We start from the raw sequence: 72089 nt of genomic DNA, 5'->3' as shown, positions 1-72089 counted from the left end.
AGGAAGGATCTGGAAATTAGATTTCTCTTTCGGAGAAAGTTATTATAGACGAATGAAGCAGTTTGGAACAGAAATAATAAACAAGGATATATATTCACCTTAGCAATCCAAACCTTGCAGGAAATTAATTTATATTTCTATTTCTGAGTAATTCCAGAGAAAACTTTACTAAATAATACTAAATAATACACAACTTGTTACTGAAATACATTTCATAAGTATAAATATTTAGTTAACTAAACAGTTTGATTTGGGACCCAATCCAGCCTTGTGGTGTTAAGGCTCCTTAGTTTTCATCTGGCAGCATGCTTTTAGGATGGGATTCTAAAATCGTATCTGAAGTCTAGAAACACATTGACACAGGCTTTCGGAAATCACAGTCTTCCAGGAAAATGAACAGCTGGCAACTCCTTTCATCAGGGCAGTCTGCAAGTACCAGGATACAGAAATTTCTGAAATATGCTTTTCTTTTGTCCACTAGCAATTGGAGTTGTGGCTTATAGGACTGTTTCTTCTTAGAATTTTCCTTTTAGCCATTTTTGGCCAGTTTTTTAAACTTAGCCTTTGCCAGATTTTTCTTGATTAAAAAAAAAAACAAACACCAAAAAAACAACCAACCCCCACAACTTACTTAACTGTGAGAGAGATCTGGATAATCTTTAGAAATAATACAATCAAAGCCAGCCATACTGTCGCCGCATCCATACATGCCTAATGAGTTTCAGGGAAGTAAACAGCCCTTTCTGTGTGCACAGTTTTTTCCAAGACACCCCATATCAACTTTGGTGCAGTAGCCATGCCAGCTCAAACTTCTGACCAGTTTTAAACTCTGTGAAGAAGTATCCTGTGTTCCTATACAAATAGGGATGCAATTGGTTCTTTCTATCAAGTTACTTATCCATGGCTGTAGAAAACTACATGTTCCCAAATAACTAATTGGTGTTGTTTAAATCAGTTACTTCCCATTTACTGGTAATGGAAAGCAGCTGAGGATGTGTTTTTGCCTGTAGCGTTACACCTCAGAGTATCAATCTTTTCTTCCCCATGTTCTTTTACAGAACAGTGTAAGGGTTTTCTTTTAGAGAGGTATATACATTTTTTCTTTACATTCTGCCAACTTTTTTGTTCCATGACTTTGTAATGTGTCAGGGCTTGTTTTAAGTGGACATTCCTTGCATTTGTTTGTCTTAGGAGAACAAGATATGCCACAGGAATATCACATTTATGCTGCCAGAAGCTAATAAAGACCATCTTTTAAGACCTTTCGGTTCTACCTCTGAGACAGGCAAGCCGTGCTGCAGACAGTAACTGATTGTTAAGGCAAATTTATTTCTGGGAGTAGTGAAATTCTGTGGGTCATTCCTGATACGCTGCAAGTCTTTGGAACTCGTGAATATTATTTGAAGCTTCAAGGATGAGGGGACTCCTAGACTGTATGAGGTATGCTGTACCTGATTAATTTATGGAATAAGTGGTGTAAGAAGCAATTTATTTGCCAAATAAATCTAAATGGATCTTTCTGTGCTTGCTAGTTTGGGAACACAGTGTACCATGGACTTGGCTAATACATATTGCTAGTTGCTCTTTCTGCCCTTTAATAAATTTTTTTGAGGTTGATATGATTTCAGTTTTCATTTCCTTACAGTTAAGCGGACACCAAAAAGTGCTTAAGCAAACTAAAAAATCATACATATTTTCATTTAAAAACTATTAATAATCTTGCCTGACAGCAAGAAATAAATGTGCACTTTAAACTAGTAAACAAGGTATTTACTAATGTGTATACACTTATGCATGCAAAATGTGTGAAAATCCTAAGACCAAATTAAAACTAAAACTAATGTAAAAAAAAAAAAAAAGAACTAACAGGTGGAGTTTTGACGCCGCATGCCCTTTTCCTGTGCTTTGTTTCTTTATCTTTCAGTTTCTTCTTACACATTTCGGGTAGAGCTGTAAAGGAATTAAATAAACAGGGATTGTTTGCTTCATTTGTTCATCTCCCAGGGAATTGCTTCTACTCCAGATCCTGCACAGCTGCAAGTTACTGAGGATGACTCTGGAGAAGGAATTTGCCCTTTTCCTGTTAACTACCTGCAGAAGAACCAGCAAAGACACATTCATTTGTTGAAACTTCTGGCACGTAAAACATAACACCATCAAGACTTTCATACTAATCCAATACCCTATCTCTGACAGCAGCAAACAACATGTAGGGAAGAGTGTAAAAACAGGACAAAGACAGTTGGTCTTCAGTAAGTATTCTCCCAGAATCCAGCAACTTGCATTTAAAGCGTTTCCCAAGACAGCAGACATCTTTGTACTTAACCCTCTGTGGGGTTTTCTGCCATTTATTTGTTAATTGCTTAACCTTTATAAACTTTCAGCAGCCCCAGCATCTTATGGATAAGTCTATGCATTGTCTGCACATTCCATGAAAAAAAGTAGCTTGGTAGTTTAATTTCATGTCCTAGCTAGTCTATTTATTGAGAGTACCAGCAACCCTTAATTATTCATCCTTATGCCACCCACACATGCATGTCCCCTGGAATACCACTTACAAAATTGTACAATATTAACTCACTACCAATCTTCTGCACCACAGATTTAAGTGAGAAATTGAACACCATCGTAGCAGCTAAGTTCTTTCACTTGGGAATTCCTTTAGGATCCTTTGGGGAGACTCTCAGATCTGGAAGTTACTATTCTTTTCGTCATTTTTTTTTCCATAACTTCTACCAAAATCTTCACTACAGAGAGTTTTTTTCTGTGAGATCACTTATAAGCAAGGCTCTGCCATGGTGAGCTCTCTGGACTCCTTCACTGTGATCACAGGTGCAAAGAATCCACCTTGGTTTTCTTCTATGGCTTAGCTTTTTTAAAAATGTTGATATACCTTGATCCTCTATTGGTTGTACTGACACTCCAGTGGACTTGCTGCTTCTGAAGTATTTGAGAAAGACTTTACTATTGGTACTGGTGTTATTGGGAAGTGAATCTCCTGTTCTATTCTGCTTTTCCAAATGTAGATGTGAAGTTTTATGAATTTTCTGGTTTCCCTCATTTGGCACATTTTCATAGAATCATAGAATAGTTAGGGTTGGAAAGGACCTTAAGATCATCAAGTTCCAACCCCCCTGCCATGGTCACAGACACCTCACACTAAACCATATCACCCAAGGCCTCGTCCAACCTGGTCTTGAACACTGCCAGGGATGGAGCATTCACAACCTCCCTGGGCAGCCTATTCCAGTGCCTCACCACCCTAACAGGAAAGAATTTCCTCCTTATATCCAATCTAAACTTCCCCTGTTTAAGTTTTAACCCGTTACCCCTTGTCCTATCACTACAGTCCCTAATGAAGAGTCCATCCCCAGCATCCCTATAGGCCCCCTTCAGACACTGGAAGGCTGCTATGAGGTCTCCACGCAGCCTTCTCTTCTCCAGGCTGAACAGCCCCAACTTATTCAGCCTCTCTTCGTACGGGGGGTGCTCCAGTTCCACGATCATCCTCGTGGCCCTCTTCTGGACTTGTTCCAACACTTCCATGTCCATTTTATGTTGAGGACACCAGAACTGCAGGCAGTACTCCAAGTGAGGTCTCACAAGAGCAGAGTAGCGGGGCAGGATCACCTCCTTCGACCTGCTGGTCACGCTCCTTTTGATGCAGCCCAGGATACAGTTGGCTTTCTGGGCTGTGAGCGCACACTGAAGCCAGCTCACGTTCATTTTCTCATTGACCAGCACCCCCAAGTCCTTCTTCACAGGGCTGCTTTGAATCTCTTCTCTGCCCAACCTGTAGCTGTGCCTGGGATTGCTCCGACCCAGGTGTAGGACCTTGCACTGGGCATGGTTAAACTTCATGAGGTTGGCATCAGCCCACCTCACAAGTGTGTCAAGGTCCCTCTGGATGGCATTCCTTCCCTCCAGCGTATCAACCAAACCACACAGCTTGGTGTCATCGGCAAACTTGCTGAGGGCGCACTCAATCCCACTGTCCATGTCAGCAACAAAGATGTTGAACAAGACCGGTCCCAACACCCATCCCTGAGGGACAACCACTCGTTACTGGTCATTGAGCCATTGACCACAGCTCTTTGTGTGCGGCCCTCCAGCCAGTTCTTTCTCCACCAAGTGGTCCATCCATCAAATTGATATCTCTCCAATTTAGAGACTAGGATGTTGTGTGGAACAGTGTCAAACAACTTTGGAAAGGTTCCTTCCTTCTTACAATCTCCCTTACCCTTCTGTTCAGCCATGCTGGATTTCTTTTCTCTCTCTAAAATGGGATGCACTTGTTCTGAACTCCTATATGTTTTCTTTAGATAGCCTCTTTGCTCCTTCCCAGAGCTTTACCCTTTGACTATGCCTTTTATTAAGCTTCCTCTTCTGTAATTCTTCCTTCTGAAAACAAGAAGAGTGACATTCTTGTTTATGTATCTCCTATCACAATTGAAAAGCACACCAGTATCTAGACCTTACCCAAAGGCATCACTTATCCTTTAACCCAAGAGGCTCAAGGGGTGTCATACTCCATAGAAAGTGACAGACTATCAAGTATCATCTTACAGACCTTTCCATACCTCATTATTCCACGAACATTTATTGCATTTTATTATTCCATGAGCAACCATCTATTTCTTTAACTTTGTGCTGCCTCCTTGAATTTGATTATTCCCTTATGCATTCTTTCAGCAGTGCCACGTCTGCATCATTCTTCCCATCAACATTAACATAATCAATGCACTCAGCCCTTGGAAGAATACAAAGCCTTTTGTATTTCAGAGTACCTACAAGAAAACAGGAAAATATACCGTTTATTTTCAGAAACACATAATTCTTCATAAAATAACAGAAATGCATTTAGTTTTGTATTCAGTCAGGTAAGCGATCTCTATGAGCAATATATAAAAATGAAGTAGTAATGAAGTTGCTGTGGGTACTGTGGTCAAAATCATAGCCTCTGGGTATTTTGAAATCCAGATATTGACCAAAAATTCCACTCCCCAGATAAGCTAACATTATGGCTTGACAAGTGGGACTTGGCAAATGAACTTAAGAACCTGTTGAGAAAAAAGAATGAAATTACTACCATATGCTATCAAGCGTCCAGCCAGTACAAGGTGGCTAGACAGCAGTTCAGAAAGGCCAGATGACAAAACAATAAACAGTGAGAACACGAGTAGATGACACTTTGAATCTGAGCCCTGTAATTCATCATTATACTACAGCCAAAATGCAAGTTAGCAGCATGGGGTGATGACAAGGACAAAAATGCAGCAAAGACTAACAAACAGGATGTGTGAGCTGGGAGCTCTTTCAGTACTAGAGAAAAAGTAAAATAGTAACAGCAACATGGAAGTTTTGTATTGCATGAATGCTGGTGTCACCATTTGATCTTACAATCTTCCATGTATTCTGTTACCACTGTGCACTGAGGTACTTCTCGTGAGTATATGTGGCTAGTTCAAGCATAATATAATTTGGAGCTCATTTACTTTAGAGCAGTCCATGCAGTCAAAGCTCTGTGATGAAAGCTGTTTTCAGGCAAAGAACATGAACATTAAAGGGTAGTTACCCATTGGCAAATGCAAATACATTAAGAAAAAGCAGGGAAAAGTGGAACAACTAGGAAGTGAAAGCATGTGCTCTGTGCACACTCTTCTTGTGCTCTATTTGGATAGAACAACATTTTAATGCAGCAAAAAGGAAAAAAGAAGTAAACCTTAAAATCTCTGCAGACAATTCTCATAATCATCTTCTAGGACATTCTCAGCTTGTTCCTTTGTTCTGGGCTCCTGTCTTGTTTTAACTGCTTTGTGCCCTGTGTCATTGCTAACTGTGGAAGGAATACACAAAATACAATCAAATTTGGAAAAATTTTACAACCACTCCGGTCATTTTGCTTCAAAGTAAATCACTACATAAGATGCAAGATAATAAAGACTGAGGATCATTGTATTTCCATAGCCTGACCTTAATATTAAATCCTATGACTGGTGAGTCAGTTTCTGTCTGGTATTTTGACATTTGCCTCTCACTAATCATTCTGCACAATTACATTAAAACCACTATATATTAAAGCAGTGAAATCACATCTCTTAGGATTAATTTCTAAGTTTCCAATCCAAAAAAACCATTGCAACTGGGATAAAGCTGAAATGGTATTTCTGTTTGGGAGACTTGGATAACCAATTGGTGGCATACTTAGTTAGCGCATATCATTCCTCAATATGTGAGAGTCCCCACACTATAGCTTTAAAAAAGGAGGAGTCTGTGTCATCATTTTTCTGATTATCAGAAACCCAGCCAGCTATTTCAGGTTTGAGCAGTATTTATGTGGTTTCACAGCCAAGTGCTTGATGGTGTTCCCAGCTGAAGCCAATGGAAGTGTTGTCATTGATCTCAAGGTGAACAGGGCTGGGCCACAAACACAGGACTAAGGCTGACAAAGCAATTGTTAGTTTCTTTTGAGGGTTCAATGATTCCAGTCTGAGCTTCCTCAATATCCACTATAGCTACACAAACTCAATGACTCTCAACAGCTCTAGAGAATCAGAGCAAGAGAGTTCAGAGTTAGAGCCTCAAGTCTTAGTTGGCACTTGTAAAAGAATGATTCAGGAAATATAGAGCAAGATGCAGGCCACAGACATATATTTTTTCCAGAAAAATGCAAGCATCTAGGACCTACAGGCACTTTATTACAGCTATTGAAAGCCATAGTTGGTAATACCCATCTTTTGTGTAATACCACAAGAATAAATGCACTTTCCCAGGAAGTGGGAAATGTGGGTTCCCAGGGCCACGTAAGCCTGAGAGGGTTTGTACCAGCTGTAAAATCCACCAGAATCTGCTCAACTATTTCTGCTCAAATGCATCCCCCATGTGTCCTCTTGAAGCTGAGCCATCATGCATCCACAAATCTGGCTGTTATTTCCTATCCATCTATTTCTAACAACTTTCAAACCAGGTAGCTCATCTCAACCAAAAAGACATCATCAAAGATGTAATCTGTAGTGAAAGACAAAGCATGCATCTGCTCCTTTTATTTCCTTTTGTAGACAAGATGCCTGCTGACCTGAATGACTGTCTTTCCTCATAGACTGACACTGGCAGCCTGTGTTACAACTGCCCTGACTTTTCCTACTTTTTTAGATGTTTTCTGTTAAACTTGGGCATCTGAAGTGGGTGGTACTGATCTTGCCTATGGAGCATTCCTGTGGAATACAGGGACTTGTTTTGTCAGCATGTATTTCTTTCACCCTCCTGTTACATGGGAAAATTCTTCATACAAGCTTTAATAATCCATCTCTAATTAGTGTCATTCAGATCACAATACACTAGACAATTAGGTTTCACTTACTACCTTATGCAGCTGAATTTTTCTCTTAATGGAGAGAGCAATTTTAGAGTTTTAGAAGTTTGATTACACTGAAGTTTCTGCTTTCATGTCTCCTTGGTAGACTTGAGCTAAGCAATAGAATTCAAGCCGCATATAATAATGACTCTGAAATCTCATCTTTCTTTCTAAAATTCTTCCCTTATGTAAATCCCATAAGGCTGAAGGCTATTCAAAGTTTTGACAGAACAATGTTCTGAATTTCTAAAGTATGATGAGGTTCAGTCTTCTCCCTGCAGTGTTGAAAAAAAACCCCATGGTGCAAACAACATCCTAGCCTAAAGATAGAAAAATTTATCAATCAAAACAACTTCAAGCTGTAACTGAGTGTGTGACTAAGAATTCATAATGTATGTACTTGGCTCTATTCCAAGATTTAAAATAATGCAAAATTAGCATTCAATCTTTTGACTATATTAATGCAGTATCTCCCCCTCTCCCTTTACCAAGAGTAGGTATCTCTTTCATTTATTTCTTAATCATCCCTTAGTACAAGCCTTAATGTTTCATTTCCCCCTGTTTCTGGAGAAGAGCCCAGTACAGGGTTCCTAACACAAATGCTACTAGATTAATAAAAAAATGAAGATCCAGATCCAGTTTTGTAACTTGGACTAAAAATTGCTTTGTACCAAGAAAAGGTTGGACTGAACAAAAAAAATCTTCAGAATGTAGAGCCTGGTAGAGACTTTTTTTTTCTCCTTCAGCAAAATTTATGGTTGTTTTGAAAAGCCCCAAATGAAAAATTTTATCTGAAAGCCAAATATTCGTCTTTCTTCCAAAATAGTCATATTTTGAAGGAAAATAGACATTTTTCCACAAAGATGTGCACTTTGTATAGAAAACTTTTTTTTTTTTTTGGTGCATAAAAAGACAAAATAACCAGCAACCAATTTTCTGTAGATTTTGGTGATTTTGATGGAAAAGTTTGGAAAGGCACTATGTACCACAAAGTAGGATAAGGGCTTGGAAAAGACCTCTAGAAAAGCCTGGTGTATTGTTTGCACAGAGACACAGTACAAAACCCTTTTCACTGGATGGTCAAGTTCTGTCTTAAAAAGCAGTATTTTTTCTTTGTCTTTTCTGTTGAAATATTTGTCTAGAACATCTTCCTGATATCAATCTACTCATTTACTTTCACCTAGCTTAATCCACCTGTTTTTCTGCCAGATTCCTTTTGTCCACATAGTTCATTCCTGATGATGTATTTCATCTCAGTTTACATTTTAGCAGGCTATTCAACCAAGCATTCTCTAAAATCCTTAGGTCTTCATTTATTTGCTCTGGACCTGCTGAATTCATCTTTCTTGACTGCAGACAGATAAATTTATATGCAACACTCTAGATAAGATCTGACGAGTCCTTTGCGTGTTACCTAGCCTCATTACTCTTTTAACTCTACAGCAAGTATCTCTCCGACATGTCCTAAGATCACATTTATTTTTCACAGCTGTTTCACATTAATACTCATATTTGCCACACACAGACTTGTACCTATCCTGCTATTGCCCTTTAGCTTATGCTGGAAACACTTCCTTGCTGTTCTTTAGCACATGACTTTCCACTTTGCTTTACTAGATTTTCAACTTTTTTCTAGGACTTCATTTTCAGTTGATCCAGTTCTGTAGGACATCCAGATACTGACTACTGTTGGCAACACCTTGACTCATTAGCAAATTTTGTTTTGTCAATAATGGAAACAATTGCTAAAACCAAGAAAATAGGACCCCAGCCTGATTTCTGAGGAACTCCACTGCTATTTCTTTTTATCCCTGTATTTACACATCAGCATTTTTTGTCAGGGTTCATTCAACCACATGTTTGCCAAACAGATTTTTCATTAAGCTCCATCATTTCAATTTTAACTAGCAATTTCTATGGCACTGTATCAAATGCTTTTCTGACAGCTACCTAGAATAAATCTAATGTCTGTGCAAAAAGATATTTTCTTACTTTTTGGATTAAGCTGGTATGGACTCCTCTTGATAAATACTGCTTGTATTTTGGGTTTTATTTGTCTTCCATTCTGCACTTACTCTTCTCTACTTTTCTAAAGCATTTCCTGCCACTCTATCAGTTTTTGAGTTTTTCCTCTTGAGTTTTGTGGTAAAGTCTATTTTTTAAATTGTACAACCCCACCCTGCATCATCATAACTAAACATTATAAAAACCCCTAAAACTAATGGGGAAAATTTTCTTCTCATTGTATCAGAATAAAAAATACGCATTTTTACAATAAAAGATTTGATTTCTTCATGGCCAATAAAAGAATCAGGAATCACAGATCAAACCTGGAGCTTTGTAGCAAATCAGAGCTAAAATTACATTAGTCAAGTATTTTCCATTATGCCAGATACCCAGATGATTTATTTTATATCTAATTTATAAATTTAAAAGATCAGATTCTACATCTCTTATACGCATCAATGAATAGTTAATGTGTTAAATAAGTATTACTGAAAGGACCTGACTACAATGGAAATAGGAAAAACAGAATACCCTGGCCAAGAAATTTGAAAGGTTTATTATACTGAAGGGGCATCTCTCGCTCTTCTGAAATCACAAAGGACAGAGCAGTGTTATAAATTTGAGAAAGAAAGGACGAACTTGCATCCTTTACACTAACTATTACAGACTACACTCTGCGTCTTTGGTGAACAATGTCCCTGTGCACGTCCTGACTGAAGACTTTGCAGTTACAGACATATCCTTAAACAAGCCATCTAAAAGTCCCGAGTTTAACATACCAAAGAGAAAAGTATCTTTGTTTTCATTATATTTCTTTGTATTTCTAATCTGCAGAAGCATATTTTTGAGCAGCCAGGCTACTTGTACGTTACGGAAAGAGCACTCTGAAGAGCCTTTCATATCACTGTATTGTTGGGTAGGCATATGTGCTGTTGGAATGCATTTGGTATGCTGCTGTTGGTAAACTGCGATTTCACAGAGACCTGCAACAAAAAAGTTTGTGGAGCAGTTTGAGTATTGTCACTAGAAGATATGCCCGCAGCTAAAGCGTGAAGTTACTCTTCGTGTCTAGAGACAGGAGGGCACTGTAGAGGATGCTGAAATGGAAGAGAATGAAAAAGCTGAGGTGACACTTAAGGACAGCTTTTCCTTAGAAAACTCTCCTTCTGCATGGTATTGCTTTTTTTGTCTATAAAACAAGCATCATGTTCAAGAGGTTATGTAGGCATAAGACAATCCATAATGACAGCCAAAGTTTGAAATAAATAGAAGAACTTTCTGAACACCTGCTGGAGTGGCAGACAAAATACATTGATGAGTTTCTTTTGTTTATTCAGGGAAACTGCATTTTACTTTCTCCTCTTACTGCAGCTACTACAGTAGGTGTAGGTGAGTCAACTGTTGGACAGCAGCAACACTGCACTACTTCTCAAAGGACAGTGGTATAGGCAGCTGTACATCCACTGGAGCCTGTCCAAGGTCTGAATTCCCACTGTCATGAGCAGTGCACATATTGGTTGCCTCACACAGGCACCTTTTATATTGTGCAGAAAAAAAAAAACCAAAAAGCCTAACAAAATGCAGGATGAGAATAGTGAGTGCTTTTGGGACATTTAGGAATATCTAATGAAGACTGTGTCTTTACTAGGTGTGAAGTCTCAGGAAAAGCATCCCTTTTGCAGTGACAGTACTTTTCACATACAGTGAAAGCAAAAAATCTCTCTGTGGTCTTGAAAGCAGGATTCCAAACGTGAAATAGCTTGAGCAGCTCAAGAGATAGCCCCCCATTAAAGAGGCACGTTGTCCAAGATGGCTTGTACACATACCTTGTGGGAAATCCTTTTAAGTTTTCATGCAGTTCACGTATTTCTGGCAACTGCATACTATGCACTGTGTAAACAATAATTGTTAGGTGACTGAACAAAGAAAGTCTCCGTTTAAACAAAGAAAGCAATGTTTTTTTAGTCTTTATACACATGACATGAAGATGATTTGTGGATAGAATACGAATTGTCCAAACATCTTGAACTCCACAAACAATTTAAATAAGGATTCAGCTCAAAGGAGATTGATGTCATTACTTCAGTATGGAAAGCCTGACCAAAATCACATCAGCTATTTTTTGCTAAAAATGTGCATTAGAGGACTGTTAAAATACAGATGGCCAGGCAGAGGGTACTTGTTCCTTATAATTCCATCGGCATTTACCTTTCCTTGGTAGGCACTCTTCCACCGGTAGAAATTGGAGCAAACCTTTTGGCTCCTGCATGTGCTGTGGGAGCAGAGAGCTTGCAGTACCTTGACACTGCTTGCCACTATATCTGTTACCTACCGCCGAACTTCCCATTTCCACTTTTACTGCTCTCTCTGTAACAGCCAGACTCTGCTGATTCAAAATATTTCCTATTTCAATCAAAATGCATTCACTTATCTGCCACCTCTATCCTGTGAAAAGGATATGAATTTCTCTCTGTGATTGGACTTCATCCTTTTCCTCTGTGTCCATGCAGTCCTTCTGAGCCTCATGGGTACCTCCACAAAATCTCTCTGTTCTTCCCTTTGGATCTGACAGACCATTCTTGGAAATGGCACCAAATCTACTCTAACTGTCTAAATGTATGTGACTCCTTGGTTCCTTCACAATGCCATCCGTTCTTTGTTGCATAAGAGTATTAGTCTCATTCATATATACCTGTATGTATCAACAGTCATTGTAGCTCCATTCCTGTTTGTTTTTCCCCTCTTCATCTGCTATAAAAGGCCTCTGAACTGTGCTATGTTTAAGTTAAAAGAACTTGAACCATGTTTTCTGGGCTTCATCTACCAATAATCTGTATTCTTTTCAGGCAAAAAAAAAATCTAACAAAAAATGTTACTATTTGATGCATCTCTTTCATCTGGTGCCTCTTTCATGTGAAAGAACCATTGGGAATAGTGACAGAAGAAATAGTGGAGAAACACCTGGTGGCTTTTCTTTTTGCCTAAATAAGCTGATTCACTGAAAACAAAACATCACAAAAATCTGACTCTGGACAATCTTCTGATAGAACATGCAAGTTTCAAAACTTCTTTGTCAGTTCTGGGGTATGAGGACTGCCTGCTACCCGAGATACCAGTCAGCGTCATTCCACAGAAGGAATAATGATGACAGTTCCCAAGACTGTTTCTACACAGAACGTTAACACTAATTTGTTAATTGGTTTCCCAGGCTACTCGGCTTCAACAGCCTAATGAATCATTTGCTCCAAGATTCAAACATTGGGTTTTGGTGTCTGGCAACTCTTGTGTCCTCAGCTGCTGGAGCAGACCAGCTGGTGGACAGCCTGCTGTTGTGTTTACTGCTGAGGTACCTGAAGAGCCTTGACATGTACAAATTTCACTCATGAGAATGGCTGCTCTCTGAACAGAACATAAGTCATCACAAAGTGCAAGAAATAACTTCTAAAGAGAGAGAAGACAGAAAGGGTTTTCCAAAGCCTTACCATGATAAGGCATCAGATCCCATGAAAGATAAGATTAGAGAAATGGTTTTGAAACTGTTAGTTTGGAAAGACCTATAGCTCTTAAGAAATTGTGAGGAGCACCCCCAGACTGCACGTGTCAATAACCAGGAGTCCAAAGAGGAACCTCGGATACTGGTCTCAGGAATGGGGGTGGCTGCACTGTGCAATTCATTTCCAAGAAGTTTGACCTGAGAATTTGCCCAGGAATCTCAGAGCTAGTGGCCCAGCCAGGTTCTTCTCCTACCCGGCTGTTTCAGGAGTAGGTGCAATTTGGCATTTCAGTCTACCTGTCACACACACAACAAAGTCAATCCAAAGGGCTATTACTTTCTGAAAATATTTTCATTACTTGATCACATTCCATCCTGCAAGAACTTTTTCTTTACCCATTAAATGCTCCTCTCTGCTCTCAGCATGCAGGTTGTAACACTGCTCACTATGGTTCATACTATTTCTTTTTAATGATATCAGGTTATAAACAGGTCTTTTTTTTCTCAATATATAGAAAGAATTTCTGCAAATGCCTTAAAAACATGAAAATTGTCTTGAGCTTTTTCCTAGAAATGTCATTGGGTCGCTTACAGCTGGCTATTTGGGATGTCATAAGGCTATTTGGAGAGTCTAATAACGCCCACTCAGTCCCTTTTAACATATAGTACTTAAATGACAGCACATATAAGACAGTGGAAAGACAATTCTAATTTATTCTCATTACCATCTTAAAGCCAGCACCCTGCTTTATTTTATAACAAAAGGCATGGCATAATATAAATGTCAATTACATATTTTATATGCCTTGTGAGGCAAAACCAAGATCCATGCCTGGTGTAAACTGCCAGGCAATAATATAGAGTTGACTTAAACTGTTGGTCCTAAATCGAGACTGGGAAAAAAAAGAACAGCTTGAGGGGAACAAGTATTTTGTAATACAGTTGCTGATCTACCCAGTGATTAGACTGACCCTGCCAGGAATCACTTCAGTTACCCCACAGCTGTGGGGGGGGGGGGTTCGTGTCTGTCTGGCTTGGGGCGGCTGTGCTTGATCATCCCAGTGCTGGCGCCTGTCCGCTGTTGGGACGGGCATGCAGGCTCCTCAGAATGTGTACACATGAGGAGAGGGGGGCTTCTCCGGCACCTCGTGGCTTCCAGAGCGGGGAAAACGACGTTCTTACCCCAGGACTAACCCCCAGTGCCCGGGAGATCCGGGATGGGCGGGGGGCGTCCCGGCTTAGAGGATTGAGCCGTATCTCTTGCGGGGGGGCAACAGCGCAGGGAGAGGAAGGAGGAGAAAAGAACGCAGAAGAGGGGAGCTGAGAAGCGAGAGGGAAGGGAGCCGGTGTCTAGAGGAGGAGCTGAGAGTAGAGAGGCGGCGGCGGGCAGGGACTCAGTCGGGCCGGGAGCTGACGGCCGCCGGAGCGGACTGCTGGCGGCGGCCCGAGCAGGTGCGGGAGCCACCTCCAGTCGCAGGGCGGCTGCCGCCGCGAGGCGGGGGTGCTCGGCTCTGCGCCCCGGCAGCCGCCCCCGGGCCCTATGGTGCCGCAGCGGGACCTGGCTCCTGCTCGCTGCCTTCAGAAGCGGCCCGCGAAGCGGCGCGGGGCAGCGGAGCCCGCCAGCCCCGGCACTTGGCTGGCATGAGGACCCTGCCGGTGTTTCTCCTCTCCCTCTGCTGGAGCCTGGGACGGGTAAGTCATGCCGCGCTCACCCCCAGCACCGGCCGCGGCGACGGGAGAAGACTCAACACTCGTCCCTCCAAACCGCGGACGGGGTGATCCCTTCGGCTCTTCTCACCGCTGAAGGTGCCAGTGCCGACCCCCCCGGGGCCGGGCCGGCCGTTCCGTGACAGCTTCTCCCGTTACCCGGAGCGGGGTCTCAGCGGTAGCCGCAGCAGATGCGGAGACTTTGGCCTCCCCGCGCTCACTTCGGGGAGCAAGTGGCTGCCGCCGCCCGCCTCACCGGGTGTCCCGGACGAGATCTCTCTCGCGGGGAGAAGGCTCCGCCGCGCTGCCGGGACCCCCAGCCCACCTCCTCTCCGGCGCTCCCGGGGGCAGGCTCCCCAGCCGCACAGGCAGCGCCGGGCCGAACTGCCGGCTCCGGGGGGCACCGCCTCGCACCCCAGGCGATCCTCAGGGGCTGGGACGGCTCCGCCCCGGCGGGGGGCAGCGCGGGCCGGGTCCCATCCACATCCACATTCACGTACCCGGCGGAGCGGAACGGGAGCTTCCTCGCCCCGTCACTTGTTCCCTGCAGTTTCCCCCGCCGCAGGTGTCTAGCACTAGTTTGCGGAGTTTAGACAGAGCGCTGCCGCGGTACGGGCTGGAGTGTCGCTGGCAGCATGGCATGGGGAAAAACCCTGCGTGATTGATAAGGAATAGCATTGATGTAGTGCATGGCAACCGGATAGCAACATTCAAAGCATTCAGAGTATTAAAGCCTTCAAATTTAGAGCGTCTGCTTTTAACACCTTTGTATTTCTATGTGTTTCTCTAGTTGTTTGTAAAAGTATAACGTTGCTGGAAACATGGTTTATGAAAAACAAAACAGTTTGCCCTCTAAATCTTTCCAGTTTTTTGTTCCTGTACATTTAAATTAACACATCATTTCTACCAAAAGCCGGGAAATGATGCTGAAGGTAAATGTAAGCAGCTTGTCAGAAGAAATGTTTTCCAGTCAAACTGCTGTTCTGGACGCCTTAAAAATTGTTAAGCTACTAAAACCACAGAGATTCCTCACTGTGTACCTTTACAGTGTGCAACACAGCACACATGGTTCTGTATTCATTGGTTACAAAGGATTGGTTACTCTTGGTTAAGCACAGGGAAAGATAGATGAACTCCAGCACTGAAAGGTGGTGGCTGCCCTCAAAAAAACATTTTGGAGTTCTTGATGTGTCTCGGGATGTGGTCAGTGCCACATTGTCTTGAAGCCTAACTCTAGCTTGATGAAGGACATAGGAATGAAACAGGTGTATGTATTAACACAAAGTACGTTACATTTTGGCATGAATCCCAGGTTTGAGAAGTAATGTGTTACCTTAGAGTACTAACAAGTGTACCTTCTCAAAGTAACCTTTGCTATCAGACCACTGATACTGGGAAACTTGAACTTTTGGAAGTAAGAGAAGTCACTTGGCAGGCTTCTGAATTGCAGTAGCTGCTTTGACCTGTCCCTCATTTAGTTAACTTGTCTGTTTACTGGAAGCTGCCTTTCCAAGACCCGGTAATTATGATACTTTGTGATGAGGAAGAGACCTACTCCCAGTTACTAAATGCTTGCAATTTGGAAAAAAAAAAAAAAAAAGTTATGTGAAAGAAGAATGCAATTGAAAGTGTTATGTGTACTTGGGACTTGATTTTACATGGGAGCTCTCTGGAGCGGAGATAATATTTAGCAAAAGTTATCATCAGTATAATGCTGAACTTACTATTACATGTGCTAGAAATCCAATTGGTGTTAAAGGATCTGTACAAATTCACTTTTGTGAATTATAAAAATAAAAATTAAAAAAAAAACCAAACCCCTGAAAATATATATTTTGAATAGTCAATATAGAGAAAAGATGGGGAAAAGGAAGTAAGGTTCTGATGGTATAGATGAGAACTGCAAGATTTGGAGAAGAGAGGTTTTCATGAGTTTTCATAACAGTTCCTGTTGTTATGGCTATTATGCTGTGTTTCTAAAAGCTGCACAAGTGGCTTGCCCCAAGGATTCTGCAGAACAACCGGGTTCTTGCACTAAGTTTGGGTCCTGGTTAATTTTTAGTTGTTACCACTTTGAAATATATTGTCTCATGAATCAGAGATTCCTAAAGAAAAGGTAAAAAAAGAGTGAGAATCGTGGAGAGAGACCACACTTTTCCTGGTAAGTACCAGTGTGAGGATGACCGAAGTACTGCATATTCACATTTTTTTATTTCATTGCTAACCTCACTGGCCCTTCAGCTCCAGTGAAGTTTCCTACTTTCCCATTTGTCACCTACTACAGTTGCTTCTCCCATGCAGTTTCTCACAGGCTCTGCATATTTCTCTTCTAGGCTGTATTTGCCTCTCTGAATCGAGCTGACTTCAGTACAGCTTCCTGGTGTGTTGTTTCTCTCCCCAATACTATATCCCTGTCTCTTCCTGTGAATGTAAATAAGCCTTTCTGAAAACCAAAGAACTGGGGACAGGGAGATAAACAAATAAAAGCAATAGTGCTTTCATTTTTGAAGGAGTGGAATTTTCTTCTTGTGTAGCACTTGCTTGAACCAAATAATCATGCTCTGGGGCCTTTAGGAGATAAAATATACATGGCGGAACAGGGAACAAAAGCAAGATTTACAATGCCAACGTGAATGCAGTTTGCTCAGTTTTCATGTTCTGTGATTTGTAGTAAACTTTCAGCTTCCTAACTTATTACAAAGGAAAAAAAAACAAAAAAAGCAAATGTGTTTACTTTCCTGCTTCAGTTTAACTCAGTTTTTCTGTAGGAATAAAGTCTAAAGAAACAATGCTGTTGAATGCACTAGAAAGTTAATACATTTTTTTGTAAGTGACAATCGATCTTGAAATGCTACAGGAAGGAGCCAGTGAATGTTCCAGTAGGTTACTTTAACATTTTGTTTTGAAAAGTCAATGTGTGAGAAGCTAAAATGGGTAGTGACTGTACCAGTAAAATGCCTAGCACATACTTGGGCAAAACCAGTGCCAGTTAAAGTTGGGGGTTTCATTACTGGTAGATGCATTCTTCATAAACCTTTTTAATTCATATTTCAAGACCCTGGCCTGTTTGTTGATTTGGCACAGGTGAATGGTGTCCATCCGGAATGCAGATTTCAGCTGGAGATTCACAAGGAGGAAACAAGGTGCATGGAACTTCTAAAGAATGCAAAGCCAGTAGACTACAAAGGTAAGAAAAGATAAGCTGTAATGTAGAGACAAGATTTTCTCCCTTGACCTTGTTTGCTGTTGCAGTTGCCATGTTTTAGCTTAGAATTTTATGTATTTTAGAATCTAGGCAGGCTGTGCTTTAAACATACAGCTGGAACAGGGATGTCGTGAGAGGTGTGCCAGGCACTCTGCTCGCACTGGGTGGAACGCTACATGGGAGTATTCCCATGTTTAAGTTGTTGCTGCTAGTATGTGTCCTGACTGGCAGAGTAGCTGCAGGTTGGTGATGATAGGACCAGCAGAAAGAACAAGTCTGAGGAAAAGCTGAAAGCCTTGGATCCAGGCATCTCTCTCTGTCTATGGTTGACAGTAAGGATTAGTGCAGTACTTTTGTAGTACATTTGTTTTCTTTTGTCTGAACTAGGTGATACACAGTGTATTTGTTTTTTCATAGTCAGTCTGTTTCGGATGCTCTCTGAAGATGACTGTGGTACCTTAGGGACCTACCATCTGCAGTGCCCCTTGAGCATAAGCATGAGTCCCAATTCACAATGCTTTGTCCACCTCTCTTCTTGATTTAAATATGTAACTCCCTCTGTGTATATTCTAATATCAATTAGTATACAGGAAAATAATGAAAAGGGTCATCAGCAGTTTGTATTTTACTATAATTTCTCTTCTTATTAGTCCAAATAAGTAATCATAAAAATTATAATAACAGTGAATAAGTTACCTGGGTATCTCTCCAAGCAAAATCTTACTGGAATAAGTCAACTACATTTAGGTTTTTTTATTTGTATGAGTGGTGAAGAGAGGTGACTGTTACATAAATAATACTAGTGTGAAGCCAGATGGAGAAATAATCAGTAGCTCAGCTTAATGAATTAAATCTTGAATTAGTAAATTCACTGTTTGCTATTATATGGCTTTGAAAGTCAGTCTTTCTTCAAGATCCACTTTTGTGATCCAGATGCTGAGTTCCAAGGCTTGTGATGCACATCAGTTTTATTTTGGGTTCTCTAGGGGAAGAAAGACATTTTCTATCAATATTTTCTTCACAGCCTCTTTTCAGTGGAGGAGGCGTGCCTCCTGAAGGGAAACTGCTGTAGAAGAGCTTCATGTTTTGGAAGGAGACAGTGAGTCTGGTGTTGATTCAGTCCTGTAGGTAGTGATAAAACAGCAGTGGAAAGATTTATACATTTAATTGAATGTCTGGCTGAAACTAAGAGTGTATTCCATTTTGTAGGATACTAGAATGAATCCCGTGTGGTAATGAACCCTTAAAAACTGTATGTTTAATGTTATAAGAGAATTTATCCTATGCTTCACATTACCACATACCTTTACCAAAAACCTGTTCAGAGAAGCCTATGTTAAATATATGCATCTGCATTTCCAAAAACATCTTTTCTCTGTGTGTCCTTATTTTTCTAATAAGCTCTGTAGAGTTTATTAGAAATGTAAGGAATTTATTAAGAATTTATTACTAAGGAATTTATTAGAAATGTAAGGAATATTTTGAACGGAGACTTACAGATTGTCACGGTGATACTCTAACTACTGATAAAGAATTACTACTGAAAATTAACAAGCTGGAACCTGAAGCTGTTAGTACATTTGAAACAATTAATTACAATAAATTCACAAATCTTATTTCACTTTTTTTCCTGTATGGGAAAGATAGTTATATAGCCCTTGTCATGCTTTTCTAACTTCAGGATATTCTACATGCCTTACAAAAGCTGTGATGAAATCTATCAACAGTCCTGTCTAGCATTTGGAAATAAAGGTTCACTGATTTTCCATTGAAGGCTTGAACTTCCGTTATCAAAATCAGGGGAATTTTTTCATTAACTTCTTGGGCACCTGAGAAGCCTTCACTCCTCTATGTAACATGCTCCAGAATTTAGCTGGCGTGCATAGCTAGTGAATTTTGCAGGATCCAGGTTTTATGTAGTTTCTCCTGTGACCTAGATGGCAATTATATATTGAATGCCTTATGTAATACTTCTCAGCTCCCACTTAGGGAGACAAAAGGAAAGATTTAAAGGCAGTTGTGGTATTTTTTCTTTTACATAATAAAATGTTGCAGTCATCTTACGTGAGCTGCTTCATAACATAGGCTGAAGAATCCCACTGAGTAGTGCACCTAAAATCACTGACTAGGAAGTCTGTGAAGGATTTGCCTACTTCATAGCTTAATAAAGCGATAGTGTGTTTTGCAAGGAAACGCTGTACAAATACGGTGCAATATCCTTTGAACAATGGTAAGGATATGGTAAAACCACAGCCCCAGGTTGTGTAAATTCTGCTGATTTGCCAACACCAAACTGCCAAATATCTGGACCTCCTGCTTTGCACCCTTTGGGGGATTTTCAGGCGTTAGCACAGACTTTTCCATTAGTGGAGAGCACTACACTCCATTTAGGGAAGAAAGTCACTCTCCAAGGATCTGTGGCAGTGCCTTCCTCTTTAGTGCTCTCCAGCAAATCTAGTTGTTTATTTTATGAAGACTGCATTAGCTTCTATCTGCATTTGTTTTCTTCTTTCCTCCTGTGACTTGACACCTGAGGTATGGATGCACCTTAGGTGGAAGCCTAGGAGAGGAGTTCTTTTGCTCATTCATTTTGGGTGACAGATTAATTGCTTTCTAAATAGCTTATAATAGCTATGGATTTTGAGGTCCATATGGAAAGATACTGATTTATTTTTTATCTACTACCCGTAGCTTGTCCTCTTATGGAAAACAGAAAGCTGCCAATAAAAGTGATAGAAAATATTAAAAAATTGGCCCACTGCAAATTTCTGTCTTTATTCAGTATTTAGAATTTTTCCTTATAAAGTGATTGACTAATTTTTGTCCACCTTTAATCATAAAGTGAAACGATATGGTAAAAAAACTTCAAGACTCGGTATACTTCACAACAGGGTTCTACAACAGAAAGTTTGAAAAATATTTAATATAAAAAAATAAGTCTAGGTTGGTTTTTTTTTTCTTCATTTTGGCTGCACAGTTCAATCAGTCTTCTTGGCTTTTGTTTTCCAAAATGTGTTTTTTGTGAGACTCATATGCCAGCTCACATTTTTAATTTTAGATGTGACATCTTAACTCTGCAGAAGGGATGTAGACGGAAAGAGAAGTGGATTTGGAAAGAAGTTCATAAACCTCTCAAAGAGAGGCTTCATAATGCAGCTAGTAATGGGAAATTAAACGAGACAGGACTACTACTCATAAATTTAAAGCAAAAGGGACCAATGTAGCTATATAATCTGATCTCCTGAATTACACTGCCAGTAGAATTTCGTTGAGTCATTCTAGCACTGAACTCATGATCTTGTGAATGAAACACAGCACATTTTCCTGTTCAGAACAGGAATAATATTCAAATGTTGGACTCTTGGCAAGTTGTCCCAAAGTTAGTTTATCCAGCTAACCTCTGCTGTTAAGGTTGTTTCTCCAGTAAAAAAGGTGTCTGTTTTGCATTTCCTCGCCTCCGTCTCTGTGTCTCACAAAAAGACTGACTGTGAATACAACTAAGCCAACCTGACAATCACTCTTTCCTCCACATCAGTAAATAGCAGACTTACTTACAGAAAGCCAGATGAAGCATTTCTTCTGCTGCACGAAACTGAATCTCCTCAAGGTTCCCCCTTTCTTAATCCTCCCGATCTCATTAGTGTCTTGCAACAGTTTTTGTTTGGCTTTGCAGCAATTTTCTCTTTAAAATGAGTCAGTAGTTCAGACTACAGTGTTGCTTGGAGTTGTCTGAAGTGGCATTAAAGGTAGAATTAAAGTACATAGTGGGATCATGGAACTTCCTTTCATTCGCCGCCAGTAGCTCTTGACAGGTCAATTTTATCTTTCTTTTATCTGCATTGCTGTTTTTCTAGCTGTAGTACAGACGTTGCTACTGTTCACATGCATTTTTATGAGGGGAGCTGAAGGGCCTGCTTTGCATGTTTGTTTATTTTTGCATCCATTAGTGGAAGCGTCATTGTTAATGACACCACATAAAACTGATCATCCTTATGGTGCTGACAGTGTCTGGGCTTTGTGGGAGCTATACTGGGATATTTGAGGGAAAGAGGTGGAGCTGGCTTATCTGAGGAGGCTGGGCAGTAGGAGAGAAAGAACTGTGCATGAAAGGAGTTGCCTACTGAAGAATAACCAACAGGAACTAAATTGTGAAGATGATCAGCCTCATTCAAAAATATCACATAATAAAGATTACTAAGAGTGAAATAACAGAATTTTTTTTAAAAGAGGCGAATTGTGGCCACAGATACATTCTACAGTTTTGAAGGTCTGAAATTTCTCCCCCCCCCCATAGAAATTCATCAGTATACATTAATAAGTAGCATTTAGAGTCCTGAAAAAGGGAAGTTCACAGCTGTATGTGAATTTATTCTGGTTTTCATAAGATTCAGAAAAACACTGCCCTGCATAGTTCTGTGCTTGAGTCCTGATAAAGACAGCTGTGGCTATGGCAGTCTACTCTCCATGACATCCAAAGTTCAAACACCACAAGGAAGCAATCTTGAATACCAAAGCACTAAAAAACCTCCAGCTAGTACAACAAATAGCACATGGGTCAGACATGATCTAAACTAACAGAAATATGTGGTCCCAAAACTTTACAGGGACTTTTAATATTTTGTGATGGGGATTGTATGAACAGGGGATTGATGTTTAATTATGTTCTTTGAAGAATGTCTAGTATGTCTAAATCAGGGCAACATGAAGATGAAGGAAGCTTATATCTTTGACTATACATCCGTGAATATCTTTGCAGTATAATGGAAATGGTGTTCTTATGGTAAGATTAGAGTGCTGTCTAGTTATACAAAACCAAATGCTTGTCTCCAAAGAACATTTTGAGTAGTTGGAAAGCAGGATTTACTTGATAGAAGATTTGGATGGATTTGGGTGAAAAGAAGGGTTTTTTCAAAGTTTTTAGCTGGCAATGTCCGTATTTCCTTACAGAACCCTAAAAATATGGAAATTACATTAAAATATAAAATTATCTTATAGATTTTTTGACTCTCTAATGAGAGACTGTTCCTCAGAAGAAAAATAAGGCATTTCTTCTGAAATGTTTCATCTAGTGAAAAGCCATTAATCCCCTAGAAATCCCAGTAACAGTGGTTTTGCCATTCCTGGTAGTAGGGCTGGCTTTTGAAAACCTATAAACTGCAGGCTGGCAGCTCCTTGTGGAGGGGCTTTGGGAGCCCCTGGGCAGGTAGGACAGGCAGGCAGAGCCCATCCCACCCACAGCCAAGGCAGCTGGAGGGCAGCTACGGGCAGCCCTGGGCATGGGCACCTCTATGGGTAGGGACAGCTGAGGACATCAGCCTGCAGGTGCAGGGAACCAGGGTCAGGCACATCCCTGGGATGGCTGGGCAGGGCCACAGGGGTGGGTTGGGGTGCAGGCAGAGGCTGGCACAGGCACTGCCGTGACAAAGCATGAACTCAGGTGCACCCACCACATAGGTGAATGCCCAGACCTGAGCCCAAGTGGGATCCTGAGCAGGGGTGTGAGGCTGGTCAGGCCCGTTAAGACCTATTAGTGCACTCACGGCCCTGGTGAATGTAGACAGCAAATAACTTCAGCAGTGCAGCTTGGAGCAACAGTATTTGTGCTACTTTTTATTCTTATTACCACTTTAAGCAGTTCTGGTGTGTGTTTGCTTTGCTTCTCATTTGCTGGCTTGCTGTTTCTCTAGCACCGCCTTTTCTGTTCTTTCTTACTACTTGTGTGAAAATGAAGAAAGACTTTCAGTCTGTATATATTCATAAATTCCCATGTGGCCTAAATTGTATGCTTCAGCGTTCAGACTTGCATGCAGTCTAGAAAACATTGCCCATAAGAGGTGAGATTGCTTCTGCTTTGTCAAATTAAGTACAAAACCCAAAACGTTTCCCTGTTTGAAAAATAAACTCTAGTCTGGCTGACAGCTTTCTGGCTGATTTTCAAAGCCCTCTCATTTTGTTTCATGTCTCGTGAATGCCTGGACAGTTTAAAAATGCTAAACCTCTCCTCTGAATGGGCAAGTTTTTGAATCCAAATGCAAAGTGCCACCTAGTGGTTAATATATGAATAAAATGTATATATAAACAAAACTTTCCAATCCAAACTCAGTGTTGTACATCTTTATAGATGAGGAAGCACATGTAGGTAAGCAAACTTGTTGCTCAAAGACTGGATATTAGGTAGCAGGATGATGAATGTGGTGGCAATACTTATGTAAGCTGAAAAATAGGAGAAACAGATGTAGTTTATAGTCTGTTGGTTTTCTTTCATTATGAAATATCTGCAAATAAATCACAAGAATTAAAGACCAAACATTCAAATAAAGTAAGTGATCTTACTGAAACTAGCTAAGAATAGTATCTGCAATATCATCTAGAGGAAAAGGAGGGAAGAGCAATCAAGGAGTGACACCATGGCCATACTTTGAACGAGTCACTGAACAAAGTTTTTCTAGGAAGACTGATTGTTTCCCTGGATATGCTGTGAATGACAAACCAGAGAAATAAATGATGCAATTAAGAGATTCAAAAGTGATTGTTACGTGTAAGGTGCAGGAACGTTTTTCTAGACACCACAGAAATAGGGATGACGAACAAGGTTTTTTTGCCTTTGCTAGCTTTATTAACAGGAAAAAGTTGAGGAGCTAAAACAGATCAAGAGCTGGACTGGTTTTATGTATGTACATATCAGAAAGGACAAAAACATTCAAGGCTTGAGAATTTATTGAAGCAGAATGTAAACATAGAGACTGAATCCATTAATGAACATTAAAAGAAAGTATATTAAAATACTTTTAGATCCTTAGAATATTTATTTTTAATTATAAAGAAATTTTAATTATAAAGAAAATTGCAGATGTTCCATGAACATCTAATGAAGTTTTATTTAAAATGTGAGATATTTTCTGTATAATTATTGGTAAAATTATTAATAGATCTCAAACCTAAAACCTTATTTAAAGCTAAAAATAAAACTGGTTTGTGTCTTACTTAATTAATATCCTTTGAAGGAAGTAGAAAATGGGTTTATATATGTGGGAGATGGGTAGAATTTCCAGAGAAAAATCAGCTTGCATACTGATTTTAAGGAATTCAGCAGTGGTGGATGACAGTCCAGAAATCCTAACATTGAATGAGTTAATGGCTGGCCAGATACTAGTAGAAGGTAAGTGAGTAGAGAGGAGAATATCAAGCTTGATCAAGTTAGGTGTTCTATGTGGGGCAAGAGACACATTTCACATAGCATTTATCACACTTTCATTTTCCAACAGCATAGGTACTTATGGCACTATTGGCTGCTCTGTAGACACTGGGGAGAAACAATCAATTGTTGCGAGCAATTAATCTGGCCTATTTTCATGTGAGGTGAATCATTCTCTCTCACACTGACAATATTGCATATGTCATTGTAAAAAGATACTACAGGGGGTAAAAAGCAGTATCTACTAGAAGACCTGTGAGACTCAACAAAGTTTCTGGTTGTGCCACATGTTGAATTTCCAAGATTAGTAGGAAATTAATTGCTAGTTTAAAATTTGCACAATTAAGCTCATGCTGTACGACAGAGATATGTTGCCGGGATGGAAGAGACAAATTGATGCAAATGAATTGTATCCCACCTCTGCATATGGGTATTTTTTGCTAAGAGAAGATGTGTAACTGCAATATTGTCAAAAACCTGTAGTAATAAGAGGAGGGTAAAATGAGGAAAGGTGTGATTTGAAAGTCCAGGAAAGCACTGTTTTACTGTTCAAAAGTTGTACTTCTGGCAGCCTCTACCAGCACACCACTAACAACATCATTTCAGTGTTCAGCCCTAGACTGGTTTTCAACAGCACACTGCAGTCATTCAGTAACTATAAATGCCTCCAGGACATTTCAGCAGTTTTCTCAGATTTCCTGTGCCATAATAAATAAGCCTGTAAATATACATAAATTGAGGCTTAATGTTCTTCTTGAATTTCTGATGACAGCCACTCAAGTTTCACTCTCATGATTGTTGATGCATTTGAATGTAGTCTAGATGTATGTAGGAAGTACATCTTTTGTACTATTTAATCTACTTGATTTAAGGAGTCTGAAAAAGTATAATTCTTTCCTATGCTGTAGATGCCTGTAAAATCCTAAAAAACTGAGGAAAAACTGAGGTAAAAAAATGCATTTTTCAGAAAACACTAGTGACTGTAATGTTTCGCATGTCAAAAACTTGTATACTGATTTCTGTCTTGCCAGCTAGCTTTGAAATCTCATACTATTTATGTTGATTAATTTTAGTGGGAAAGGACTTGGACCTCAGTTTGTCTGTATATTATTTCCTGTAATCAGATCTTGAATAAGAGTTTTCTGGGTTGTTTCGGAGAAAACGTGCCAGTGGAGCGTTTAAGTCCATGTTGTTCAGCTGCCTTTTTGCCAAAACATTAGCCGTGTCAAAAAAATTTACAAAGGCCTCTGAAAAAAGGCCTTTTAGCTCTGACAGGCTGAGAAAATTGGGGCTGTTCATCTTGGAGAAGAGGAGGCTGCATGGAGACCTCATAGCAGACTTCCAGTGTCTGAAGGGGGCTTATAAGGATGCTGGGGAGGGACTCTTCACCTGGGATTGTAGTGATAGGACAAGGGGTAACAGGTATAAACTTAAACAGGGGAGATTTAGGTTAGATATATAAGGAAGATGTTCTTTACTGGGAGGGTGGTGAGGCACTGGGACAGGTTGCCCAGAGAAGTGGCAAATGCTCCATCCCTGGGAGTGTTCAAGGCTAGGTTGGAGAGAGCCTTGGGTGACATGGTTTAGTATGAGGTTTCCCTGCCCATGGCAGAGGGGTTGGAACCAGATGATATTAAGGTCCTTTCCAGCTCTAACCATTCTATGATTTTATGAAATGTCTGCAGACTACTGCAGCAAATCCACCATTATACAGAGAGTATATTGAACAAAAGGGAAAATTTGTGAAAGTCATCAGCTTTCATGAGTGTCCATGAACACTTTCATGACTCATCTCTGCTCTACTTGTTACTGGAAATGGGCATGAACTAAAAACGTCTGGAGTCGCATGAGATGCTAATTATTCTTGTGTACTCTAGGGCTTGTTTATGCTGGCTCAGGCAGTACATCCATCAAAGCAAAACGGTTTCATTTTGTCACTAGTTCTGAGTGCTGGCAGATGAAGAAAGTAGTTCCTTTGTCTTCCTGATGACATGTATGTTGCATTGTTGATGTTGTTTCTGGCTTGAAATCAGCTGGGAAGGAAGCATGACCTGAATTGGCTGAAAGTAAACATTCTTTTACTTTGCATAAGCCCTGGTATTTCATCATAGAGAGTTGGACTTGATTTTGATCCAGTACTGCAACTCAGGAAGCATCTAAACACCTTTAAATTCTGTTGACTTCAAAGGGTATGAAGATGACTTGCTCAGATGCAAACCTCTCAAATTTATATGCAGATAACCAAGTAAACATCATCTTAGAAACATCATTACCAGTGCTAAAAGAAAAGCCGCAAGTGCTAGAAGGGAGTAGAAGGCAGACATGTAAAATAGAGTGCAGATAAACTCATGAGTTAATTTGTGAATGTATGAACCAGCTGTGGGGGCAGATACACTAGAAAGAACAAACTCCGCATGATCATCAGGGAAAATAGGAGTGTTTATGGATGTCAAATATATTACACTCTGAGTCAGTTGCTAAAAACACTCATTCAAGAGATAAGGACCAGAAATCTGAAAAGAGTGAATTGTCAATGGGAACAAGAACTTAGCCAACTGTGGAATACAGCTAAAAAGAATGTCACTCTCACAGTTCCTTGTCCTAAGTAAGTCTCCCTTATCCTAAGGTAAGGACGAAGAACTGCCTAGGAGGCAGAGTTACTAAAGGAACCAAAACAATTAGTCCTCTTCAGGTAACTGGAGAATTTGGCAAACTGAGGTTAGTCACAAAGCGATTGATCAAATAAGGATAGGACTGATTAGAGTAAATACAAATACAGAGTGTATAAAGAGGGTTCTGTGGAACTGGTTATTGAATGCAGAATTTACCCCATAGTCCTTGCCTACTCTTCTGTTTTAATCTCCAAACCCTATTTTTGGTACAACACAGAAGCTCCCTCGCAGCTATCACACGTAGATGTCTTCCAAAGGACAGCAAGGCCCATAGGAATGTTATGCCAGTGACTCTTCTCATGGTGCAGCCTGGACATACTCCCGGGGCAAATACAGTTGCTGGTCCTGTAACGCATCCTTGTGTTTTCCCTAGTTTACATGTACTTTGAAAGAAACTTTGAAAGTAGGATGCTAGACACTTCACGTAAGAAAAAGCTGTCCAAGTTTAATATCACTAATATGGTTTAAGGCAAATATAGAACTTTAAAATATTCCTTTCTCAGCTTCATTTAACTCAGGATTTTGGGCATGACCTTCCTAGCATAGAGTAAATAAATAGTGAATTGCTAAAAAAGATAAATATTCTGAAGAATAGTATTATATACGAATATGAGAAGTTCCTAATCCAGGTTTGATGTTCTCTACTGAAAGGAACAAACTTTTCCTTATACTTTCTATAAACTTATGGAGATAATACTGGTAGGATAAAAGTTTTGTTTCTCTCTTTAGCATTAATTGCAATTTTAAATTTTCAATTGTCAATTGCCTGATTTGAAGATAGAAATATTATAAACACTGTTATTAGTACTACTATAAAACATGCCTATAAAAGTTTATTAGTCCACCTTCCCTTCCTGAAATCAATGTACATAATTCTTTGTTCAAATCTCAGTTATTTAGTTAAGGAGACATGATTTTTTAAGTCCAGACCCGTTCCAAAAATTTTCAGGTCACAGAATCATAGGAGCATAGAATGGTTAGGGTCGTGATGTGCTCCTCTTGTAGTTGTGATGCTGAGTCCAATGAAATTCTTAAATATTTATGATGTTCTATCTGCCTATTACTGCAGATAAAAAAAAAAATCATTTGCACTGTGGCTAAGAGATTCTCAACATTTTGGAATTTTTAATAATCCATATTAATACTCAGAAGTTGGGGTTTTACATTTTTTGCGCTTTCTTCCCGTGAAAATGACAGTTTTAATGCAATATTTTGCAAACAATATGTTAACTGACCTAAAAATAAGCTTGTTAATCACCAGACTCCTTTATGATTCCCTTAACATTTTCAAGGAAAATACTGTCTCTGCACCTTTCTTTAACAACTTTAATCTTTCTTGAACTACTCATCCAGAGCTTCCACCAAGTCTTTATAAGGCAGATACAGTAGGGTGATACAGACAATACTGTGTTTTTAAGCCTATTACTGCTGGTTTTGTTTCAGGATGTGTTGGAGTTTGGGATAACATCACCTGCTGGCGTCCTGCAAAGATTGGAGAGACTGTCACTGTCCCTTGCCCAAAAGTATTTAGCCTTTTTTCTGGCAAACCAGGTATTTTATTTTAAGGTGGCTTTTTTTTGCTGGCTTCTCTTCGATATTTTATAACGTACTGTGCTAAAAACGTATTATTAGCAGTTTAATGTTTTCGTTTTTAAAGAATTAACAGATTATTAATAGAGCTGTTAATGATACATCACAAAAAGTCCAAATAATTGTCTTTGTAGTCCCTATGGTGTTTTTTGAATCAGATCCTAAATATGTATTCTAATGTAGGGACTCTCATCAAAGCTGAAGACATTGCTTGCTCTTTTTGACCTGTTTATGTTAATTATTAATGCATCTGAGCCTGACTGACCTCTTTAACAGTTGTCAGCAGGTCACATGTACTTTGTTCCTTTTGTGCTTTGGAGGGGAGTTCTGATTTGCCTTCATGAGAATAATGAACTAACATTAACACATATTACCTAAAAAATATCACTGTTGCAATTTAAGGTGGTTATTACAAAACCCTTTTTTTCTCCTTTTAGTGGAACTGAAAAGAGCTCATTAGTGTCTCAGATTGCTGAAGTATTTAACTGTTTCAAGTCTTGAATCTTCTGCACCATCTTGTCAATACATCATACTGTTTAACTTTGCACTTTGGCTTGTTAGTGGGGTTTTAAAAATAGATGAGGCACACATGGCATTTCACATAGGTATCTCAAAATGCAGCAGGAAAAATCTTATCTCTGTTGCTGAGGTGAGAAACCTTTGTCATGAAGAGCTGGTGACAGATGCAAAAATTATCACAGTGATTTAGTTTTGTCTTTGAGGTCTCTGTGGAGAGCTTTTTAACAATATTACTTTTAGCATAGAGGCTAACTTGGGGTATGACTAAAATACCCTTATTCTCAAAACTGTTGATTAAGTCTTGTTCCAGTAAAAAATTAGTAACTAAAACAATGTACAGGATCAGCAAAGATTTTCATTCCTGGAACTGGTGAATCTTGGATTAGTTTATCATGGATAGCCTAAACAGTTTATAGTGGGGAAAGTATGTATAATCTTCACTAGATCTTGTGAAATCTATAAAAGTGTTCAAATGACTCAGATGAAGATAGTAAGGTGTTATCATGACACAAGGCAAACTAAAAAATATCTACATTTTAAAATCTGCATTGAATCAAACTGCTTCTGTTTGCCAGAAGTTAGATCATGTATGCTCTTTCTGGAGTTTGGTCATTTGATTTAACAATTTATAGCATCTTTCAAAACATTTTAACTTTCCTATTAAAAAAGGGCAATAAATATTTAATTCTGAAACCTTCACAATGCTTACAACTCAATCTCACTTGGGCATGGTGTCATTACAACTGAAAAATCGCTTCCCTTTTATAGTTTGCTGTAGATTTCCATATACACCTTTTTTATAGCTACCTGTTTAATTCTTGCTTGTGGAACTAACACAGCAGTTTTTTAGAGGTACTTCAATTAAGAGGATTTTTTCAATCTTGTATTTCTAAAATTTCAGAGGAGGAAGATAACAAACATCTCGCTTGCTTGTTTCAATTACGATCTGAATAAGTATCTCAGACACTTTATAATTTGATTATACTCAGGAATATATAATTAATTTATTCACTTGGGTCTTATGGCAGGAAATTATAACTATTGTTAAACAAGAAATCTGACTCTTTATTTAGCCAAATTTGTGGGATATATGTTTAGGCTTTCCAAGGTTTTAAGAGGAATTAAAATTCTACTACAAGATGATCTAGATTGCCTTATTTTTTATAGACATATTCAAAATCACAAGTAGGCTTTTAAATATCATTTTTTTTATGGACTTCTTAATTTAAATTGGTGTCGTGGTTTAAACCCAGTCAGGTAACTCGTTCACTCACTTCCCCCCCCCCCTTCTTTCTCTCCCCCTACTCCCGGAGGGACAAAGAGGAGAATCGAAAAGAATGCAACTCCCACAGGTTGAGATAAGAACAGTTTAGTAACTAAGGTATAACACAAATCTCTACTGCTACCACCAATAATAACAACAATAAAGGAAATAACAAGGGAAGAGAATACAACACCTCACCATCAGCCGACCGATAACTTGCCCCCCTCAGCCCGACCAAGCTCTGACCGATACCTCCTCCAACCCTGCAGTCTCCCAGCCCTTCCGGCTAACTCCCAGTTACCTCCTGGGCATGACGTGCTGTGGTATGGAATACCTCTTTGGTCAGTTTGGGTCAGGTGTCCTGTCTCTGCTTCCTCCTGGCTTCCCCTCCTCCCCGGCAGAGCATGAGGCTCACAAAGTCCTTGGCCACACCAAAACATCATTGTTATCAGCTCTGTTCCCAAGACGAAATTCAAAACACAGCACTGCACCAGCTACCAAGAAGGAGAAAAATGACTGCTACTGCTGAACCCAGGACAATTGGGAATTTAAAAAAGCAGCTGTTTTCTCATCTTTACAGCTTCTGGAGAGGTGGCTCTTAATTTCTTCAGTGATGGTCAAGGTTATAGTTTAAACATCCCACTCCATGGAATGGTAATAACTTTATGTCAAATGACTTTTTACTGTAAAAGCAGTCCTGTTATGCTGTAATGTTTATTGTGTATTGCACATGATGATGTAAGTATATGGGTATCAGAAAGCTATTCTGTGAATTTTTTTTTGTGTGTCAAATTGTAGGTTTCAAATGAGGTAGCCATCTAAAATTCTTAATTGCGTGAAACAATGGTGTAGAAATAAGCAATGTCTTCCATAGAACATTGCCTGTCTTTAAGTTAGAAGGCCATTATAGTACTTGCAGTACAAAATACTTCAGCATCTTGAGTACATAGTGTGTTTTTCTTGAGAAACTGGGTTTGACATAATTTGTGGTTCTGTTAACCTACTCCTCTGCTCTGCCTAGTCAGAGAATCGGGAAGTACTTTTAAAGTGAAGATTCTTCAGTGTGTATAAATAGGTTACATTTAATGTAAAAAAAGCCACATCTATGCCAAATGGCAAAAGCGGTCCTGTTGTTTGAGGAGACACTGTGATTTGAGGTCAAGACCTTGTTACAAACTAGAAAGATTTGGTTATTGGTTGGTCAGTCATTTATTGGGTATTTACAACTTTCCACTGAAGACTTTATACAAAGAAGAATTTCCAGTAACCAATCAGCAAGCTGAAAATCACAAAGGCTTTAGTTTGGAGTGTATAGAAACACATTCGGTTATTCTTGGCCAAAGCTGATCTGTGACACATAAAATTGTTCTTGTGTGGTGAAAACCAGGCATCCTTAAGTTAGTTACAGACTCCAAACAAAAGCAGTATGGTATTATAGATTTCAGGTATCACGGATATAGAAATTTTGCTAAGAAAGTTAACGGCAAGTTGCTTAAGATTTAGCACTGTAAGTGTAAATTATAACTTTAATGACTATTCTTTATTCTGATATGGGACTCTTTAGTTTTCTCCAATGGAAGCTATTCCATATTGTATGAACATTAGTTTGTATTAATTAGTGTAAGGAGCAGAATCATGGGTTGCCCCATCTCTGAGTGACTTCATCTGGGAAGAGAATCAGCTTCTCTCAGTTCTGACCAAAAAGTCCTTTCTGAAATCAATAAATGCTCAAAATTCCTTTCCAACCATCCTCACACATCTCCTGTACGTTCCTTGGACTACGTTGCTTCAGTGGTTCAAAGAGTGAGATTCAACATGAATATTTATTTCCTCATTCTTCTAACTGTCACATAATTTGACCTTTAAGGTGCATTACCAACTCTACCAACATTTGCTGTAGCAGTAATTCATCACCATGACATAATAAAGCTTTTATCACTCTTCAGTAAATGATTTGGTGTTGCTTTCTCAGAAAAGCTTAAAAATTTGGTTAGAACAACTCTCACTTACATTACTCTTGTATATAATTACTCTACCTACAAATTGTCCCCTTTATAGAGTAAGCTGAAAGGCTTTCCCCTGAATACTTTAGATAAAACAGCAAAATACTTAATGCTTTTGCAGCCATAACAGAAATAGGTGTTATACCAAGCAGAAGCCTGCCATCACAGCTTGGAATTACTTTTGGTTTTCTCTAATGCGAAAGCAACTCTGAGCACAAGTAAAAGCCAAAATAATATGAGTGAAGAGCACATGAATAAAATGGCTGGGTTGCTTTAGCAGAGTTGCTCAGAAATATGGGATGTTAACTGAGAATGACAAAGTGAAGTTGTCTAAAGTTTTATTGATGAGGAGACTTTAGAATATTACTGATTTTAACTCTCAAATTTTGCTTTACAGGAAACATTAGCAAAAATTGTACAAGTAATGGGTGGTCAGATATTTTTCCTGACATCTTAAGTACTTGTGGATATAATGACTATGAAGATGATTATAAGGTAGGAAAAATACTTCTTCTATTCATGTAGATGCTGGTGTTCAATACAGCTATCAGACATACTCTGCTTCTAAACAATTCCCATTTTCTTCTATCAGAATTAGTGAAAATCTGTAGTAAATTTTGATAGCAGTTGCCATATGCTTGGATTGCGAATGCCATATAAGATGCAATTTGAAATGTAGAATTCAGTACCTGTTTGAAGATCAAGGCTATAAACAGTTTGTAATTACAATAATGCATCTCCATTTCTAATATTGCAGTGTTCCTTGGTTTGTGCACAGTATGATCTGCTTTTTGTTCTTTCTAGAAGATTGTTATAACAAATCCTAATACTGAACTAGTCTGTTAATAATACAGGCACCACTTGCTTGCTAGTATGTGTTTAAGTAAAGTAAAATGTATTTATGTAATTGGAATTATTGTAGATGCATATTGGACTTTAAATTACCTTAGGAATTAGAAGTAGCTCAAAAAGCTATCAAGATATCTTAAATACACTATAAATGGAAAAATGAATTTGTTCACTTTGCAGATACCGTATTTTTTCTTTTTTTTTGAGGGAAGTACCTTTTTCCATCACATTTTACCTGTTTCTCGGTTGTTTTTCTGCTGAAGCTAACAGAGTTAGATTTTGTTTACAACCAATCACCAGTGTCATTACTTAAAGAATATTCTTTGCCTGACTGTTTCAGTGGAACAAGACCATAGTTCTTTTCTAACCGTAAGACTGACAAGTCAGAAAGTGGGTAGAGAAGTGCTGGCTTGTCAGAAAGAAGATAGGCTGTTCCTGTGCAAATATTTTTTTTTTTTTTTCATGATTAAAGGATAGACAAGGATTATCAGAATAAAATCTGAAAAGGCAAAAGGAAAGCATATGTTTCAATGTGTTTCTTCATGGGAGACAATATAAAAAATACGGGTGTCATTCAGTTGTGAGATGTCTGGAGGCATTTGAGGTTCTGTGTCAGCCAACTGTTACACAGAAAGATACTCTCTTGATTTTGGATCTTAGTGCTCAGTGGTAGCACCTGAAAACAAAAAATCTTTACTCAACATATATCAGTGTAATTCATTTTTATTTGCCATAGAGTTTCAACAGTAAGAGCTAAAAATGAAATCTCAAGGATTTGTATACAAACTATTTTTGACACAAAAATGTCATGCAACAGTATGCTTTGCAGATGATCAAAGTTACAGTAACTAAGGAGATTGTATTTTAGGTAAGGTGACGAAATGGTTAAGTTTTCTTCTGCATGCACAGTAGAAACTGTGGTGTCAGTTTGGTGCCTGCGTCTTCGCTGCTGAAAGAGTTTCCGTTATAGATCCAGTTAGGTATTTATTCATGGGGGTTTTTTTTGCCGTCTTTTAGGATATGGACTTGTGTCTTTACTTCAAAGGGGACTTATTTCTATACATATTTTATATTTATTTTTATATATGCGTGCACACAGACATATATATCTTTCCAGATATGCGTCTGTTGGTGCAGTTTTGAATATTCTAGAAAAGGTCTAAATGATAGAGATTGGTGAGCAAATACTGAACAAGCAATTTATTAATAGGTACTGACTTTTTATCTAGAAAATGCACTGAATTGGAAAAGCTTATTTAAAAATACCATAAGCGTGTCATCTATTATTTTTCTGCTGAAAGAACTTGTCTGCTTCCACAGGTTGCACTGATTTTGCTCAGAGTTAAAACATTTAATTTTTATTCCATGTCAAGTGGTATGTTAGCAGATTCTATAAAAAGAAGCAATTTGCATTATCACATCAAATCTAAACATTTATTTATTTCCAGTGTCTTTCCTATAAGTGAAGTAGCTACTGCTAACCTTCAACATAAAGTTTCAGGTACATCTCAGTTATTCAAATGATTGCTTTTTTTTTTTTGTTTCTGTTGAGCTCATGGCAGCACAATGGCAAAATGTCTAGCTTGAGTTGACATGTTAGAATCACACATCAAAGTGTGTTAACCCAGCCCAGGCCTCACTGCAACCTTTCCTTGACGTAATTCGACATCTTCTATCTAGACTGAACAAGCTAGAGGTGTGTGTCCTGGCTGTCTTCAGAGAGTATTAAGCTCTCTGTCAACATTACTAATATATGAGAAGTTGCCTGGAGAATGTAAAGGACTGAAGTGTGTCCACTTTATTTAAAATAATGATTGGATCAGTTAATAGAGAGTTGTCTAATTTTAGCATGAATTGGTCCAAGATTTATTAGATCACACAGAAACCCGACTGTATACAAGTTACAGGCTTTGTGATTTGAATGCATAGGGTTATACAAAGACAAAATCATGGAGAGAAAGATCCTCCAGACTTTTAAATGTGGTGATACTCTCGCATCTTGTGCATAAGTAGAAGCATCATCTATGGAAGAAGTATCCCCCTATTTGGCTGGTTTCCTGAAGCACACACTTGCTCTTCAGAGACAACCATCCCAGCTGTGCTAGCCACTATGCAACACAGATGCTTTACCCAAGACAAGTGGAGTCAAGGCAGTGAGGCCAGGACTGGCAAAAGCACTGTCCTGAATGTCTGTATCCAGCTTTAGAAAACAGATTCATTACTACTGTCTGTGAAGGGGATCACTGCACTAGACTAATGGATTGTTTGTATTGAGTCTAAATTGAATCCTTCCCTCTCAACAAAACGTAGTGCAGGGCAGCCATTTACCAATGCCTTTTCTGTGTGCCTGTAAGTCATGCTGTATCTATTGACATTACATTCTGCATTTTTCATTACTTTTTCTGTGAGATATGATTAAGAGACCAGTATTTCTTAACATAAATACAAAATCATCTTCCATTGACTTCAAGTGAGAAGACTAGGCCTGAATATAAGCTGATATTCTCTGTTACAGAGCACAGTGTGAATTCTATTTATTAGGTGCAGACTGTCCAAAGATACTGCAGTGAGAATGCTCACATTCACCAATGCACATATGCTGGTGCACACTTACACAGGCAGCTTTGAAGGTTTGTGCATTTAGGAAGTTGTCATCTCTCCCACTGGGGCTAAGGAGCTTTGAATATGAAGATACTCTTACTGACATAATTAAAAATGAATGATGCTACTGTTATTAAGAGATACTTAAGGAAATACTAGTCACATGGTTTTGGGTGATGTTTAGGATTAGGCTGAATTGAAGAAGAAACATGGCAGAAAAGGGCTATCATTAATTACTTGTATAAAGATTATTAAATACCATGAGGAATACCCATTTTATTGTATGTATTTTTAATAAATTCTATTTTTATCTACACTATTCAAAAAATGTGTAGAAGTGGCTCATAAAAAAGTGAATTGTCCACAATATGTAATCCATCTCTTTATCTCTTTATATTTAGTCTAAGCACTACAGGATTTTAGAAATGTCTACTGTGCTATTAATTTTGCAAAAGGAAAGAGCTAGGGTTCTTTATTCCACTCTATTTGCATTTACTCCTTTCAGCGTTTCTAAAGCACTGAACCCATTTGCTAATCCCAGTTCTGATTTTACATTGTTTGTACAGTGTAAGGTTTTCTGATGATACATTCTTCTAGAATAAATATTTGGATATTATGGACTGTGCTCTGACACATGTATCATGAAAATGATGTAAGATCACAAATAATAATATAGTTATAAGTAATATCTGTGAATACTACTCTCTTACATACAGCGTTTACTGTAAGGGTGGTGAGGCACTGGAATAGGTTGCCCAGGAAAGCTGTGAATGCTCCATCCCTGGCAGTGTTCAAGGTCAGGCTGGACAGAGCCTTGGGTGACATGGTTTAGTGTAAGGTGTCCCTGCCCATGGCAAGGGAATTGGAACTGGATGATCTTAAGGTCCTTTCCAACCCTGGCTATTCTATGATTCTATTACAGGAATATCCTAGGATGTTCCTGTCACTTAGGATGATAATGATCGTGAATACTTTAGTAGTGATCAGTTATATTTCTGGTTAAATTCATAAAGAGGTGTGAGTTTTTCTTTTATGTTAAGGGTAACTTCTGGTCAATAGCAAAAGTCCTTTGGACAAAGAAGTGCACCCTGTCTAAACTTCAGAGCATTTTGCCCTTCAGCACTGACTTACCCTTTCACCCCTAGAGGTCCTTCCAAACCAAGGCTGAGGTTGAAAGATCCACAGGGTACCTGTCAACTCTGCCCAGGAAGCTTCTGTGCTATGTCTGTTATGTAAATATTCGGAAGACTCCTGTCTCCTGAACTTGGTAAAAATAACATGAAACTAACTTTAAAGGAAACATCAGCAGAAAAGGCTGTCTGTCCTGAGAAAACAAAACACAAGTGTGCTTAAGAATAGATTTTAAAAAAAATTGTATTGAAGATCACACTACTTACACAAATTTTCACCAATCCTGTTTATTTTTGTGTGTGTTTTTCTGTGCCCTTTAAAAACCTGTTAACATTATGTAGCCACAAAAAAAGAAGAAACATCTTTATAGTCTGGAAAGAAGTCTGTAAAATTGTTCTATAAAATTGCTCTGAAAGCTGCTGATGTCTGCTGTGCCTAACCACCGACTGAGTTTAGTTCAGTGGTTGAAATGTGAATGTTTTCCTCAAAACTTTTAAAGTAAATCGTTGGATTTCAGTTTTGGAATCAGTAGTGCTCAGATAATCACGTGGATATTTTGCAGAGACCAGCTGTTCTCACTAGTGTTGCAAGGTTTGTTAGACTTGCAGAATATCTCATATCATTTCATATGAATGACTTGAATCAGCTTTGAATGCAGTTAAAAAATCTAAAGGGGTTTTGGTATTCAGTCAGTTGTTCTGTTTTGCTCAATGCATGCCTTCTTTGCACTCATTTTAGTCCTGCCAACCTTGAATATTTTAATTAAGTTCAGAAGTTAAAGCTTTTTTGAGACCTGATGAATTACAGTTCACAGAGAATAGTAAGTAAGAAATAAAATATGACCATCTTACATAACAGACATTGCTTTTTATGTGCTGTCAGATTTGGTATTTGGTATTGCCTGTTTCTTTTGCAGCAATACAATCTAAAGAGTTTGTTTCAAAATGGTACCCTGTAAAATACAAAATAGTGACAAATATTTAATAGCTCTAGCTGAGTCAGTATTGATCTAAAATAATTTCCTGGTTTTCGACTACCTCAACACAATTCAGAATTTAATTATTTGTCTTTCTGGGGGTCATGTATATTAAATAAACATACAAGTTCAGAACACCATTTCCCAACTGATTTGTAGAATCACTAGGAGTTACACAGGTCTTACATGCAAATTAAGCAACTTCTATGTCTTACGTTCATACAGGAAATTTATGCAGCAGTATGATCACATCCTCTTTGATGCTGAGTCTCATAAAGTGCTTGCTGATAAGAAAATGAATTTTTTTCTTGTTTTTGAAAATCATAATACCTAAATTTAAATAATCATAATTTTATTGTAATGGGTTCAAAATGTAGTAGCACTTACTTAGCTTTGCAATAGTTTGAGAAGCAGGGTTAATTTTTTGATCAGTAGAAAGTTTTAAAACACTTAAGATTAATTATTATAATACTATGACAGTAAAGTGGTCTGAAAGAATGAAGTATGTTCATTAGCCACAATACCAAGTGCAGAATAGAAAATAATTAAAAATCTCTGTTGTATGATAACATAATTTCAATTGCATAATTATTTCGTATTTGCTTCTACTTTGAACAACTTGACCCTATGTTCAGTGTTAAGGTAACGTCAAAGTACTTTTGAGTGGTTAACTGCAATCCTGACTTACACCTCCATATAGCTATTTCACGTTCACCCGTTTGGCAAAGCAGACAGATTCAGTCCTGCTGACACTGACAGCTGTTGTGCTGGACTAAAAGTACACAGGATTCTTGTTCTGATTTTAGTCAGACTGTTTGTTGTAGGGGCCATGTGTGTATACAGAATGCCAGAAACATTATCTTAAATAATATGGGTTTTCCGTTGGAAGTCAACCTCTTCTATTCTCCCTAGAGGGACAAAGTGACGGGAGTCATTTCACTTGCAGCCTGCCTGACAGTTGTTGTCAAGCTCAGAGCACATGCCTAGAGGCTAAATTAGAGCCACAGTTACACCACTATGTCTGGGCAACTGATGCTTTGTTAGAAAGTTCATGTGGGGTTTTTTTTCCATCATTAAGAATTCTGAAATCAGATACAAATAAGACAGGTCCAGTTTCAAAAGATTCAGTCAGTGGCTTATTTTTGAAATAAAATCTAGACAAATTTTTCAAGAAGGTATGGAATGGTAAAAAATATTAAAAAAAAAAAGTCAATTTTTTTTTCATTGGGCTTGTTTCAAACTGCCCAATGCTGAAATTTAAAATAGACATCTTGGATTTCTTTAATAACGTACTATAAAATCAGTCTGCAGTATTGTCATCTGCAAGATACACTTTAAGAGAAAAGCACAGGGTGTTTTGAACACAAATAATGTCTGGAGTTCACAGCAGCTAGAATTGGAGCTGTACGCATGGTGTGCACTGTGCTCATTTTAGATCTGGTGAGAATGGCAACTCCTTTTGACCAGTGTCTCCCTTTGAATAAGTCTAAATTGCAACAGAAGCAATGCATTAAAAATTCACTAAGGCTCAAACTCTGGCTACCCAAAAACTGCAGTAGTTTTACTGTGTGGTTTTGAAGTAAGCTGAATTGACAAACATAGTATTTAATTTTATTTATGTTTACTTGAATTATGTTGTTTTCTGACTTTGAAAATATACATCATCTGAATGCATACAGAGCTGTATTTATGTATTAAAGCCCCTCTCTATTGTGAGAATGGTGCAGATTTCAGTGGCTCTTAGCGCATGTGTTTCTTTACTGTTCAGTACTGGCCTGCATTTTATTCTAACTTAATTGTATTCATGCACTTTATTTTAACTAAACAGGAACTCTGTAATCCTGCACATGGAAAACATCTACAGGAGGGTAAAATTGCTTATCCTAAAATCAACTTTATAGAGATCTCAAAAAAAGTAATTCCTCAAAAAATGACAAAAATACTCAGTTGAATTACATAAACCAGATAAACTGGAGTGTTGTTACTCAGTGAAATGGATTCCAAGAAGAGGGGAAGTAAAAAATATATTGAGTTCAAATTGTTCTTGACATGAAACAACACAGAACATATAAGCAGAATCAAAGCTTTCCCATGGGAACATTGGTCTGACTGCGATTTTCCAGTAATGACTCTGGTCCAGAATCATTTCTATAAACATCTTAGTGCATGCCATATAAAGACTATAGTGACTGTGTATCATTAGATCTGTAAATCAGTTGATACTGTGTTCTTAATATCTGACCATATATATAATAGGTGCTGTGTCTAGGACAGGAACAAGAGGGTGGAAAGATGCAGGAGTAACGTGAATCATTCTGAAATGAAGATGGGAAAAAAATAGGGAAAAACTGAGCAAAGGCAGTGCAGACTAAACATAAATATAAATTTAATATACTTGGCACCAAACAATTTATATATTTTCTAACCAAAAGTTTTCAAGGCAAGACAAAAATTAATGAGAATATACAATATCTCTTTAGATCTGGTATGCTTGGGCCTTTTAAAGGATTACTAACATCATAAAAATACAATAAATAGATGAGAATTACATGATAACAAAAGTAGTGACTGTTTCATAAGCTGCAAACTTGTTGAATTGCAGATAATTGCATCAGAAGAAATGACTGGAAGACACTTGTTCTTACCCTTTCAGAGTAAAAGCCGAATGCAAATCCTTTTACCTTACGCATCAGGTTTTCTTATCTGGTGGGCACTTACTCGGCTGTGTAAGCGTAGGTGTAACATCAGAGCAGGTGCTAGGACAAATTTCTTGGGCCTCAGTCATGTCTGTACCAACAAAGTCAGACACATGAAATTCTTTCCAGTTGTTTACATTCACATTCTTACCACATATTTTAAACCCTGAAAGACTGAAAATGAACTTGCAAATCCAAATTCTTAAAAGTTAGATATTTATTAGAGATGTAGGTGTCTAATTACTAGTGTGTGGAAACAGGGCTTGATGTTATTGCCTAAACATAGGTATCAAGTGCCATTTGACCGGCCACAGCCATTCCAGGAAAGAGGTCCTTTGTCACATGTTTTAGATACCCCAGGGCATTGCAAGTAGTGCTAGATGGTTAGATTTAAGCGAGTAGGTACAGTTTGCTTATTGTGTCAGTGGAACTTATGTTGACCAAAACGTGATGTTTGATTCTCTATTTGTTTTTCCTTCATGTATTAATATCAATGATAATAAATATCAATGAGTTGAGGTATTCTGTCCTGACAAGCAGAATACACTTTGTCTGTGATTTAAGATATTTAAGATATTAAATGTAAAGGTGCTGATACAGCTTAACTGAATCATTATATACTACAGTAAGATGTGTAGTATGTTGGTGTTTCTGTGTGTTCTACAGCCTGGATTAGTCACTCAGAACCATAAGGACATACACCCATAGTATAGTCTTTAAAATCCACTCTCTGCAGTAGATACAGAAACCCTTTATTTGAATTAATAGTGGAGGATGTTATGACTCATTTTTGAGAAATGAATGTTATATTCAGCGTCAGGTAAAAGCTGAGGACTTGAGTAACGAGCTCTCAGAAATGTCAAACATGTTCGAGAATACTTTTCTGTTGTTAAAAGGAAATGTGCAAGTTGAAATTACTTTTTACAGTTGCTGCAATCTTCTATGCTTCATGTAAATACAGGATAAGTAGTCACTAGCAACAGAATTCTGTAATCAAAATTACTTTATTGTAAGCTAAATGTTGGGTTTTTTTTACAATTCAAATACATTTAGGATCCCTGCATCAAAATAAGTATTTCTAGTACTGTCAGCTTACGAATAATTTCTGTGTATCATATGTGTGCAGAGTTCTTTGAAAAAACTGCAGAAAAAGGAGCTCAAGGCTGTTGTGTGTTAACCCTGACAGGCAGCTCAGCCCCATGCAGCCACTCACTCACTTCCCCACAGTGGGATGGGGGAGAGAATCAGAAAGGTAAAAGTGAGAAAACTCCTGGGTTTACATAAAGACAGTTTAATAGGTAAAGCCAAAACTGCATGCACAAGCAAAACAAAACAAGGAATTAATTCACTGCTTCCCATTGGCAAGGCGGTGTTTAGCCATCTCCAGAAAAGCAGGACTCTGTCACACATAGTAGTGACTTGGCAAGACAAACACCAGAACTCCAAATATCCCCTTCCTCTTCCTTCCCCCAGCTTTTATTGCTGAGCACGGTGTCATACGGTGTGGGATATTCCTTTGGTCCATTGGGGTCAGCTGTCCTGGCTATGCCCCCTATCAACTTCTTGTGCTTCCCCAGCCTCCTCGCTGGTGGGGTGGAGTGAGGAGCAGAGGCGGCCTTGTGTAAACACTGCTCAGCAGTAGCTAAATCATCGGTCTGTTATCAACACTGTGTTCATCACAAATCCAGACCAGCACTCTACACAAGCTGCTGTGAAGGAAATCAACTCTACTGCAGCCAAAACCAGGGCAAAGGCCTAGCCCCAGTGTCAGCAGTGAGACTCAGCACAGGAGAGTTTTTTAATGAAGCAAGGAGGTTGCAGGAGTAAGACTAATATCTAGCCAGAAGGAACTAATCTTAAATCTGAATGCTTTTCTGTAGCATATGCAGAGAAGTATATACTTCGGTCAGTTTAGTTATCAGTTTAACAGCAAATGTGTTATTTGGCATGTATCAATCTCACTTCTTCGAGTTATTTCTGCTCCTTAGGCAAACCTAGGGCTGTCTTCAGAGCAGATCTTAAAATCAACTCAGAGCACACTTTGGCTGCTCAACAGCAGAAAGGGACCTTATGGCTGCTTTGTGCTTTCTAGCACAATAAATAAGGAAGCTGAATAGGAGGGAAGAAATCATTTCTACTGGGCACTATGAAGGGCCAGGAAACAGTTTACACCAGAAGTCCTGTCTTAAGTGCTTTCCTTTTGAAAGCTATTAAAAAATACAAAGGACAGGAAGCCTGTGGTTACTTTCACATGTTGGGATTTTTTAAGCACCTTGGTATACTATTCCCAGGATAAGAAGGTGGGAAAGGTGTAAAGTTGTCCCTGTGTGCACTCTTCCCAGGTGTTGTGTGCGTTGCTTTAGGATATCTGGGCAGACCCGTGTTTCTGCTTTGCAGTAACATGATGTTCAGCATCATAGTTACTCTTAAAAGTGTATCTCTGCAAATCATTTCTTTTCCGTGAAAGTGAGCAAGTCTTCCACTCTGTATTTAAACAGCACAAATTTATTGCCATTGTGATTTCTTTTGTAAATGACATTTATCTCCCTCAAGTTTATGGTATTTACATGGTGCATGTTAAGAATTTTTGATTTAGAGGCCATTCAAGCTTCTATTTGTACGCTCAGTAGAAATGTACTCAGTAGAAGAGGGGTCTGCAAATGCCAAGGAGATGGTAACAAATAAAATGTATTGTGGAACTGCTGTGCATGACTGGTAAGCTTTACAGTGTATTTGCAACTCCTGATGTGGACGAGGTCAGGAAATAGAATTCCTTTTTTTCCAGAATACTGTTGATGGGGGGCTGAGACTGCCAGATTGTTTAGTCATTTATCGAAGCATCCTTTATCCATAATTTTGCAGAGCAGGTCAGGTTGAATAAATGAAAGAGGGTACCCGAAGTATTTGTGGTTTCTTGGTGCCATGGGGTGTTGTGATTGCTGTTGAGGTACTGTTTATCACTCTCTTCCCAGCAGATTGCCTGAAGACAGGCTGATGTTGCTTTTGCTATGATAGAAACCAAATTAAAGCAGCATAAGGATGGTCTGCAGTGCTTGTCTTTAGGCACAGGTTTTAGTGCTGCCCAAAAATGAACTGAACTGGGGAGTATAATTTTGCCTTTCTAGCAGGGAATTGAAGGGCAGTTCTCCAGAACTGATTCTGTGTACAATTACATTAAATTTGGGAGGGGAAAAAAAAAAGGGGGCAAAAAAATTGTATTTGAAAACAATTTTAGAAACGTTATTCAAAAAATATTGGACTACTTAAAGTCCTATTTAGCAAACACAAGATTCATATGAAAAACCAGGATCTTTGATGGGCATCTGTCTAAGTGCAAGTATTTGTATACTTTGGGTAGCTACACTTGAATTATTCACTGTAGGGCCTCTTCACTGTCTGTAGAAATATATCCAATGCAGTCTGTGTTGACTGCTTACATAGATACAAGATGTGCTTCCTAGAAGGTCCTATGAAGAGACCCTGCACTGCCTTAAGTATTTATATTTGCAGTGTAGACACACAACAGTAGGTGAAATAGAGCCTACAATTCATGCCCAAAGAGAGTCCCTAGAAACGCAGTGAAGCTTTGCAGATATCTAGTAGACACTTTATAGAGAGAAGTAAAGTAATACTTCAGGTTTTAACATTTTAAGTAGCCAGGGACACCAATTTTTTTTGTTTTAAAGGCAATAGTTTTTCAGAATTTTAAGTGAGGAACTTTCTCATGTTCATTCTAATGATGCTGGAAACTCCATTAAGTCCGTATGATATTTGCTAAGTGAATGTCCAGCAAATTTTATCATGAATCAGGATTACTAAAGTTACCTCTATGTTTGGCCTTTTAAATGCTATAAAAATAAATATATGGAGTGATTTGCTTTTCCTTTTACAATCTTAGTTTAAGTATTGCTTCCTTGCCACTTTTTACAAACACTTCGAGAAGGTGAGTGATATAACCATGTGCACTAAGAATTACAAGTCTGTCTGTTATACATAGCACATTCTACACTGCTATTAAAAAATTTCATAGCGTAGTAAAAAAATTCACAGTTTTAATATTTTGCCTACCTTGACTGGAAAATAATGTCAGTCTAATGATGTTTTTGTAGGCATAAATGAAGAAGCAGCTTAATTCTGAGAATATTTAGTATTATATTTCTTGAGGATTTAATGTAATATGTAGCTGGTAAATGTACAGATAATTGCAGTTAATCAGCGGGCTGTGCACTTCAGTCTGCTTTTTCTCTGTTAAAAAATATCCTTTCCAAGTTTTAGCATCTAACTTTGCTAAAGAAGGATGTTTGGGTCACCATTTAATAAAGTATTTGAACATTTATATTAGGAAATTAAGGATACTTAAGCCTGCCTTTAAAATTAAAGTTATGTATAAATGCATTAGAAAGTACACTGTGGTAGAAGGACTGAGAGAGATTCTGTCTTTCAGAGATAATACATTCCTCAAACTGTGGCTCATTTTTCCCACTTTGATTGTGTTTATGGAAGTTGATAAATTTGATGCTTTGTGTGACTCACTGACATGGGATAATCAGCTGAAGTTTTACCAGCTTGTGTGCCTAAGTTTTGAGTTCCTGAGACTGTATTCTTTACTGAGGTCATTTGGCTTGAGATGTTGCATTGCCGAAATATTTTGGAATGAAGATGAAACATTCTCATCCTGTACTGTAGAGCAAAAAGTGAAAATAATGCTATTTATGTAGCCTTCAGAGCTAGTTAGTGGAAAATTACATCATTTTACAGTCAATTTTACATACCATTAAGTGGTTTCTGCATATATATTTTTCTGTGCAGGTCAACTTCTACGTAAGGGTGAAGGCAATTTATACCCTTGGACACAGCGTATCTCTGATTGCTCTTACAACAGGGAGTATAATTCTTTGCCTTTTCAGGTATGTACTTTCATGAGTAAATACAAACAGCAATAAGACGGTTTTAACTTTGCCTGATTGCTCAGATATTTAGGAAAAGCATCGGGTTTACACTTCTCTGCACTGAATATGTGCAGTTTTTTTAAAGAAAAAAAACATGGAGTAATGTGAGTTTAATTAATTGTAGGCAATGTGTTTATGACAAAGAAGTGGAAATTCTTTTTTAGGTACTACAATGTAACTTCTGCAGTCCATTAGATATTGTTTATGTACTGTCTGGCAGAACAGGTACCGCCTCAGGTCTCTGCAGTTGTTCACAATATCAGTTACAAGCACATGAAAGACACAACCGTGTGGAAAGAAGAGTTGTTTCTGAAGCCTTCCATGTAGTTGCAATATTCTGCTTCCCATTTCTTCCAAAGAACTGGCCTTGATTTTAATGTTCACAGAAACATCATGTGTGTTCTTATTGTTGTAAAGGACAAATTTAGAAGCATTGTAAAAGGAAAGGAGTTTATATCTGGCTAATCTTTTAACCTCAAAACAAAGACTTAGAACGTGAATATCTATAAATACCTTGCCAGACTAAGCTGACAGCATTTTTCAAGTTACTATGGTGCCGTTCCCCACATAAGACTCTATTTACTTATTATAATTAGAGCTAATTGGTAACTTTCCAGCGCAATATTTTTGTGTTGGAGGTTGCCAGTTTTTCAGGCACATTCTTCCTTCTGCAACCTTAATTTATAAACAGCAAAGCTAGTCATTTTGATTTAGCCAAAAGGAGTTGCTTTACTCTTCTTAGAGTGCAAGTTTCTATTTCTTCATTTTGAATGTCTGTTTTAATATCAAGTTTTAGAAAAGTGGGACTAAAAATGATTGAAAATAAATAGTATTTTTCAGGTATTTTAAAAAAGGTTAATTTGTTCCAATAAATTGTAGAACAGCATATTTCTATGTAACACTGACATTCTGGGTCTTACTATAGACCTTACTACCTTCAGGGTTACTTCTGTGTAACAAAACCTTCCAAACAAATGTCAGTTTGTCTGATACATGTTTCTTTCCAAGTAGCATGATCTGAATCTCCATCATTTCAGTAAGATGTGCTCTCATGTGCATCAGCTGTTTGTAAATGTTCTTCACATGGTTGTTATGTATCAAGACGTAGTCATATCAAAGCAATAAGCATGATAGCTTTTGTTTTATTGTTAAAGAACAGCATTTCTTTGTTATTCTGAATCATCACACATCACACATATGCTCACTACCTCCAAAATGTTGGTTTCACAGCCTTGTATATATCCCACATTTATTATTTCAGCTACTTCACTGGTTGAAGAACTAATCATCTAAATTAGTCACTCAAGAAAAACATTTTCCTCCCTTTTGCAGCTTGCATGTATTTCTGAATTCCATAGGAGCATACGCTGCAGTCCAACATAATAGTGGTATATCAGTTTTTCACAGAACCTGTTTCAGCAAAGGACATGCATAGCCATAGAAATAACTGGATTTTTGACAGCTGCTTTAAGTTCAGTCTGGTATTATGTCCTTTGCCAAGCTGGGGGTTAGCAAGATGGATTTGTTATTTATTTCCCTACACTCACTGTATCCTTGCTTTAATAGTTTTGGAATGGATTATTTAGTGTTCTTTGGTAGAAATCAAAATGCAGAGACTACTTGGAAGCTGCCAGTGCACACCACCATAATATCCTATTGCATCTTCACTCTTCCATTGCCTGCTCTTGCTAAATTGCCTTGGCTTCTGGCTTTTTTCCAGGTGCTGCTATTGACCAAAAAAACCTCTTAGCAGTTTGGTTTCTGGGGATTTGCTATTAAAAAAAAAAATAAACATAAAAATTCTGTTAAATGGGAAGATCTTCAAGGGAATGTCTTTTAAGTGAAAAGCCCTCCATTTATGTCCTGCTTCCCCTGAGCACTTACTTGGGATGTCTGATTCGTCATTTGTTTGTCAGGCTTTCACACAGCTGCTGGACTAAAGAAGAGAAGTTTCACATCTCCCTGGGTAGAAAGGATAGGCGATCTAATGTTTTGACTGCATTTTGAATTGTTCCTACATACTCTCATATCACAGGATGAAAAACCATTATGTAGCAAAATGCAGGAGTTAAACATCAAATCAGCAACTATAAGTGAGAGCATGTCTGGAATATATCCAGGATAACCAAAGTTTTATTTGCAAGAAAAAAAACTGGGATGAGTGCACACACAGATGGATATAATAATCTATATTTATTGTCAGCATATTTGAAGTGTGGGAGAAATACCACTGGGATCTTTTGGTCTGCTGAAAAGGAGTAAGAGATACTTTATTTGTGTATTTTGGACAGCCCACAATAATGATGAGAATGGTGATAAAAGAAAACAGCAAGGCAGCACTGTGAATATGACAGAGAAAAGGGTTCACATTACTAAGAAATGACCAGAGAGTAATAGAAGTCTGTTCAAGAGCTTTCTGACTCAAAATCTAAAATGCTGGTTTTTAAATCTCTTCTTAGAAAACTTCATTGCACTCGGAACTACATCCATCTGAACCTGTTCCTCTCTTTCATTCTGAGAGCAATCTCTGTTTTAGTCAAGGATGATATTCTCTATTCCAGCTCCAACACAGCTCACTGTCCAGAGGATCAAACCTCATGGGTAATAAACCTCATTTGCTACCTACCGTTGTGTCACTGATTTTGTCTCCCACTTCCTTTTAAATGTTTAGGAATACTAATCTGGCAATGTAGACAATTCTGCAGAGAATATAATGACTAGCAAAATGGTCTGTTAGAAGTAGACAAAGAAAGAAGGCTGAAACACAAGTAAGAGAAGTTACTTGCAAACATAAAGTCCATGAAGGGACAGCAAGTCACCTGCTAGAACAAATCATTACCAGTTATAGCTCAGAATAAAGATGGCCACTGTATTTATCAGCTGGGAGAGTTTAAGACAAACAGGAGTGCCATCAGCTGGAAATGGTTAAAGGCAGTTTTGTCTGGAAGTGTTGCAGCAGCTCTGTCAGGGGTCAAGGAATTGGACAGGTGTCAATGAAGAGAGCAAAATGAGTCAGGGAGTTAAATGTTTGTAGGAGTTGTCTTTATTAACTTGTCTATACTTTTTGGCTATGACAGAAGTGTTGCCATCTGCATTCTTGGCAATCTATTTATTGCATTTTCATGCACAGGTTTAGAAAAATCTTAAAGTCTTGCTGTTAAAAGACTGATCACTATATGATATTCTGCATTTTCTGCCTCCATTGTTTCAGTGAAAAGTGTTGTGAAGAATCTTACAAATACTGCTGAATACCTTCTGAGTTTAATTTACTGTAGTTTAAGCTTGTGAGAAAAAAGTGGAAGGTAGATATTTCTGTATCAGTGGAACCATATTGTCCCAAAGTATAAAGTTCTTAGCAGTGACTACCCAGCCGTATGTAAGAATTTGTAATCTGGGATATTTCTAATGAAGACCGATAGGCTCTAAGTTAGTAGACCCAAGGAAGGCAAAGTAGTTAGTAGGCAGACTGCCAAGGGTAATCAAAAGTTCTTAGGTCCATGAAAAATTAGCCAATGGAAAGGAAATCTGGTGGTAAGTAATCATAAGTATAGAATTTCAGCTTGCATTTTGAAATGTTTTATTTTCTCCTTGTTAAATATTCTGGCCCATTACTGGTCTGCAATGGATATCCCTTCAATGGATACAGAATCCAGAAGTAAGATTAGTCTTACAGACTGAGGTGACTGTTTCTCTGGGTTTATGTCTTTCTCACTGAACAGTTTATCTCGTCTGCTTCAAGACTTTCTCTGGACATGCCTGTCTCTCTTCGCAAGCTGATCAGGAGCTAGTTGGCTAGTTACTTTTGTAGGCAGCTAAAATTACGCAGCTAAAATTAATCGAAGCCTTTGGGCTCTTAGTTGGCGATATAGGCATCTACACAGGCATATGTATAGGCACGTATTATAACTTGAGATGCACTGAGATATATCTGAGACACCAGAAAAGGCTGATGGATACAAAGAAGTATCTCAAGGTCTATGCCCTTCTGGCTTAGCAGCTGGTGACTGGAGTGCTTGAGGGCATCTCACTTTATAATAGACACCTATATTTAGAAAGAGGAATCAATCACTAAAAGAGTAAGTTACCTACTTGGGTATTTGGCGTACTTGGAACTTTAATGGAAACAGTGGAGGCATGAAGGGGATTTAAAATGGGGAAGGTAGTAAAGCAGGCAGAAACTACAAGTTTTATTTAGTCCATATTGTTTAGTCTGTTAAATTCACCATATCATCACATTTCACAGCTTAGTCTCAGCAGAAACATTATGTTCAATTCTCACATCTCAAAGTCCTGCTGGAAAGTACAAAGTAACAGCAGCCAGCACTGTGGAACATCATCAGCACAGACATCTCAAAATTAATTCTGAAGGGCAGCACACAGACTATAAGTATATTGGGACCTCATTTTCTGATACATGCTTATGTGTTTTGTTAATTAAGAAACATTAAAGCATTTTCTAAAGGGAAAACAATTTTTTGAAGTCCATTCACCTTTTTCTTCTAAGTCTGTGTATTCATCATGTAAAGTTATATTTTTCACTCAATTTCCCATTTAGCCTTGAAAAATTCATAAAGCAGTTTCTTTGTTAAGTTTTACTATATTAGGAAGCCAGCTGGAATTTTAATATATTTATTAGCCACTTAGCAGATAATCATTTAATATAATAGCCATTCATTAACTATTGCATTTATTGATAACTGTCACCTTTTACAATATTTATGCTATGAAGTTTTCAAATTTTCTGAGTGAATTTGATATAAGAGCCATCTAAATTTTTTTTTATTATTCATTTCTTTTTTATAAATACAGTCACATTTACAATTCTCAATTTGCTTGACTGAATAAAAATATTTCTACTGGACTTGGGTTACTAGTATTACACGGCGAGTTAAGATCTATAGGCTATATAACAGAATAACACAGCATCTTAACCTGCAACAACTTTGATCCCTATTCTCTTATTGCAGGTGGGCTGCAAGGCTATTTTGGTGTTTTTTCAGTATGGTGTTATGGCAAACTTTTACTGGCTCTTAGTTGAAGGACTTTACCTTCACATCCTCCTTGTGCTGATATTCTCCCCCAACAGGCATTTCACAATCTACCTGCTGATTGGATGGGGTAAGAACTGAACCAATGGGATTCTTTTCTCTGTATGAATATGTTAGTCAGGTTCAGTATTTCATACCAAGGTAATCACACCATTTCTGTTGGATGACTCACACTCAGTTCATTTCCACCATAGGTTACAGCCATTGTACCGTGGGAGAGAGTGGGCACAAAACTGCTGAGGCATAACTGCTAGCTTGCTCCTTGGCATGGCTCTGACTTCTGCCAATCAGCACGAAGATTAGGGCTTGTTCAGGATATAGGATGGTGCAAGGACTGCCACTTCAAAACATACCACTCAGGCTGTCCTACTTTGGGAGGAAGTAGAAAGTTTAGCTGCACAGCCACAGGCTATGTTATGACATTTGCCTTTTTGAAAAGCCCAGTAATATTGTCCGAGTGGTTTTAAATACATGTATTCCTTTCATTTCCAGAAAGAGAAATGATATTTATATGGAGCACTTTAAAGTTTCCAGTAATAGGTGGTCATAAAAACATTTAGGTATTGCTGGGAAATGGGAATAAACTAGTGTATGGAAATTGTTCCTTATGAAATGATTTACGCTTGGGGTTTATGTCGTAGCCCTTGGAAGTGTGTTGGGAATGTATAACTTGTATCTACCTCTCTGTAGGTCATTCTGACAGCTTGAAAGATGTATAAGAAAGGCATGTTCTTTGTGTATTAGTCATTATGGCTGCATTTTTGTAAGAAAGAAACCTGCAGTCTTTGTAATACATTGCTTACATCACATAGCATCAGATGGGCTTCTCCTTCCAGTCACTAAACTGTTTACTATATGATGTATATTTGGGGAATAATTTACTAGTAGGCTGAACTGGTTTTGGGTTTTTTTTTTTTTTTGGTTTGTTGGTTTTGTGGACTTACATTTTTGTGATCCTCCTCTAAACCTCATTGGAATTTTCCAGGAATTCCTACCATATTCATTATTACGTGGACAGTGACACGAATTATTTTAGAGGACACTGGGTAAGTTGTGGGGTAAAGAAATCTTAAAACCTCCAACTGCACCAGTACAACCCTTGCCTTCGGTATGGTGGTGTTTACTCAAAGGCAGTTTGCTGTTCTGAAGGGGACGAGCACAGAAATGGCAGTAAAGGGACAGGTGTTTAGGAGCTCTTCGACATTTTGCTTATGCTTGCTGTTTATTTGAAAAACTCTAGGGGCAGGAGAGGGAAGAGATAGGTTATGACTAATGTTGCCCCTTGAGGCCCACATTTAAAGCTATCTGCTTTGGAAGTCATGATAATACTTAAAATGGCAGTGGGGTCCTTGGGTTCAGTGCTGTAATACAGTGCAGTAAGGTGCGGGGCATTCCTATTTGCTAACTAGCAACTCTGGATAACTTAGTGTATATATAAACTACATTCCCAGAAGTGAAGCAGTGTGATGTAAACATGTGTAAGATGCACAAAGTCAGGTAAAACCATGACTAACTAGAGGTAGGCATGGCTTCTGGCATGGGAAGTGGAACTGAGATGAGAATTTTGTAGGAAGAAGAGACTTGATGCTCCTGCTGGCCCTGAGGCATGGGAGAGCATTCCTAGCTGGTGGGACAAATAGTTTTCACACTCCTTTTTTCAACCTGACTAATGTTTTTCAATTGATTCTGTAATTAAAGTGAACAGTCAAGTCCTATATAATTTCTAACTTTTCTTTGCAAGACCTTTATCATGTAAACTGAAGACTAACTCCTTTTTTCCTTTGTTAGTATGGTCACAGTTAGAGGAACTCTGAAGGATATTGCACTTGCTTAAGATTAATCTTTCAAAGCACTTATTCTGAGAGCATTTGGATGAAAAGTGCTGAGCCCACAGTGAAAATTAAATTTTCCATTTTTCAGACAAAGTTTCAGGTTCAATCTCTCATTTTTCTAAACCAGCTCCAGCCATCTTTAACCTAAATATCCCACCAGGAATTATGTCATTTTAATTGTATCTGTGTGTCAGTCGATTTAGATCTTCCTACTAGCCAGAGGCTGATTATTAAGTGCTTTTTGGAAAAGTGTCCTTACACAAAGTGAAACTGAGCTTGGTTCCCCTAAAGGCCAGTGTACTCCATGATTTTTAATGGTACAGTATAGTGTGCCTGATGTTTTAGCTTATTAGAATACACATTAAAACCAGGGAAATAAAATCAGAAAAAGATTGAATGCCAAATTCTAGGATAGAACAAGCATTATTTTAGTATGTTTTGACTTGTATATAAGAAATTCTTCTCCTTACAGGTCTTGCTTGCCAGATGATATTAATGTCAACATCATTTTCCCTCTTTTCTTTCTATAGTTGCTGGGATACAAATGAGCATGGTGGTCCCTGGTGGGTTATACGAATACCAATTTTAATTTCTATTATAGTAAGTAAACTTTGAAGCATGAATTATAGATCAGTTCAGCATTGTGCAGTGCATATAGCCATTATTCTATCACTTCACTACAGATGGGCAAGAATTCTGTTTTAATGAAAAGAAATTGTGCTGTAGGAGGAATGTTAAACAGATGCCAAGGCCATTAAAATTTGTTGCCTTCAGAATTTATCTGCCTCCAATTAAATGAGCAGTTGCTTTTATTTGTATGTTGTTCTTTCTTTAACATCTCTCTTGTTTATTAGCTGGAGGGGGAAGGATGTGTGCAAAAATCTAATTATACTTCAGTGAATTGTAAATTTGATTTTGTGCGTAGACAGTCCTGCAATTGAGAATCCGATATTATTGTAGCCATAAAAAAAGCTATGCCTATGTATATCTTCCTTTAATTGGTAGCCTACTGAAATGTATATTGAACATGAAGTATTTGCAAAAGAGTATCATTTGAGAATGCTTCTTGGGGCTTTTCTTATGTGGCTTTCATTAGAATTACTGGAGTAGCAAAATAAAATTCCTGTTCACTGTGATGATTGTTTAATTTACTTTGGGCATAATATACTCTGGTTATATGCCCATTTCTGAAAATAGTCACAGTGCAAATTAATACACACTTGCTTTAACATTTTTGTCAGAAAAAAATAGGGCATTATTAGATTACACAGGATTTTAAGAGTGCACATTATGCTTGGGCTTGCATTTCATTCTGTGCCAGCTGAAAATCATTTTGAGAGAACTTCTTATCATCTTCATCAGAATGAATTCTACAGTGTTTAAAGAGAAAGCAGGATAGCCTGCGTGTGAAATGACATAAGGACTCATGGAAAATATTCCTTATGATATGAAGAAATGGGCATGCAACAGAAATACACCATGAAGAGAAAAAGTGTACCTCAAAGGAGATGGAGAATGGGGTATAGTCTAGAGTGGCGAAAATGTGCTGAAAGATGAAAGTAAAACAAACTACGTGATGTTTACACAAAGATGAAAGTCTGTTCTCTGGATGTTCAGTTTAAACAGCTACATAGTAGACAGCTGAGACTTCATGTGCCAGAACGCAGTGCTTCTCCAAAGTCCTAGAAGTTATCAGAAGTTATCCAAGTGCTTATTGACAGACTTGAATTGCAGCTGGATCTTAGCAAAGACTGGGAAATGAATTTTGAGCTAAGAAAATGGAGTACTGGTCAGTCAGCAAAAGTCCACTATGTTAAAACATATTTTGCAAATGACCTTTTTTGGGTTGCTGGGTGCACATGCTTAGCATATGCTGTCTCCTTGCAGATATGTTTCTTCTCTTAAACAGCATGTTTTAGGGTTGAGAACAACTAAGGATCACCAAGTGATTATGCAGTGTATAGTGTGTGAAGCCACTTCCTTCTCTGATTAGATGATTTTGCAGCTGCTTATCAACTACAATTTGCATTTGGGAAGTTAATCTGTGAAAGGGAGTTATAAAAGCAGTGATACTCACCCTTTTAAGTAATGCGCCTTGTTGAAGCATATCAGACTACAACCAGCATGTTCATTGTGGCAACTTTGCACAGCATGAATTCACAGAGCAAGAGGAGCTAATGAAACGTCAGGTAAAATTGGGTGAAAAACACAGCAAAGGAAATAGATCATTGCAAGTTGTTTGGATAGGTGTTGTGAGAGTCATGATTTTTCTCAATACAAGTATGATGTAGCTTCCTCATACTCTTTCACACAGTGCCTTCAGTCTGCTCGACAGTGTAGGAAGACTGGAAGATTCAAAGAGAATGGTGACAAGGGTGACCAGCAATAACAAATGGCTTGAGCAGTAGGAAGGACATCTGTGTAAGTAGTCAATGGGGTGAACACAGGAAAACGCTGAAAGAATCTGAATTTCAGGAAAATAAAGGAGAGCAGAACAACTAAGCTGAGAACTCTTGATTGACAGTCTTATGTAATGGCATGAAAGCAAGCTCTGGGTGTGGCTGATACCAAAAATCTTCAAGAGGAGGAAGAAGAGTGAAGAAAAGAAGAGTACAATAGAGCCTGATTGCAAGGATGATGCCATAAATATACTTTTGAAAGACAGCGGAAATCAAGAAAAGGTTTTTAAGGAATAGTGGTTTAACCACATCAGATTTAACAAGAAGTCTGCTTAGTCTTCACGCCATATTCACTCTCTTCCATTGATTTCTGTGTTAACTCCAAAGTTTCACTGCTTAGAAGATCACACTTCCTGTAAGGTTATTACCCAACAGTAAACAGTGTTGTGAGAGCAAGTTCTGAGGTGACTCTTCAGAGTGGGCATGGCTTCAGTTCACAGAATGATAGAATAATAGAATGGTTTGGGTTGGAAGGGACTTTAATGCTCATCCAGTTCCAATCCCCCTGCCTCCGGCCGGACACCTCCCACTAGACCAGGTTTCTCAAAACCCCATCCAGCCTGGCCATGAACACTGCCAGACAGAGAATATTAAATGTCAAGGTGGCAATAGAAGATCAACATTGTGTACAGGGCTCACATTTTCCTTTGGGCTTCTGGTTGTGAATCCTCATGAGAATTCAGGACAATGCTTGATTGCACTAAATCACATCCAGTGTCCCGTCCTTCTAGGAAACCTGCCTTCAGCTGAGATTTTGGAAGGAGGGCAATTCTAATAGCTAGGGCTTTCAAAGGCTTTTGCCAGGCAGACTAGAAATGGTGGTCATGCAGAGGTGTGCCGAACGTAGCAAACCTAGTGAGGCAGAAAACAGACAATAGATTTGATAGTGTAGGACTTGATGTGTTCTGACAGGAGGCACACAACATCCACTGCTGAGTTGATAAGTCTGCTTTGATAGGCATTTCTTTGTGCTGCACATTGAGTGAGGAAGTAAGAAATCACCATTATATTTGTTTTCTTTGCAGGTGAATTTTATACTTTTCATTAGTATTATAAGAATCTTACTGCAGAAGTTACGATCTCCAGATGTTGGAGGAAATGACCAGTCACAGTACAAGTGAGTCATATTTTCAGATATTATATACAGAACCAAAATAATATCTGTAAGATTTCCTCTGTTGAAACCTGCTACCAACAATTGCTGTGATACTGTAATTACATTTAATTCAGAAATACTTTCAGTTGTGGTTTAATAAAGATCTTGTCACTATGCTGAAATAGAGATTTACATAATTTTGTGAGACACTAAATTCAATGAAAAATAGGCAGTTTCATGAAGACCAACAAGGCACTCTTGAATTTGATTTTAATCAATGAATGAATATGCTGATGCAGAAAATACGGAGTAATATCTTTTAATGTGTAAACATGTCAGTTCAACCTAACAAAAGTTTCAAGATCTAAGCCTCTTTGCTTTAACCTCCTAAAAGCATTTTTTTTTTAACTTTTCATTTCTAAAATACTTTTGTTGTAATATTTGCATACATTTTAAGAGTTGGAAATAAGATACATTGTTTCCAAACAGTAAAAAATGAAATATAACATTTTATATTGATTTAAAATAACATCTTTATTTTTCTGGAGGAAAGCAAGGACTTCTGATTTTTTACAACTTCTTTTCTGTTTAGGCTTTCTCCTTTTGGTTTTGGTTTGAACATCAAATCTTAACATTATTTCCACAGCTTTAGTATCAAGGAATGGGGGGGCAATTTAAATACATTGCTAAAATTGGATTTGTTCTTTATTATATTTCTGTATCGTTTATTGTTGTTTATTATAATAGCTGCTGGATATTGTAATTCTGAATCAAGTCTCTGTTGTATTAGGTCCAGTTTTAAAGCTCAGACACTGAGTTTGACACTCCAGGATATTAATATGATATTTCAATGATAAAACCTAACATGAACACTGAAAATTCAATCCCGTGCAAGTGGCATTTGAAAATGTGCTCCTGGATAACATCTTTTCTTCATTTAAAAAATACTGAATTCCTATCCTAAGAGCAGATAAAACATGGTGTGCTGAAGTAAAGTATATCTTTAAATCCAAGAGAACGAGGACTTTGTGTTTTGTAAATGACATGACACATTTGATGGAAAAAGTTCAGAATTCTGATGCACCATGGAAAAGGTGACATGACTAGATTGACAGGAGGCTTCGCTTCATAGAGCTGCAAGGGTCCTTTTTTCTGTTTGCTACTTGGATTATCTAAACACATGGCAGAAACAGATCAACCTAGATAAAATTATGCAGTTGCCAGATTTTTATTTAGCACTATGACTGACCTATGGACAGGACATCCCCTCAAATTCTCGTGACAGGAACTTTTCTGCTTCCATTGGGTATTTATGTAGTCTATGAAAATGAGGCATTCCCTTCCTATCAGTCCCGTCATTTTCCACAGTTTACTGTAGCACTTCATAGTATAAATTGTTCATTAATAGCAACCTTGTCCTTCATTATTCAGCCCTGTGAATATTTTGCTTTTAGCATTTGATTGCCTGATTAAGTTTGGATTGGATGGTCTTTAGCTGATACCCATGGGAACAGTAGATTAACCTCCTCAAGAAATACTGCATTTACAGAGCAAATTAAAGGTCTGGAAAGCTCCTTTTTCAAAATGCAAATGCATTTTCCAAAATACAGAGAAGAACAAGGCTAATTTTTATGTCCCTTTCCTTCACTAAAATGGAAGTGCAGTATAGAGCAAGTGACATCAGCTAGACAAAAAAAATATTAAACCAAGAACTAAAAGTGAAATATGAGTCTAAAATGAATACGAATGCAAATCGCCATTTTTCTTCCCTTCCTCTGTCCACTTGCTTGTACCTGGTTCCATCCTTTTTGTTGCTCAGTTTGCTTTTGCAATGGGTAAGGTTAAGTTCAAATTTAAATTCAGTTTTCTATTACATTTGGGAAACCAGGAAATTTGCTGCCATCTTTATCTCATCCAGTTGTTAATGCATTTCTTATGCTAAAGAAATCCTATTTGTCCCACTTCCTGGTAACACCTTTAGATGTGAGGGGTTTACTATTCTTGAGAAACTTTGCTGTCAGAATGTATGTATTATTTCCATATATTATTTCCACATAAACAGATGCAGCCTCTGGGACATTATGAAGAAAGGAAGGCCATGAAAAATGACACATACCTTTATTTTCTGTTAAAATAGGTGAATTCACAACAGCATCCTTTCATTGTTGAATCAAGACAGCAATGAATTAAGGGACTCAACATTATAACTTCTTGAATTTTATCTGATACTGGAGACGCATAATCATGCATGACTGGCCCTGAATAATATATAAAACTGATGTTGTTAGATTGAAATAAGTGACAGATGAGGGATAATTAGCAATTCATCATTTCAGTGGTTTCACAGGCAGTTTGTCAGACCTGCTCTGCTTCATAATTTAAAGTTCTCCTTCCTTCAGTAGTGTCTTGTGCTAAAATGTATTATGTAATTGACATCATTAAAAATTAGTTAATGGTATATGCCCAATACAATCACTGGAGTTACGAGATTTTAGCATTTGAGGGTAAATCTGAAATTGCTTATGAAAATCTCACAGTTAAGATTATTCTGGATTACATTTCCTAGGTACTGTTTGCAAACCGTGTGTGTGTAGTGTACATACTAACCATTCAGCTGCACATTTGAAGGAAAATAACATCAATTAATTTCAAAAGAGAGCTTTTTCTTTACATACAAGAGGATTTGTCAGCATAACTGTGCAGGAAGGAATTATTTCTTTCCACTCCATACCCTTTATGCAAGGTAAAAAGTACCTTGAGATATCTGCTTCTGACACTTTGTTGAATAAAGCGATGGAATAATGCGGTAAAACCCAAACTCCAAAAACCATGCTATGAAATCAGGCTAGCAACTGGATGTCTATCAGAGAGACAGAACAGAGGGTATGTCCTACACCCTGCTGTTGTACAGAGGGCACCTGAAAAAGGGTTTTTTGGGTTAGAGAGGCCCTGCAGCCTTTTACTGGCTTTTGGAAGAGTGAAATTTAGCAACATCAAGTATAATATGAAATTGCACACATTAATTTATGAGGTTACTATAAGGCTAATTGCATAGCAAGCCTGAAAGGAAAACAGTTTGCATTAAATGACTCTTACTAAGACTGTTTATAAATCTGGAGTTATGCGAGGTTTATGTAAACAACATTGCATTGGATTCTTATCAGAGTAAAACAAGAGCTTATCATTAAACTCCAGCTTTTTCTCTTTTATTTACCCAGGAGACTTGCAAAATCCACGTTGTTGCTTATTCCATTATTTGGAGTTCACTACACAGTGTTTGCTCTATTTCCTGACCGCAGTTCCAATTATTATAAAATAATCTTTGAGTTGTGTTTGGGATCTTTTCAGGTAAATTTTAAAGCTTTTATTCAAAAGGGGTTTGATTGACCTACGTTGGTGCTGCCTGCTAACAGAGGAATATTGTCTCTTTCCAGGGGTTGATTGTTGCAGTCCTGTATTGTTTTTTGAACAGTGAAGTAAGTCTCATCTTTCCTACTGAGGATGTTAAATATTGCTATCAGTAAATGTATGAATTCCCCTATAATTCTAATCTGATACATAAAGCTGTCTTAGATACTTGCATTACTATTTATATAATATATATGTGGTAGTTTCTGCACTACAGGAGAAATTAGTGAATTGGGGTAAAGAGTTAGAGCTGTTTGAAATCTAATTCCTTATAAATCAAGGTGTTAGTAAGTGCATCTTCTGTTATTTAGCATGATCTAATTCTAGCTCTGTTACAAGCAATGTCGGTTGCGCAAGTGAGGTACAACAAGCCTAGAAGTTTGTCCAGAACTTGAAGCACCATTTAGTAAGTATTTAGGGGTAATCTTCTGACAGAATCTAAGCCCCAGAGTGGCAGCAGATTTTCTGCTTAGCATGTAGCAGCTTTCTTAATCTCAACTCAGGAGGATACATATAATTCCTTTTGATTTCAGCCACTTTTTAAAGTAGAATATACCTTAAACAGTATGCTGTGTCTCATGGGAGGCATCTGCCTGAAGAAGATGCCTTACATCAAGATTCCCTTGCACAGGGAATTGACATTCAGCTCTCATGAGTGCTATTCTGGTCTTTGAAATTCATGACATGCCTGATTTTCAGCTGATCATTTGATTCTAAGCTTTAAGTATATTTGATTAATAGCTAGATACCAAAAGCTAATGTTGCAGCACAAGTGATACGGAATGGATCATGAGAGTAGCCTTGGGGCATCTCCTCACAGACAGCATAGACACAGTCTTTGCTTCAGTTTTGTAATCTTCATAAAAACTCATTTGATACTCTAGAGGGAAGGGATGCCATCCAGAGGGGGCATTGACAGGCTTGAGGAGCAGGCCCCTGTGAACCTCATGAAGTTAAACAAGGCTGAATGCAAGGTCCCACACCTGGGCTAGGGCAGTCCCAAGTATCAGTATAGACTGGAGGATGAATGGATTGAGAGCAGCCCTGCAGAGGAGAATTTGGGGATACTGGGGGATGAAAAATGGGACAAGAGCTGCCAATGTGTTCCTGCAGCTGAGAAAGCCAGTTGTATCCTATGTCAAAAGAAGTGTCGCCAGGAGGCTGAGCAAGGTGCTTTCCCTCAGTATGAGAATGACACAGACCTGTTAAGAGTGAGTCCAAAGGAGGGCCACAAAAATTATCAGAAGGCTGGAACACCTCTCCAATGAAGAAAGGCTGAGAGAGTTGTGGTTATTTAGCCTGAAGAAGAGAATGCTTTCAGGAGAACTTATTGCAGCCTTTCAGTATAAAATGGAGGCATTATAAGGAAGATGAAGAAAGACTTCTTGGTAGGGCATGTGGTGACGGGACAAGGGGAAACGGTTTAAAACTGAAAAAGGGTAGATTTAGATTAGATACTTTGAAGAAATTCTTCACTGTGAAGGTGGTGAGACACTGAAACAGGTTGCCCAGAGAAGCTGTGGATGCCCCATCCCTGGCAGTGTTCAAGGCCAGGTTGCATGGGGCTTTGAGCAACCTGATCTAGTGCAAGGTGTCTCTTCCCATGGCAGTGGGCCTGGGACTAGGTGATACTCAAAAGTCCCAACCCAAACCATTCCATGGTTCTACTCCTAGAGGTCCCCATTTGAGAGCCAGTAAACGTAGAAAAGTTCCTCCCGTAAAAAACATTTTCAGCTCATCTTGTGCATCTTCTTTTAACACAGGTGCAAGGGGAGCTGAAGAGAAAATGGCGGAGTTTGTGCTGGAAGCAGACAGCAGGCAGAGATTACAGACTCCACAGCTCCTCGATTTCTCGGAATGGATCAGAAAGCATTTCTCAGCTCCACCGGAATTCAAGGGCTCACTCATTTATGCAGACAGAGACCACCATGATATAAATAAGCTAGGTCCCCCCCAAATCATGAGACACTGTGAGATATATCATTCATTATGCAGCTTGATGTGATACTTTAGAAAATGTACAGTTTAGTGCTTTGCTTTTCAACATGTTGGCATGTGGGAAATTGGTTTGTGCAGCCAACCAGTTAACAACAGAGACACCTGCCTCATGGATGCTTTCTGGGTTTTTTTTGAATGGTATTTGTATTAATTCTAATGTTCTCTTGCTGTTTACTAGCCATAACTGTTCAAAAACTCATTTACTATAATGGTCCCTTTACCCTTCAATATTTCTGCCATTGAACATATGCTGTTCAATGTAGACTACTTTGGTACATGCTGAAAAGGTTAAGATGGGAAGCAAGAAAATTTCTTACACTTTATTTATACTTAAGGAAACATTTATTTCCTTAAGGATTAGGAAATTCTTTCCCAATTATGGAAAACAGAATAAAAACAAAGAAATGTAAGATTATGATTAACCACACTAGGTGTTTAGTGTGCTAATCCAGGAAATAATGAACATTATGTATACAGGCACAAAAAGGCAGGCTTTTCGAAAAGAAAAACCCGGGCTAATTGTGTAATGACTTTCTACAGAGTTTGATTTCAATCCTATTGTTCCTTTCAAAAGTGCCTGGTTTTCTGTTTAGATGCAGACAGTAGGGCTAGCTTCGCAGTCAGAAAAGGCTACTGTAATAGTTTTGATTAAAACATCACCATTTTCCAGTAGTGCTGTTGCAATGACCAGTTTTTCTCTTCTTTTTAAAATCAGAGATTTGTGTTGATCTTTTATTAAGCAATTTTCTGAAGGGACGGTTTATTGCTACAGCAGTCAAGCATAGGATAAACAACTTTGGATAGCATATTACCCATTGAAAATATATTTTTATGTAATATTTTCATTTAAATATGTCTTTAGAACCACATACTTGGCAGCTAAACCAAGGAATATTGCAGTAAAGTTACAGCTCCCATTTAAGGAATAATGTAAAGTATTTTATCTTAATTCTATTCTGTATTTATCTGAGCTGATTTAAAATATAGCCCTGACCATGACTCCAGGAAAAAAAAAAAAAATTAGAATCCCTAAAAATTACCATAAAAGGCATAAATAGAAGGAATTCTCAACAAGGCCAAGCCTCTTATGTAGCCACTTTGTAAAAAAAACCCAAAAGACATTGAACTGACAAACTGACAGATTCTTACAAATATGCACAGGACATTTGCACTCTAAAAGAAATAAACCAAATGATGTTTAGTTTCCATGTCATATTTAACTATGTCCACTTTTAATGGCAAGTGGGAATAATATATATTTGCATGAGTTCCACTGATCCGTAAAAGCAATTGCCCTCATACTTCTCGTAACAGATTGTATGGAGCTAGCAGAACCCAAGGTCCTTGATACTGCCAGGTAGAAGGAAGAACAGGAGCAAAGGCATGTCTTGACAGGCATGTACATTCTTGAAAATATAACCAGTACTGGGAATATTGTTGGCAGCCATCAAACTGTCCATACACCTCTCGGTCTGATTTAATTTAGATTTTTATCAGTCAAACACTATTTATTTTAGTGGCATTACCCTGGATTAATACAAAGTCATGTCAGAGCAAAGATAGAAAAGGTCCCATGGTTCACATGAGTACTACAGAATGAGTAACATTGTAAATGTTATATGACACCAGCCTTTTTGTAGTAGATATCATTTGTGTTAAACAATGATCAGATCACTTGATGAATTGTTACTTTGCCAAATTTGACTTTATCACCTCCAGTCACTCAGAGTGTTTTCTGCTGTCACTTGGTGAAGTAACTATGAGATTCTGGAGTGGAGTAGGCTATCCAGTGACAGTCCCATGGGGACTAAAGATTTAAAGATACATACATGTATTTAAGTATATTCCCAAAGGCTTTAGACTCAGAAACCACTGCTAAACTTTATTCTTTTTTCTGGATCTCTGAACACTCTTATCAACAACGTTTTAACTGCACGTATATGAAGACATATCAGAGCTTTGGGGGCTGCTCCTATACCTAAATTAAAGACATCTGTGCTTCTTTGTCTGAAGTGGCATTGGGACTGCTCGGCTCCCTGAGACGAGACATGTAGAATGTACTTTTTTCCCCAGGTTTCTTGGGTAGAAAGGCATGCTTGACACGAATTCAAGCATACTCATCTTTATGTTCAAAGGAAGTTCTTTGAGTGAGTTGGCACACAAACAGAATAATAGTCTAGAAACAGAGATTACAAGCAATCAGTTCCATCAGTCTGTCTGCATGATGCATCACCAATTGTTTATAATTCGTTGTATCCTAGAGAAAACTATCTTTGCTCTAATTAGGTGAGCATGGAGAAAATTGCATTTTAATGATTTCTGGATTATAAACCAGAAAAGCTTAAATAAGAAAATGCATCTTAAGTTTCAATGAAACAGCGGTTTCTGTTAACAGGACGCAGATGAATTTGAACTGGATTCTACTTTTTGCATAGGGAGTAATGACATTAAAGACAACGAAGTTGCATCAGCCAGGGCATCACCATTCATTCTGAGTGATTCTGTCAGCATTACCTGCTGCCAATGTCTGAGAGACATAGATTACTCTCCAGTCACTAACCATGATTAAAATATAAATATATAGTGAGTGCTGACTTAAATTTTTCGCTGCAGAGTCCATTTCTGCTAAGTGCTCAATAAGCTCAGGTAAAATTCATCTGCCCTGGTTTCAGTATCTAAAAGCTAAATGTCTGTCTCTGAGCTAAAGACTCTTTTTCAGTGCCTTCCATAGTCATCCTAGGGACACAGGCACTAGTTGAAGATGATTTGTCCCAGGTTCAGCTGGGCATCTAAGGTAGGTAAGCTGAAACATCCTTTTTCTCTATACTTACTATAAAATGAACCCAGGGTGGCTGGCTAGTACTTACATTTCTTACTCAAATTAAGTAAGATGAATTAAGTAAGAGGAATCTCTACAGAAAAGATTTGATGTTTGATTATCTGGCTAATATTACCCAGATACTCCTTTTTGAGCCAGGTAACCTGTATTGGCCAAAGTTACTCTCTGAGAAATGTGTAGGGTGATTCAAAAGTGCAGGCAATGGAGGATTCCTCAGTTCATTTGGAAGGGCTTCCCTTGGCTGACTGCCTTCTCTGACAAAACCAGTAGCCTTATGTTCCATTTTGGTCTGCCTGGCTTCAGCTTCCAACAATTTTTTCTTGCTTTGGGTTAGGTGTTTTGCTTTTTGTCTTTTGCAGAGGAGCCATATGGTAAAACAAAGTGCTTTAGACTACCAAAAATTTTCTTTATGTGAAGTCTTTTGAAAATTACTCGTTAAATCATGTTTTGATTTCCTCTCTGAGAAACTAATGACAAATATTTCAAATTCTGGTAGCAAGGCATTTTCTCAGATATTCTTCTTGATTCTCTTCTGTGTCCACTCCACTCATAATACCTTCAACCAAAAGAAGCAAAGAAATGCATACACCACTGACCGTATTTCTTACTCCCATTTGCAGCTCAGCTGGTCATACCTTTGAAGTCTTGGACTTAACACAGTCCTTTTCACTGACCAGGAACTGTCAGGTGTCATGCAATGGGATTATTGCTAACATGGTTTTTGCCATATAAACTTATACCTTTCTATAACATGTTGGCCTTGGTGTCTGGGTCAGGTGCATTAATGTGCTTTGCAAAATAACTTTAGGAATATGGAGAGTGCCCATTTAGCCAGAGTGCTGGCTTTCATGAAAGTTTAAGAATTTGACGTATGTAAGTGAGAACTCCATGCAGTCTATCCTGGAGTGCATGAGATTCCAACAGTTGCACCTGAAACGCATGGTGATGGGTGCTGCAGGTACCCAGCTGAGGAACTACCCAGTTTAAGCATATGTTGAAACTGTACTGTAGCAGTGGTAACTAATTGGAGGCAAAAGGCATTACAAAAAGCCTTCTCCAGTCAAGCTGGAGGCAGCCTGCTTCACTCTGTAGCACCTACTTCATGTCCTGATTCACCCCAGGCAGGCTCCCTTTGCCTTTGACATGGTGAAGGGGAAAGCAACAGGCACAGACCCTCAGCAAACCAGAGAATCTGTCTGGAACAGCTTTATGAAATAAGGCATTGCCAAGCAAATATCTCACACTGCATGTGTAAAGACTGATGACTCACTTGCGTTATTTGTCTCCTATTTTATGAGTTCTAAAATCATCCTCTGTTGACTGTGAATTTGTCCATTTCAGCAAAGCAAATGTGAACAAAGTCTAAATTCACTTAATACAGATCTTTTTCAGACATCTCTAATGAAGAATCAAGCATCAAATATGACTAAGAAAAAGGAAGAACGACAAGTAACCTGCAGAGAACGCTGCTATGTATATAAGGGGTATTGTCCAAGCAATTACTGTCTGTGCATAGTGATACAGGAAATACTTTTACTAACATAAGTACCTTCACGTTACCATGAGTGCCTATATAAGCTGCTGGCTGTCAGTACAACCCTGACATAACCAAATGGCAGAAGTCAGTACGCAGTGCTATTCTGTTGATGAAAAAAAATAACAACAAAAAGGTGTTCTAACATGTATGTTACAGAGTACAACAGGATGACAGTTAAAAGCAGGTTTTCTTGATACGGTTTAACCACCTTGTGTTGAACCTGGTTCCACCCAATAACAGTAAGTAGTTAAATCTAAGTCAGTAACATTTCCATTGTCAGATAAACCAGTGATTAAAATGTCCCAACCCCTTTTATTTCCCAGAGCACTCTAGTAAGTTTATGATAACCTGCAGCTTTTTTTTCCTGGCACATTAGTATGAGTATTGCTTTGAAATGCTTTTTTCATCTTTGTGGATAACTTTTTATCTGTCAAGTATGATAAAAGTTAAAGAATATGTAAATGAATGTGATTATTTTTTACAACGTGTACAGACCATGATGTTGTATAGATTAATGTGTGTAAATAGATTTCATACTGTAATTCGGTATACTTCTGGTTTTGCTCTTTTGTTCTTTTCTGTTTTCAGTTTTTACTGTCACATACCTAACAGCCTTCTCTGAGATATGTTATATATAAAGCTGTGAACAAATGTTTACATCTTTATGCTGTTAGTCATAATAGTAGTTAATAACACCCATAATAGACTGAAGAGAAATCAGAGAATAAAAATTTTAAAAGTTTTGCACAGAAATTCTGTTAATGTTTCAAACAAATGCTGAGGCTGCTTCTCCCATGGGAATGGGCACAGGGGAGAGACACACCAAGGCAAGACTGGCAGTGGTGGGTTGCTGGGGGGGCGCAGTGAGGGAGGTGAGCACACGTGGAGGAGGAGGTGGCACCTGATGAGGCAGCATATCTCCCTGGCAGCAATACCACGAAGGGACAAAGGGTGGAGTGCTGTTTTGCTGTCTGTCACATCCCCTGCTGTACATATCTCTATGCATCACAGAAGCTACATCACCAACAGGGGTCTTCTGACCCTTTGAGACACCTAAGCTCTCATCCTCTCCCATCTTATGTGTGTGCCTGTATTAGCTCTGCCTATCAGTCTGAATCCTTTTGCAATCAATTATGTGACTGCAAAGCACATCAGTGTCCTCACCCATAGGCTTGTCCTCTCTCCTGATTGCTAATTGGGTAGCCCCACAATCAGATCACCTTCATGTCTGCAGGTGGGTTGCTTTAGGGCTGATGATCCCTAAAAAAATAGATCCCTTACAAAAATTCTGGAAAATGTTAACACTACCAGTGCTGACAAACTCCTGTAGGTAGAGTAACGGATGACCACAGAATAAAAGCATAAAGTATTGTTGAGGGGAGAGAGTGAGGGAGCCTGTACTCAGCAAACACTTCTATTGCAACTTCTGCATGGTTATGCTCAGCAATATCAGCTGCAGGAGTTTCTTAGCTCTGTGCTTGTAGCCACTGGCCTGCAGCCAGGCTTGAATGCTGCACAATTAGTTATGTCTGATTGTAACGGGAGGCTTCTAACTGGGACATTTGAAAAGGTAAAGAAGAATAGTGCCTGGGATGGTGAAAGAGCCAGAAAGCCTGACTGCTTTCTCCTCCTCTCTGACAGAGAGCTGAACCAAAGAACTGCACCAGACAGCAAAAGAAAAGGTATTGCAAACTGCGTGCATGTAAGTTTGTGTATGGATTTTAGAACAAGGTTGCTTTTATAGGCCATCTTATTTTCTCTTGCCAGTGCATAAGCCAAATCCTAGTCTAGCTCCCAATTCCAGTTCCATTAGCTTGTAGCCAGGCTGAGGTCAGCCTTTAGGTGATGGTGACAATCTAAACTGGGATTTACACAGACCACAGGGAGGAACTGGGTGGGCCTGCGTTCAGGAAAACCCTCAGTCCATACCACAAGCTGTAGTCTGCTGTAGAAAGGCAGAGTCTGGGTGTAGCTGCCCTGCAATTTTGCATTGTCAGTGGAGTTTGGGGGTGGCTTTTACTGCAGTGGCTCCATAGCAGGAAAGAAGTTATTCCACTTTACAACGAGATTGCAAAGGATTGCCAAGGAATCTTGGACACTGCAATGGTACTGAGTTAATACAAAGTTCCAAATAATCAGACCCCACGTGTCCAACTGAATAAAATAAAACGCTTTTTTAAATTAAGTTCTGTTTTTTATAATTGGCTGTATTTTAATATCTTCGTATTAACACCATAGGCTGGGATATATTGTGAGCTAGCTGACACGTAATTTAGGTTGAACGATTGTATCAAACCGTTTAATAAGTAAGTATATGTTGTATCAAACTAGTTATAGATTTTTCACATAGGAAAAATACATATTTTTCTAGTAATCCCATAGAATATAGTCAGTGCTCTGGGATATTCAGCTAAATATGAGTATTGGATTTGGAGGACAAAAGAAATTGAAATGAAGAGCTGTGCTTTATGTTGAAGCCCTTTTTTCTGAGCTGATGCCTTTGTAATTGAGACTGCTTCTCAACACAATCCGGTTAAACTGTGAAATTATCTGTTCAGAAAGGCTTTATTTAGCAATAGCCCTCAGCTGCTGCTTATCCCTGGTTTCCTGCTTACATTCTTCACCTGCTCTTAATTAGCGCCTTGGGCTTTGGCTGCCTGTCTCCATAGGATATGAAAAAATACTCTACAAATAATGAAGAAATCAGAAAGCAAGATTATAACAGCATAATTAATAATGAATCCTGACTACTAGGGGACATTTTGTTATACAGAGCTGTATTCATGAGGAGCAATTTGAAAATTAAAATATAATGTAAGTAATACAGAAAATTGTGTTGCAGAGGATGATTGTGTCTTAGCCTGGTGATGAATTGGACAATTTAATCATTCCTGCACATTCTAGCTTCTGTTATTCAGATAAGTACCCAAACCATATGTCCTGTTTTAAGAAAGACTTAATTTGACCTTACTACTTAACAATAAAAACATGAAGAAAAATACCATTTCCCTCAAATACCCAACATCTTTAAAGAATCATTTTCATTTTGCCTGTAAAGACCCTAACATCCTGTTTCTTGGATTAAGACAATAATTTATCAATTTAGACAATTGAAGGTACCATTTTGTCTTATAATATATGGAATTAATATTGTTATTATGTTTTTTAAAAAAATCCTTTAGAAGTCCAGCATAAACACTGCTCGGGTTATAGCTCTGGTTACTTGTCCTCATGCCTCAAATATGAGCTGGCACCTGCTCAGAAGACAGAGGCAATACTGGGTTTTTGTCATCGAGGCCCAGTTTATTTCTACCTAGCTTTAAACATCTCAGTTAAGTGTTCTATTTATAAATCCTCTATCCTCTTTTTGGCTGAATGTAAAGCCAAAAATGCAGCCCAAGCACTGATCCTGCCTCTGGGATATCTCATGTCCTGCTGTAATGGGGGGTTGCGGTAGGGATCTGCACCAGGGATGCCTGCAAGGGACTGCAGAAAGAGAGCCATGTTCCACAGTGAGTTCAGCAAGCTCTGGCAGTGCTGCTGCCATAACACACACATTTCCCTCTCATTGCAGTCTGACAGGGTTGTGCTATAGATGTGCTCAGGTTTTCCCATCTTTCAGCTGTTGATGAAATCTGAATCTTAATTTAAACCACGTGATCACTAGTTTTATTGCCCCACTCCCATGACATTCAGTAGGAAGACATTTACTTTACAACTGTGTCTAGCTTCACTGCAGTGAGATATTGAATGGATAGTGATGTTTTGAAACAGCCTAATGAGGAAGGGGAAGGTTTTTTTCAAAAGGATTAATGTTAAGTAACAACTGTTCTTGGTTGCACGAATGTTAGCAGAAGGAGTTTTTTATGGTTCTGCTACCTATGCAGATTTCCATACAAAAGTCAAATATTGACTGGCAGTGCATAAACTGAGGCTGGAAGTCAGAAAGCTGTTTATAATCACCAGAGGAGTGAGGTTTTAAAAAAGCCTCATGGCATCTAAGGAAAATTCCACTTTTAGATTCCTGTTTATATGACTTAGAGGGAGTAATACTGGTATGAGTCTAAACGAGCAGGGGATTAGACCTCAGGACCCATGCACTTACACTTCCTACACTGCCATAAGACTATGGGATCTTAACTGTATTAATATGTCAAACGTTTTGGACAGAAATAGGAAAACTTAGAAAAAAGTTACAAACTTTTTCAAATCTGAGAGTTTAAACACGTAATGGAATCACAAAAATCATTAGGTTTTGATCTCTTGTCAATTGCTACCATAAAACTCTCTATTAAGGCTATTTCAGTCATTTGTTTCAGCTGTATATTTATCTGATATGGTTGCATTGTGCCTGGAAGAACAGAAACTGCTGTTGATGTAGATACTTTGGAAGAAAATAGGAGTACTTTAAAGAGATTTTTAGTCTATCTTCTCCCTCTATTGTACTCTGTATTCATCCCTAGACTAGAAAAGTTCTTCCAATTACCTATTCATATACTGATCCATGAATAGTACAACCATACTTCTATGTATGTTCTCCAAATGTCTGGGCTGAATAGTTTATTTCCTCTGAGTTGTAATTATTCATCTCAGCATTTGGCAATGTTTTTGAGTGGTTTTCATTTTCCTCATGCAATGTGTCATCAGGTTTAAAAAATAGTGGTTTCTTTGGACAATGTGGGTACTAAAGTATTTGGTTAGCTCACATAGTGGAAAGGGGCTTCTGACCTTCACAATTAATTTGCTGCCTAGTACGTTTTAAAAATTGAGATTAACTCAAAATGATAAATTAAAAGAAAAACATGCAGAAAAAAAAGATGTGAAGTTGGGGAATAAAATGGGGTCAAAAGTAGGTTCTTTGAGGAAATCAGATTTTACTTCAGGAAGGTGAAGAGTGAAGGGAAGATTAATTTGAGGGGCCCCATGTAGTATGAGAAGGGTGGAAAAGGGTTGAGGTAGGAAGTCAGGTGCTTCGCTGAAGATCTCATTTGAGTCAGTCACTACTTGTCGACTGTTTTCATTGGGAACTATGAATGGCCTTTCAGAAAACTTTCTATTATTTATGTATGAAGCTAAACTAGAACCTAAATTATGAGAAATATTGCACTGCATATAAACCCTGAACAGTTTGCAGCTACATTATACAGTCTGAAAATTTCAGGTAATCGGGTACAATCTACCTATCAACCAATTGTCTACATTTCTGTCCTCCTAAACAGAAATTTTACATATTTTTGGTGACATGAAGGCCTTTTTTTTTTTGGCTTTCTAAGTATGACAGAATGAAAACTTTTTGGAGTAAAAAACAGAATTGGGAAACAGTGATTCATCTTTAGAGATAGAAAAGGCAAAAGCCTTTCAATCCACCAGACCAAGAAAGCGTTTTTACACCAATAAGCAAAGAAGGTAATACATCTGGGACGCATTTAATATAAATCATGATTCTTGGTCTCATTACCAAACTTAAACACTGTGGTATTAACTATGTCAGCTGATGGATTATGTTTGCTGTGATTCCCAAAGCCAAAGTCAGTATTGGAAAAATAACATTCTCTAGACTTTCATATGGCTTGAAGTATTTCCACTTTATCAGAGATTTTTTTTCTGGACCCAGCATGGTTTTATTCTTCCATTCTCCCAAACCAAAACACAGTAATATTG

At 38.3% G+C, this 72089-nt stretch overlaps 1 protein-coding gene across 1 annotated transcript; it reads left to right on the top strand.

The window, feature by feature from the left end:
- The first annotated feature begins 14148 nt into the window (after positions 1-14148).
- Positions 14149-67181, top strand: VIPR2 (vasoactive intestinal peptide receptor 2). Its single transcript, XM_061468017.1, has 13 exons — positions 14149-14546; positions 17646-17748; positions 29077-29184; positions 33407-33504; positions 46072-46169; positions 48671-48812; positions 51179-51329; positions 52245-52305; positions 53622-53691; positions 56576-56667; positions 59865-59994; positions 60081-60122; positions 61818-67181. The coding sequence occupies exons 1-13, from the start codon at positions 14496-14498 to the stop codon at positions 61989-61991; spliced, it is 1320 nt and encodes a 439-aa protein (XP_061324001.1). The 5' UTR covers positions 14149-14495; the 3' UTR covers positions 61992-67181.
- The last annotated feature ends 4908 nt before the right edge of the window (positions 67182-72089 follow it).

Source organism: Pezoporus flaviventris, unplaced genomic scaffold (genome assembly GCF_033815535.1).
Source record: "Pezoporus flaviventris isolate CSIRO_AGI_PZ_B2104156 unplaced genomic scaffold, CSIRO_AGI_Pfla_v1 ptg000047l, whole genome shotgun sequence".
NCBI lineage: Eukaryota > Metazoa > Chordata > Aves > Psittaciformes > Psittacidae > Pezoporus > Pezoporus flaviventris.
Note: the sequence above shows the minus strand (reverse complement) of the source record. Positions and strands in the feature narration are given on the sequence as shown.

Coding starts and splice junctions, on each gene's coding strand:
- VIPR2 (XM_061468017.1), top strand. CDS start 14,496: ATGAGGACCCTGCCGGTGTTTCTCCTCTCCCTCTGCTGGAGCCTGGGA. Junction 56,668..59,864: donor AATGACCAGTCACAGTACAA/GTGAGTCATATT, acceptor TTATTTACCCAG/GAGACTTGCAAAATCCACGT. Junction 59,995..60,080: donor TGTGTTTGGGATCTTTTCAG/GTAAATTTTAAA, acceptor GTCTCTTTCCAG/GGGTTGATTGTTGCAGTCCT.